Source organism: Molossus molossus, unplaced genomic scaffold (genome assembly GCF_014108415.1).
Source record: "Molossus molossus isolate mMolMol1 unplaced genomic scaffold, mMolMol1.p scaffold_m16_p_1, whole genome shotgun sequence".
Taxonomy (NCBI): Eukaryota; Metazoa; Chordata; class Mammalia; order Chiroptera; family Molossidae; genus Molossus; species Molossus molossus.
Window position 1 is genome coordinate 122,111,140 of NW_023425344.1, and position 72,089 is coordinate 122,183,228.

General features: G+C 45.7%; 1 long non-coding RNA gene across 1 annotated transcript; it reads left to right on the forward strand.

Moving 5' to 3' along the window:
• Nucleotides 1-5,275: 5,275 nt before the first annotated feature.
• Nucleotides 5,276-54,898, forward strand: LOC118636446. Its single transcript, XR_004960654.1, has 5 exons — nucleotides 5,276-5,413; nucleotides 36,467-36,552; nucleotides 48,122-48,195; nucleotides 50,998-51,092; nucleotides 54,793-54,898. It is a non-coding gene; the product is annotated as an uncharacterized LOC118636446 (long non-coding RNA).
• Nucleotides 54,899-72,089: the final 17,191 nt, after the last annotated feature.

A 72,089-nucleotide genomic window follows, 5' to 3' on the forward strand; every position in this document is an offset into this window, starting at 1 on the left:
AATTATTTTTTCTTTATTGATTTTTAGAGAGAGAGGAAAGGTGAGGGAGGGAGGGAGAGAGAGAGAGAGAGAGAGAGAGAGAGAGAGAGAGAGAAACATCAATGAGAGAGAACATGGACTGGCCGCCTCCTGCATACCCCCCACCGGGGATGTGGCCCACAACCTGGGCATGTGTCCTGACCAGGAATCGAACTGGCAACCTCTTGGTGTATGGGTTGACACTCAACCACTGAACCACACCAGCCAGGCTCCAGTGACTTTTCATTGCATTTGTCATCAAATCCAAAGCCCTTACCTTCACCCTTAGGGCCCAACCTCCCTCTGCAGCCTCATTTTTTGCAGTTGGCCCCATCTTTTGCCCAGACACCTGGCCTGCCTACTGTTCTTCAGAAACATCAGCTCCTTCCTACCTCTGCTCTTTGCCCACTTCTCCTGCTCTAGGCATGATGAATTTCTTACCACATAGATATTAATTCAAATGTGACCTCTACAGAAAAGCCGTTCCTGATCCCCCAGCTAGAGTAACCCCCTAACCCCCACCTAGGTGCTCTGTCTCACATTACTAGGTTTGATGAATTTTTTTTTTTTTTGGTAAGAATTGATTTTTTTTTTTTTTATTGATTAATTTTTGTTACAAATGATTCTCCTTTTTTCCCCCACTGATTCCCCCCTCCCCCTTCCCTCCCTGCCCCTTCCCCCGATTGTTGTCCATGTCCACTGTTCATGCATACATGCATATAAATTCTGTTGTTCATCCCTCTCTCAGCTCCCCACTCCTTAGGGGATTGTCCTCAAACTGTTATGTTCATTATATTCCAGAAATCAGTGAGATCATATGAAATTTGTCTTTCTCTGTTTGGCTTGTTTCACTTAGGATGATACTTTCCAGGTCCCTCCATGTAGTCTCAAAGGATAAGAGATCTTTCTTTCTTACCGCTGCGTAGTACTCCATTGTGTATATGTACCACAGCTTTTTAATCCATTCGTCTACTGATGGGCACTTGGGCTGTTTCCAGATCTTAGCGATTGTAAATAGTGCTGCTACAAAGATGGGGGTACATATATTCTTTCTGATTGGTGTTTTATGCTTCGTAGGGTATATTCCTAGAAGTGGGATCACTGGGTCAAATGGGAGATCAATTAAGAATTGATTTTTTAATTTATTAAAATTTTTATTGTTGACATTATTGCAGATATCCCCCATTTGCCCACCTCCACCCAGCCCCCACCCCCTTTCCTTGGCCCTCACCACATTATTGTCTGTGTCCATGGGCTATTCATATTTGTTCTTTAGCTGATCCTTTCACCTTCCTTTATCCAGTCCCTCCCATCTCCCTCCCTGCTGATCTTTGTCAGTTTGTTCCATGTATCTATGCCTCTGGTTCTATTTTGTTTGTCAGTTTTTTTTGTTCATTAGATTTCACATATTAGTGATATCATATGGTATTTGTCTTGCTGACTGGCTTATTTCGCTTAGTATAATAATCTTCAGGACACCCACGGGGTTGCAAAAGGTAAGAGTTCCTTCTTTTTTACAGCCTTAATTATACTTATCACTGTCTGGAATTATCTTTGTTATTCATTTGCTTATTATCTATATTCCTGTCCCCATGAGAACACCACATTTTTCTGTCTTGTACCCCATGAATCCCCCATTACCTGTAATATACTTAGTATATAGTAAGTGCTCAATAAGTATTTGATGACAGAATGAAAAATAACACAGAAACATGTAAAGGAGAAATATAATACCATACAGTTGTAGATATAATAGTTAATAATGTAATATGGGTGTGTGTGTGTAAGCTGGGAATTACCTGCCCTTTTAACGATAGGCTTGGGGGTGTCTGGACCTGAAGCAATGCATGAATGGGAGACACACATATGTGGTCATATGCACACATATGCATGTCTACACACATATGTTTCCTTATTCAGTAACCGTGTGACCTCTGGTGAGGTCTTTCACCTTTTGGCCATCAGTTGTTCCACCTGTGGAATGGGGCAGGCTGGACTGGAGGCAGAGGCCTGGATGCCATGACCTCTTAAGGTCAGCAGGAGTACGCAGGCAACTGGCCTGTTGTGCTGTGCTGAAGGAGACAGGAAGTGTTTATTGAAGTCCACCTCCACACAGGACTGCCCGTCCCTTCATCCCTTGCCCTCTGAGGTGAGGATGTCACCCATGCAGGGAGGAGTGGGGGGAGGCAGAATATTGGCAGATAAGCTTAGAGACCCGAGCTTTGCTGCTGGGAGGTAGGTTACTGTTGCAGTAGGTGTTCTCTTGGATGCATCTGTAGCTTTAATTTGATTAGTTTTTATTTTTGTGTGTGCTTGTTTTATTTAAAAAAATTCTCGGTACATTTATTTTATTTTTCTTTCAATTGCTACAAAAAGAATTTCCATGAAATTAAAAAAGGAAAACACACTTATGCACATCTGAGGTAACAACTGTTCCCTCCCTACCTCTTGATCTTTTCCTGTGAGGACAATACTGGAATCTTGCAGAACATATGGGAAGTACAAGTGGCCCTGGACCTCAAGCAAGTTACTTTATGTGTCTGTGCCTCAGATACCTTATCCAAAACAATAAGGATCTAATACTTGCTCCCTCTTTTGGTTGTATAGACTACTAGTCAACATTTATAAAGCACTTAGAAAGGTGCCTGACACTTAATATGTATTTGTTAAATAAGATGAGTAAATAACTAGAAAGGACAGGGCACCCATTATGCCTTCATTCTGGCACAAAGAGGCAGCTGTGGGATCTGTCCTTAGAGTCGGCAATCAAGAGTTCAAGCCTGCCCTGGCAGTTTTGCTCAGTGGTTAGAGCATTGGCCTGTGGACCAATGAACTGAGGGTTCGATTCTGTCCAAGGGCATATACCTCGGTTGCAATTCAACCCCAGCCCTGGTGGGAGGCAACCACTCTATGTGTACCTTTCACGTCAATGTTTCTTTCTCTCTCTCCTTCCCTCCCACTCTATCTGAACAAAAATGGAAAAATGTCCTCAGATGAAGATTAAAAAAAAAAAGAGTTCAAGCCCCAACTCTGTCCTTACGCATGTAACCAGGGGTATGTATGTGGCTTCCCTAAGCCTCAGCTTCTCTATCTGTAGAATGATTATGTAATCTGAACCCCACAATACTGTGCATCCAGAGCTAACGGATGTGAGTGGGCTCAATCAGCATGGAGCCCTGTACACCATGACAACCCAGCCCCCATCCTCATTTACTGTAAACATTGCTATGTGTCACCCATCTCCGTGTTTATCATTTTTAATGGCTATGTAATATTTCATCATGCAGAGGTATCATGATGCAGTTTGTCATCTCTATTGTGGGATGTTTAGGCAGCTTCCAGCATCTTTCTGTTATAAATAATCCTGCAATGAACAACTCTGTGCCCTAAGCACTTCTCCGCTAATGGATGATTTCCCTAGGCAACCTCAGGAACATTCATTGAGGCTGCTTTGCTGTGGGGCTGAGGGACAGGCCAGCAGCAGTGGCTGGGAGAAAGCGGTCCCTTCAGAGGTGATCTGATACGCTGCCACAGAAGCAGCAGCATGGTAGGGAGGCAGCAAGACACTCAATGTGACGATGCTGAGCATGATGGGAAGAGCAGGGCATCTGGAGTGGTAGTGCTGAGCATTATGGGAAAACATGAGGCCACCATGGGAAGCACAGAGTTGGTGCTTGGGACTAGGAGGAACTAGGTTCTGGGTTTGCCTTTACCACACTCTTGCTGCATGACCTTGGGCAAATTCTTTCCCTTCTCTGGACCTTAGTTTTCTCCACATATTGTGGCCAGTGGCTGGGCAAGGGTTGGTCCAGAGCTGTGCTGTCATTCATTATGGTAGCCACTAACTACATGTGGCTATTTAGATTTAAAGGTAAATTAATAAAATAAAATAATTAAGTTTTTAGTCATACTATTCACATTTTCATATCCAGTTGTACCTAGTAGCTACCATACTGAGCAAGACAGATATAGAACATTCCATCATTGCAGAAAGCTCTATTGGACTGGACCTGTCTAGAGAGATTTCTAGAAACCCAGTCAGCCTTACTGTGTTGTGATTTATGATCTCTGTCATTATGCCTTTTTATGGAGTCAAGAGGAAGGTGAGTAGCCCTTAGCTCAGAGAACTCATGAAGGACCTAAAGAGGCTTAGTGACTTTTTTGTTGTTAATCCTATTCCAAGCATAATTTTTCCATTTATTTTAAGAGAGAGTGGAAGGAAGGGAGGGAGGGGAGGGGAGAGAGAGAAAAAAAACATCAATGTGAGAGAGACACATCGATAGGTTGCCTTTCCACATGCTCCCCAACCAGGGCCAGGGATTGAACCTGCAACCTGGTGCATACCTTTGACAAGGAATTGAACCCTTGACTCTGGTGCTCAGGCCAATGCTCTAACCACTGAGTTACACCAGCCAGGGCAAGGCTAAGTAACTTTTCAAAGTCCAGGACTCTGAATATGTACTGAGTGAAAAAAAACTATACCCTGTTTCCCTCCCCCAAGTTTCCATCTTGGCCTCAGAGAGAAGCTGGAGAAGAGTGTGGGCCCTGCTAGGGGTAGCCTCCACCCAGGGATGGTACCCAAGGGAATACGGCTTTAATGTAGAATAGGTGTTCTCCTATTTCCTCAGACGAGAGGGTCCTTGGAGGGGCTACACAGCTCTCTGCCCATGCCTGAAACACCACCATCCGGTCCCTTGGGTTAAACATTATCCTATCTGGGATTCTTTTAGAAGTCTAGACTAGACAGATATCAGAGAAGATGGCTGCCTCACTCAGCTTGTCCCACTCTGGCTGCCTCAGGCCCTAGGCCTAGTTCTGGGCACTCAGTTGGAGAGGAACTGTGAGAGATGGGTCTACAGCACTTGAGTGTGAAGCAGCTCCACCCTCTCCCCACCACCAAACTCACATACTCTAGCAACAACACATGGATTCCAGCTGCACTTGTCCCCAACCCTCTCTTCTGTTCAGCGGGCGGGTCCTCTGCAGATGCTTTTATGCAGTCACCAGGTTCTCCAGAAGAAGGAGAGGGGCCTGGGGGAAGGGGCAATAAATGGGGAAAATAAGATGCAAGATGTGAGGAAGTGAAGACAAACTTGACTGACTATTGCCTCTTCTTTGTCAAGGTGTGGCCACCATCTGCCTTACCCCATGTGCCTAAATGACCCTCTTTTTCTCAAATGAATCATACTGTTTACTCTTGCTTCTGTTTTCTAGGGATCCCAAGGCCATGTCATGTCTTCCCTGAGTCTGTGGGGCCACACAGCCTCCCACTGGCATTCCAGCACTCTGGCCCTGTCAGCCCCTGGACCAGCTCCCAACCTTCCTCCTCACCTCAGCCTGGGTCAAGAGGACTTCCCAAGCTTAGGGATTCAGTGGGGGTATAGTAGCAGTCATAGTAAGTGGCATCCCCACCCTGCCCACTCCCTGGCTCCTAGGGATACCTGAGCCTTCTTGGTCCCTGGTGCAGAAAGGATACCTTTATGAACACTATCTGTCAGGATCCTATTGTTTCCAAGTAACAAAAAACCTATTTCAATAAAATGAAATGGTCAGCTCATGTAACCAAAGTGTCCAGAGTTAGGATAGACTTCAGACAGGGCTTGATCCAGTGGTTCAAACAATGTGACCAGGATCTGGTTTCTGTCTGTATTCCTCTGTTTCTTTTCCTTAGTGATGGCTCTACTCCTAGTAGTATTTCACAAGATATCTGCCAGCAATTTCTGGGGCAACCTGGTTCCAGGTTTAAATCTGGGTGGGGTTGGGGCAGAGACAAAATCTGCTTTCCTGATTTTGTCTCCATGGAAACCCCAGATTTAAACTCGGACTTGATCTCTTGTGCCCTATTGGCAAGATTTGGATCATCTTGATCCTTTAACTGAGTCTACAGGGCTTGGAAACATAGATGGGCTGGGGGTCAGTGTCCATCCTTCCCCAACTGTGTGACCAGGAATGAGGGGAGGTTGTTTTCTAAAGGAAGTTTACAGTCCTGCTGGCAGGAAGGATTCCTCCAACTGGGGGAGGCAAATAACAGATGATCATTGTAGACAAAGTCCACCCCATGCTTGTTTTCAAGGCCCATTTTAGGATTCTCCTCCAGGAATCCTCTGCTGACTGCTTCAGCCAGTGGTTATCTCTTTTAGTCTAGTCTCTAGCTCAGGGGTGGGGAATCTTTGTTCTGCCAAGGGCCATTTGGATATCTATAACATCATTCGTGGGCCACACAAAATTATCAACTTAAAAATTAGCCTGCTATATTTGGTCAAACATTTAATTAACTCACCTCTAATGTGATGGCTGGAAATGCTTCTCTTTGGTGAGGTGTGTAATGTTAATTAGTATTGACGATTCTGCTACTCGCAGCTGCTTGTCCAGGTTTGCATCGGTGACTCTGGAGCACAGTTGACCCTTTGCCATGGTAGGTTTTCAACACATGTCTCCGCAAAGTGGGACATTCATCATTGCTTATGTAACATTTATAGAACTCAAGCAGTGGGAGGTTGTTGTACCTAGCTTTCAGCTCATCATCGTTTTGCAGCTGAAGGATTTCTTGTTGTAGGTTATTAGGCGTATCAGTTGGTTCCACATTGAACAGTGTCTCAAAGATGTTCAATTCTATTTGTTTACTTTTCACATCCTTGAATCTTCCATTAAATGCCTCAATTAGTTTTGCACATTCACCAGCATATTCAAGTGTTGTCGAAGGCTTTGTCCTTCCAGAGTGGGGAAATGCCCTGTGTTACTCCTTTCAAGTTACACTTTCCACAGCCTTAATTTAGCTTCAAATGATTTCATGTTTGAAAACAGAGAGCTGACAGTTTGGTTGGGGCAGCAGCTTGATGGTCAGCTTTGAGAGGTACTTTGTAATGTCCACCATGAACACTAAATCACACAGCCACTTGCTATAACTGAGTTACCTGACAGGTTTTCCCTTCATCTCCATGAACTGCTTGACTTCATCCCACAGTTTATAAAACCTCATGAGCATGTTCCCTCAACTCAGCCACTGCACTTCACAGTGAGAAACAAGATCACTGTACTCAAAGTCAAGATCATTCAGTAATTCCTTAAACTGGTGCTGTTAAATCCTCTACTTTTGACAAAATTTATGCATGACCCTATTGTTGACATCACATTGTTGAACCACAATGACTGTGCACAGAGACTTTCTTGGTGTATGATGCAGTGGCATATAATTAAATCACTTGGATCAAGAGTAAGATGATTCAGCCCTGGCTGGTTTGGCTCTGTGATTAGAACGTCGGCCTGTGGACCAGAGAGACCCAGGTTCGGTTTCCGCTAAGGGCACGTACCTCAGTTGTAGTTTGTCCCCGGCCTCAGTTGGGGTTGTGTGGGTGGCAACCAGTCGATGTGTCTCTCACATCGATGTTTCTCTCTCTCTCTCTCTCTCTCTCTCTCTCTCTCTCTCTCACACACACACTTTCTCCCTCTTGCTCTATCTGAAGATAAATGCAAAAATGTCCTCAGGTGAGGATTAAAAAAAAAAAGACTAAGATGATTCAGTTTTGTCTTAACAAATGCAATTAACCCTTTTTGCAAGCCAACCATGGCTGGAGCTCCATCTGAAGTAAGGCCACTTAACTCTTCAAATATTAGCTCAGGATTTTTCATTGATAAAACAAGTCTCTCAAACAAGTCCTCACCTCTTATAGTGTCATGCATGGCTTCTAGTGATAGCAGTTCCTCTCACATGTCAAACTCTGCAGTTATCCCATAAATGAAAACCAGTTGGGCAGTATTTGTTATGTCCTTTGTCTGGTCACAAACCAGAGAGAAAAACTGGAAATCTTTAGAATCCTTTTTTCAATATCTTGTGCTAAGTCAGTAATCTGATCTAAGACAGTTCTCGGAGACTGACACTCTGAAACAATTTTACTTTGGTGCTAACAACTCTGCAGCAGCCACCACGCACTCTTTCACAAACTCTCTACATGGGGCCTCAGCTTCTTTGCAATCAGCTCGCTCACTACACAAGTCATCTGAATAATGTTGTCTCTGTTACAGCAAGGCCTGGTGAAAGCGGCTTGTTGTAATTCCAAACTCTGCTGAAGGGCATTGAAATTATCCAGAAGCATTAGGCTTCCCAATTCATTGAGTTTAGCATGTTTTGGGCTGTAATGATGCTCCAGATTAGTTTTTTTTTTTTTTTTAATTACTGCTAATGCATCACCACAAACTAGTCACACAGGTTTGCCTTTGACTTCAACAAAAAAATAATCATCTGTTCATTTCTCTTTGAAAGATCGACACTCTACATCAACTTTTCCTTTTTTTGTAGTCGCCATTTATGGGATGTCACACCACACAAGTTTTAATAACTATCCAGTGTGCGTGTTGCCAGTGATTATTTTGCTTTGATTGCTGTTCTAATCCTGCATCTTGGATTTGGAACATATCCAATGTTTGTATCATTGATTCTTGAGGTCATTTCTGTGTACTGTAATTTCCTTAATCTTCATCTGAGATTCAGTTTTTGCAAGGATTGTTGATCATGGGCATGTGGATAAAGGTTGGATTGGAGTTATCATCTTTGTTGACAAAGAAGTCCATAACATCGTTGTCAATCATCAGAGGTAAAGTCATCAATGTGAGGAATCATCTCGTCACATCTCGTCTCATCATCACTGGATTGCTATAGTTTCACCACAGTGTGTTAACACTTTCACAGCGTGTACACTCCCAGCCTGCCTGGCACTGACTGTCCTCTGAGTCACCGCAATACAGGCAGTCGGGCCGTGGGCAGCCAATGAGAAGCATTCGTGTCTGTCCCATCATATACTCATATGTGTCCTGTCTATCCTGTAATGGATGTTCCTTGCTTGTCCCTCAAAATTTACATTATTATGATTTACTTAATATAAATTTATGTTGCTATGAAGAAAGCTCCTAGATTTATTGAATTTTGAGTCCCCACTGTGGTTGCCTTGGCAGGACCAGACCAAATGATTTCTTTTTTTCTTTCTTTTTTTATTTTATTATTTATTTTTCAGACGAAATGATTTCAAGGGTCTTATATGGCCCACAGGCAAGCTGTTCCCCACCCCTGCTCTAGCTCCACCCTTTTTACAAATTGAAAGACCAAAGCTCAGTATGCATTTTATCATGAATATTTATTATTGCATCAGTGCCAAAATAGGCTGCTTTCTTTGCCTTGGCTGCTAGGAAACTCCTAGCTGGCATGTGGCCCATTTCTGATAAGTACTCAAGATGCTGTGGCGTACAATTACTTAATAACCTTGCCTCTGTTTTTATCTTTTTCTCTCACCTTTTTTTCCTTGTTCCATTTTCTTCTCTTATTTTTTGGCTTGTGCTGTTCTCAGCAACATCAAACTCTTTTAAAATGAGGTAGGTATAAATAACCAAGAGTGATGATAAATGAAGCATTCAGCACCAGCTATAGACTTTCCCTTCCTAGGGGCAGCTGGGCTGTGGGGTCTTCCCCAGACCCAGGGCCAAGCCTTTTCCCAGGGAGACACCAAAGCTTGACCTTGGTGGCCCTAGGACAGTGGCAACCCTGCCTTCCACTGGTTGGGAATGACGTTGCTCTGCTTCCCACCTGCTTCCCTCTCCCTCTCCATCTTATTAGGAGCTAATGGAAGAGGCTGGGAACCCCAGTCCTCTGATAATTAAATTTACTTAATGGGTATTTAAGTGGAGTAATGAGAAGTTTAATGCAGTGATTAGATTTTTCTTTTATTAATTAAAATGAGAATCATGTGCCCTGCCAGCAAACCAACTCTGCTTGAGTAGCAGGCAGAGACAGTGGGGGGCTTGGCCAGGTGGGTGGGGGCTGAGGCATGGTGCAGCCTTTTGCCCTGGAATTGCCATTCTCAGAAGTAGCCCAGCTCTGATGCCCACTCAGGCCAATCTCTGATTCAGCTCCCGTTTCTGAGCCCTGTGAGTGCCAGACCTGGGCTAAACCCAGGATGGAGGTTTCAGAGGTGGCTTAAAGCAAGGAGCACTAAGGAAGGATTTCAGGCCCTGTGACAGGAGGAGGCATTTGGATGGCATATCTCATTGCCATGTGCCAGCTAACACCTTCACCTGCATGTTCAGATAGACCCAGAGCACAAAATGGGCCTGGCCAGGGTAGAAGGTGAGCATAGTGGGGACCCCAAAGACAGGCCCTGACACCCCAGAGGCAGGGTATGTTGTTTTAAAAGCAATGGGTAAGGCTGAGGAGATTCCTGAGCTTTGGGGGGAGGGAAACAGAAAACTTCCTTCAGTTGAGCCCTGACCCCAGCCCCACACTGAGCCTAGCATTGTCATGGGTGTGTCAACAAAGAAAAAGGTATCTGGGTAGGAGAAGTGAGTGGCCCTGTGTTTCCATCCCTGCTGCCAACTCTACTGCCTGTGGGTGGGACTTCGTGCCAGGTCCCAAACTCTGGAATGGACAAGATGAATCAGACATGGTCCCTGCCCACAGGCCTAGTTGGGGAGGTGACAAGCAAATGAGCAATGACAGCGGAGTAATCAGAGTTGAGGCGCAGGAGGCCCAGAGGGCTGGGAGACTGTGGACTTGCACCGCAAGCATTCCTTTGGCAGCAGGTGAGAGGGGAGGTGCTGGAGGCAGTCCAGTGAGGAGGTTGAGAATGGGTTTCTGGGTCTTGATGACGTCAGAGATGAGGTGTATGGCACCCATGGAGGAGTGGGGGGCCTAGAGTAAGTGATATTTTCCCCAAGAGCTGGCCATGACTGCTCCAGGCCACACTCACCTCCCAGTGAACCAAAGGACTCACCTGTGGGGTTTGATGGTGTGCCAGCACTGGGCTGATAATATTACCTCACAAGAAAAGCATTTTTCTCTCCATTTCACAGAAGAGGAAATGGAGATTTGAGGGACTTGCCTGGTGCTACTCACCTGTAGCAGCCTGGTGGGGCATGTTCCCAGGTCTGGCAACTTCTAGGCCTGCACACTGCTGTTTTCTCCAGTGAACTTGCCCTGGGAAGCAGGGCTCCTCTTTTTCTGACTCTTCCACCCTGCATCTGGGTGAATACAGCCTGGGCACTGAGTATGGGAGACTTGAGCTTGGAGCAAGTCATGCGGGTATTCAGGGCTTCCAACCCCAACTGGAATCCTTGCAGTAGGGGAAGTATCGGGAGCCCTGACTGGGTAGGGAGGAGGGTCTTCTGCTTCCTTCATCCCTGCCCCTCCCTTCTTTAGATCCCATTTCTATGGATTTCCACACCCCACCCCATTTCCCTCCTTCCATGGCCCAGCCCTTTCTGAATAACCAGGCCTAGAGAAACCATGTGGGGGAATTGGGGCCCTGAAAGGGCAGGAACCCACTCAAGATCATGGGGCTCTTCCTCTCATATCTCTTTAATGTGAAGAGTCTGAAATCATATTATCTTCAATTTACACTTTAAACAAAGGAATTATATTAGAGAGGCGTTGGGGGGGACATACGCACACAAATTTACACTACACTGTCAGATGCCCTCAGGGAGCCACCCCTGTCTCCTCAGCATTGTGCCCCCAAATGTGTCCATCCCCCACCCCTGGGTTCCAGAAGCAGCAAACCACTGTCTCATTTAATTCTCTCAACAGTCTGGGAAGGCACATTTATTTCTGCAAGTGAAGGAACCATGGTCAGGAAGTAGGCCACAGTCACACAACTAACTGCTAAAGGGACTGCCTGACAAGCTCAGATTGCCAGGATTGCCTCCCCCTTGCCTGTGAGCAGCTCCCACCCAAGGGCTTCCAGCAACCTCCCCCAGTCCACTGCTGCTTTCCTTCTTGCCTTGTGCTCCAGCCAAAACCAATGATTCCTCCCCAACACTCCCCACACTCTCCCACTTCCAGGCCCTTGCTCAGGCTGTTCCAGCTCCCTGGAGTTCCCTTTCCCAATTCCATCTGTCCAGATTTTCTCATCTTTCTAGGCTGGCCCAAATGTCACTTCCTTTCTTTTTCTCGATTACAGTTTACATTCAATATTATTCTATTAGTTTCAGATGTATAGCACAGTGGTTAGAAAATTATGTACTTTACAGAGTGTTTCAAGTACCCACATGGCCCGATACATAGTTATGATATTATTCACTATATTCCCTATGCTATAATCTACATTTCTGTGACTATTCTGTAACTACCAATTTGTAGTTCTTAATCCCTTCACCTTTTTCACCCAGTCCCTCAACCCCCTTCCACTCTGACAACTGTCAGCCTGTTCTTTGTATCTATGAGTCTGTTTCTATTTTGTTGGTTTGTTTTGTTCTTTAGATATTTTGTTCTTCAGATTCCACATATAAGTGAAATCTTTTTCTGTCTGCCTTATTTCACTTAGCATAATATCCTCTAGGTCCATCCATGCTGTCGCAAAAAATAAGTTTCATTCTTTATTTATGGCCGAGTAGCATTCCATTGTGTATATGTACCACAGCTTTTCTTTAACTTTATGAAGGTCTCACAGCTTTTTATTTATTTAATTTTTTTCTTTATTGTTGAAAGCATTAGAGATGCCCTCCTTTTTTCCTCCCCACTTCTGTTCCCACCCCACCCCCACCTTCACCACACTGTTCTCTGTGTCCACTTATATGCATATATGCATAAAATTTCTTTGGTTTATCTCTTCCTGCCCTCCCACGCCCCTTCCCTCTGAGGTTTGTCAGTCTGCTCCCTACTTCCATGTCTCTGGATCTATTTCGTTCATCAGCTTATTTTGTTCATTATATTCCAAAAATAGGTGAGATCAGGCAGGTGATACTTATCTTTCTCTGATTGGCTTATTTCGCTTAGCATAATACTCTCCAGGTCCCTCCATGTCATCTCAAATGGTAAGAGATCTTACTTTCTTACAGCTGCATAGTATTCCATTGTGTATATGTACCACAGCTTTTTTATCCATTCGTCTACTGATGGACACTTGGGTTGTTTCCAAATGTTAGCTATTGTAAATAGCACTGCTGAACATAAGGGTACATATATTCTTCCTAATTGGTGTTTCGGGCTTCTTAGGATATATTCCTAGAAGTGGAATCACTGGGTCAAATGGAAGTTCATTTTAAATTTTTTGAGGAAACACCATATTGTTTTCCATAGTGGCTGCACCAGTCTGCATTCCCACCAGCAATGTGCTACACTAGAGTCCTCTTTTCTCTATACCCTCACCACTACCTGTTGTTTTCATTATTTGACTTGATGATTTGTTGATGTTAGCCATTCTGGCAGGTGTGAGATGATACCTTATCATTGCTTTAATTTGCATCTCTCTGAAGATTAGTGATGCTGAGCATTTTTGTATGTCTCTTGATCATTTGTAGATCCTCTTCAGGTCCTCTGCCCATTTTTTTTTTTTTTATCCTCACCCAAGGACATTTTTCCATTTTTGTTCAGATAGAGCAGAAGGAAGAAAGAGGAAGAGGGGGAGAGGGAGAGAGAGAGAGAGAAACATTGATGTGAAAGGAACACATTGAGTGGTTGCCTCCTGCACGACCCCAACGACCCCAAACAGGGCCGGGGACAAATCTCAACCGAAGTACAAAGTACGTGTCCTTGACTGGAATTGAACCTGCAACTCATTGGTCCATAGGCTGATGCTCTAACTGCTGAGTCAAACCAGCCAGGGCCTCTACCCATTTTTTAATTGAATTCTTTGCCTTCCTTTTGTTGAGATGTATGAGTACTTTATATATTTTGGAAATTAACCCCTTATCTGATGTGTCATTGGCAAATATGTTCTCCCATATAATGGGTTCTCTTTCCATTTTGATGGTTGTTTCTTTAGCTGTGCAGAAACTTTTTAGTTTGATGTAGTCCCATTTATTAATTTTTCCTTTGTTTCTCTTGTGTTAGGTGATGTATTGGTGAAAATACTGCTATGTGTGATATCTGAGATTTTGCTCCCTACATTTCTTTTCTAGGATTTTTATGGTTTCACGGGTTACATTTAAGCCTTTTTTATCTATTTTGATTTATTCTTGTGTATGGTGTAAGTTGGTGGTCTAGTTTCATTTTTTTGCATGTACCTTTCCAATTTTCCAACACGATTTATTAAAGAGACTGTCTTTGCTCCATTGCATGCTCTTACCTCCTTTGTCAAATATTAATTGACTTGGCTGGATTTCTGGCTTCTCTGTTTTGTTCCATTGATCTATATGCCCATTCTTGTGCCCGTACCAGGTTGTTTTGATTACAATAGCTTTGCAGTATAACCTGATTTCCAGTATTGTGATCCCTTCAAATTTGTTCTTCTTTTTCAAGATTGCTGTGGCTATTCAGGATCTTTTTTGGTTCCATATAAACTTTTGGAGTATTTGTTCTAGTTCTGTGAAATATATTGTTGGTATTTTAATAAGGATTGCATTGAATTTATAGATTGCTTTGGGTAATATAGACATTTTAATGATGTTAATTCTTCCAATCCATGAGCAAGGTATATGCTTCCACTTTTTTATATCTTCTTATATTTCTTTCTTCAATGTCCTGTAGTTTTCTGAGAACAGTTCCTTTACTTCTTTGGTGAAATGTATTCCTAGGTATCTTAATTTTTTGCTGCAGTGGTAAATGGGATTTTTTCTTTTTAGTTTTTCTTTCTCTGAGTTCATTATTGGTGTATAAGAATGCTGTTGAGCCCTGACCAGTTTGGCTCAGTGGTTGGAGTGTCGGCCTGTGAACCAGAGAGTCCTGGGTTCAGTTCCCGCTAAGGGCACGTACCAAAAAAAGAAAAAGAAAAAAAAAAAAGAAAAAAAAGACTGCCATCGATATCTTGATGTTAATTTTGTATCCTGCTACTTTATCAAATTCTTTTATTAAATCTAGTAGATTTTTGATGGAGTCTTTAGGGTTTTCTACATACAGTATCATGTCATCTGTAAATAATGACAGTTTTACTTCCTCCTTTCCCATTTGGATCCTTTTATTTTTCCTTCCTGTCTGATTGATGTGGCTAAGACTTCCAGTACCATGTTAAATAAGAGTGGTGAAAGTGGGCATCCTTGCCTTGTTCCTGTTCTTAAGGGAAAGGCTTTTAGTTTTTGCCCATTGAGTATGATGTTGGCTGTAGGTCTTTCATATATGGCCTTTATTATGTCAAGATATGATCCCCCTGTTCCCACATTGGTGAGTGTTTTTATCAGAAATGGATGCTGGATTTTGTTGCAGGTTTTTTTTTGCAAATATTGATATGATCATGTGGTTTTTATTCTTCATTTTATTTATGTGGTGTATCACATTTATTGATTTGCAAATATTGTACCAGCATTGTATCCCTAGGATGAATCCCACCCACTTTGTCATAGTGAATACTTTCTTTGATGTATTGCTGTATCTGATTTGCTAGTATTTTGTTCAGGATTTTGGCGACTATGTTCATCAGGGATATTGGCTTGTGGTTTACTTTTTTTGTAATGTCTTTATCTCATTTTGGAATTAGAATTATGCTGGCCTCATAAAATGAGTTTGGAAGTCTTCCTTATTCTTGAATTTTTAAAAATAGTTTGAGGAGAATGGGTGTTAGTTCTTTTTTAAATGTTTGGTAAAACTCCCCCATCCAGCCATCTGGGCCTGGATTTTGGTTTGCTGGGAGAGTCTTGATTACATCTTCAATTTCCTTAGTTGTTATTGGTCTGTTCAAGTTCTCTATTTTTTCCCGGTTCAGTTTTGGGAGACTATGTGTTTCTAGAAATTGGTCCATTTTGCTTAGATTGTTGAATTTGTTGCTGTATAATTGTTTATAATATTTGTTAACAATCCTTTGTATTTCTGTGGTGTCAGTTGTAACTTCTTTCATTTCTGATTTTGTGTATTTGGGTTTTTTCTCTTTATTTCTTGGTGAGTCTTGCTAAGGGTCCATCAATCTTGTTTATCTTTTCACAAAACAAGCTTTTTGTTTCATTAATCCTTTGAATTGTTTCTTTTTTTGGACTCTATGTCATTTATTTCTGATATGATCTTTACTATTTCCTTTTTTCTACTAGCTCTGGGTTTTCTTTTTGTTTGCTCTCTAGTCCTTAAGTTGTGAGGTTAGATAGTGTATTAGAGATTTTTCTTGTTTCTTCAGGTAGGCCTGTAGTGCTATGAACTTTCCTCTCAGAACTGCTTTTGCTGCATCCCATAGATTTTGTGTTGTTGTGTGTTCATTTTCATTGATTTCCAGGAAGTTTTTAATTTCTTTTTTGATCTCCTCGGTAATCCATTCATTGCTTAATAACATGCTATTTAGCCTCCATGTGTTCAAATGTCTTTGCATGTTCTTGTTGCAATTGATTTCTAGTCTCATGCCATTGTGATCTGAGAAGATGCTTGACATGATTTCAATCTTTTTGAACTTCTAGAGACTTAGTTTGTGTCCTAAAATGTAGTCTATCTTTGAGAATGTCCCATGTGCACTTGAGAAGAATGTGAATTCTGTAGTTTTGGGGTGTAATTCTCTGTAGATGTCTAGTAAATCCATTTGGTCTAGTGCTTCATTTAGAGTCTCTGTTTCCTTGCTAATTTTTTTGTCCAGAGGATCTATCCAGTGATGTCAGCAGGGTGTTGAAGTCCCCTGCTATGATTGTATTGCTATTGCTTTCTTCTTTGAGTCTTTCAGAAGATTTTTAATATATTTTGGTGCTTCTATATTTTGTGCATATATGTTTATCAAGGTTTTATCTTCCTGTTGAATAGATCTTTTCAATATTATGTAGTGGCCTTCTTTGTCTCTAGTTATGGCCTTCATTTTGAAATGTATTTTATCACATGAGTATTGCTACCCCAGCTTTTTTTTGCTTTCCGTTTGCTTGGAAGATTTTTTTCCATCCCTTCACTTTGAACCTATGTGAGTCTTTTGTTGTGACGTGGGTCTCTTGTAAACAACATATAGATGAGTCATGCTTTCTTATCCTGTCAGTTACTCTGTGTCTTTTTATGGGAGATTTCAATCCATTTACATTTAAGGTGATTATTGATATGTACTTATTTATTGCCATTTTTGTTTAGTGTGGTTGTATTTTTCTTTTTATTTCTCCTGCTTATTACAGCATTCCTTTTAACATTTTTTGCAGTGCTGGTTTTGTGCTAATATATTCCCTTAACCTTTTTTTTTTTTTTTGGTCTGGAAAGCTCTTTATTTGACCTTCTATTTTGAATGATAGCCTTGCTGGGTTGAGTAGTCTTGGATTCAGATCCTTGTTTTTCATGACCTTGATTACTTCATGCCATTCCCTTCTGACCTGTAGTGTTTTTGTTGAGAAGTCAGCTGAGTGCCTATTGGGGGTTCCTTTGTAAGTAACTGGTTGCTTATTTCTTGTAGCTTTTAGGATTCTCTCTTTGTCTTTAGATTTTGGCATTTTGGTTACTATTTGTCTTGGTGTGGGCCTGTTTGGGTTCTTCTTACTCGGGCTCACTGTACTTCTTGAACTTGAATGCCTTCTTCCTTCACCAAATTAGGGAAGTTTTCTATCACTATTTCTTCAAATATATTCTCTAACCCTTGCTCATTTTCTTCTTCTTCGGGAACTCCTATGATGCAAATATTGTTACATTTGCAGTTGTCTCACCATTCTCTTAAGCTGTCTTCTTGTTTCTTAATTGTTTTTTCCTTTTGGTTTTCTTATTGATTGATTTTGTCTTTTAATTCACTGATCTGGTCCTTTGCTTCCTCTACTGTGCTTTTTATACCTTCCAATGTGTTCTTTATTTCTGATGTGTCATTCTTCATTTCTTCTAGGTGGTTTTTAATTTCAACCTGGTTGATTTTCAACATTTCTATGTCTTTACTCATGGTACTCATGTGCTTACACATGTTGCGAGCTTCCTTGAGATCATGACTCTGAATTCTAGTTCTGTTAACTTGCTTAACTGCATCTCATTTATCTCACCTTTGATAGAGGTCTCTTGTTTTTTCATTTGGCTTTTGTTTCTCTGTTTCACCATTTTGGCTATGACAGTGGGCTTTGGAGCCTGCCATATTTTTCCCTGTGTGTGTTGGTATTCTACTGTTTGTGGCTCCCTCTCCTGGGTTTGGATGAGCCAGTGAGGACCCACGTTAAGCACCACTGTCAAGTCTTACTTTCCTGGTTAGAGTTGCTAGCCCAGGAAAGGTACAGTTATCCTCTAGCTTTTTGTCTGGAGGCTATCAGTAGAGGTTACTTGAAGAACCTTGGTTTCTCAGTCGAATGAAAAACTCCCACAGGTGCTCAGCATAAGGGGATTTCTCGAGGGTGGGGCAGATGCTGGTTGTTAATGGGGCTCAATTTGCATTTCAATGGCCACCGGGTGGGGTTGAATCTCTGAGGATGGGGCCGCTGTTTCTCCCCAGAGCCCTTGGAAGGAGTAAGATGGCCACCATCCTGCGTGGCTCCAACTCAGGTAAAGCTCTGAGTGCCCTCCAAATTCTCAGTGTTCTCACACAGTTCCAGTTCAATCTGCCGTCCCTGTGCCAGAGCCCAAGGTAAGTGGCTGTGGCTCTTTTAGCCTCTGTCCTGGTTCTGCACTGTGGAGCCACTTGGGAGTTTAACCTGAGGGTGCTGCTCACAGCTCAGACCGCTGCTATTCATGGGCTCCCAACCCCACTCTCGCACCTCTGCAATCCTACCAGGTTTGAGTCAGTGTCCCTGGTTATGTGGTTCTCCAAGCTGCTTTTGTGTTTCTTTTTCCTGAAGATAAGTCTTTATTTTCATTGTAATTCCAGTTTGGTTTTGGGTGATGGTCTGTGTAGCTTCCATTCACTCTGCCGCCATTTTGGAATCCCTGCATGTTTTTTTTTCTACCTTGTCTTCCAAATCATTGATTTGGTCTTCTAGCATATTCAGTCTACTTTTATTTTTTTTAAAACTTATCTTTATTGTTGAATGTATTACAGATGCCCTTCCTTTATCCCCTATTGACCCACTCCTCTTTGTTCCCACTCCCCTCTTGCCTTTCCCCACACTATTCTCTGTGTTCATTGGTTATGCATATATGCATAGAAGTTCTTTGATTTATCTCTTCCCACCCCATCCCTTCTTTGCTTTGAGGTTTGTCAATCTAACAACCAATTTGTACTTTTTTTTTTTTTATCCTTACCCGAGGACATTTTTTCCTTTTTTGTTTAGATAGAGCGGGAGGGAGAGAGAGGAAGAGAGAGAGAGAAACATTGACATGAAAGGTATACATCGAGTGGCTGCCACCCGCACAACCCATCCAGGGCCGGGGACAAACTGCAAACGAAGTACATGCGGGAACCGAACCTGGGTGTCTCTGGACCGCAGGCTGACACTCTAACTGCTGAGCCAAACCAGCCAGGGCCCAATTTGTACTTCTTAATCCCTTCACCTTTTTCACCCATTCCCCTAACTCCCCTCCCATCTGGCAACCAACAAAAAGTTCTCTGTATCTATGAGTTTGTTTCTGTTCTGCTTGTTCATTTTGTTCGTAGATTCAATTGTTGATAGATGTGTGTTTATTGCCATTTCATTGTTCATATTTTTTATCTTCTTCTTCTTCTAGAAGACCCTTCAACATTTCATATACTATGGGTTTGGTGGTTATGAACTCCTTTTACTTTTTCTTGTCTGGGAAACTCTTTAAATGTCCATCAATTCTAAACGATAGCTTTGCAGGATAGAGTAATCTTGGTTGTAGGTTCTTGCTTTTCATCACTCTGAATATTTCTTGCCACTCCCTTCTGGCCTGCAAAGTTTCTTTTGAGAAATCAGCTGACAGTCTTATGGGAGCTCCTTTGTAGGTAACTTGCAGCTTTTCTCTTGCTGCTTTTAAGATTCTCTGTTTGTCTTTAACCTTTGGTGTTTTGATAATGATGTGTCTTGGTGTGGACCTCTTATGGTTAATCTTGTTTTGGGACTCTCTGTGCTTCCTGGACTTGTATGTCTGTTTTCTTCACCATGTTAAGGAAGTTTTCTGTCATTTTTTCAATTAGGTTTTCAATTTCTTGCTCTCTCTTTTCTCCTTATGGCACCCTCATGATATGAATGTTGGGATGCTTGAAGTTGTCCCAGAGGCTCCTTACACTATCCTCATTTTTTTGGATTCTTTTTATTTTTTGCTGTTCTGATTGGGTGTTTTTAGCTTTTTTATATTCCAAATCAATGGTTTTCTTCTTAACTTTACCAACTCTACTATTGATTTCCTGTAAATTATTCTTTAAAAAAATTTTGTTTTCCTTTATGATTTCAGAGAGAGAGGAAGTGAGAGGGAGAGAGAGATTGAAACATCAATGAGAAAGAACATCGACTGGCCACTTCCTGCACACCCCCCACTGGGGATGTGGCCCACAACCTGGGCATGTGTTCTGACCGGCAATCGAACCGGCAACCTCTTGGTGCATGGGTCGATGCTCAACCACTGAGCCACACAAGCCAGACTGTAAATTATTCTTTATTTTAATTATTGCCTCCTTCATTTCTGATTGGTCCTTTTTTATGCTCACTAAGTTTACTGAGCATCCTTATAAGCAGTGTTTTGAACTCTGCATCTATTAGATTGCTTATTTCCATTTTGTTTAGTTCTTTTCCTGGAGTTTTGTTCTGTTCTTTCATTTTTTTATTTTTTATTTTTTTATCCTCACCTGAGGACATTTTTGCATTTATCTTCAGATAGAGTGGGAGGGAGAAGGGGAGGAAGAGAGAGAAACATTGATATGAGAGACATACTGAGTGGCTGTCACCCACACGACCCCAACTGGGGCCGGGGACAAACTGCAACCATGGTACGTGCCCCTACGGTGAACTGAACCCAGATCTCTCTGGTCCTTGGGCCGACACTCTAACCACTGAGCCAAACTGGCCAGGGCCTGTTCTTTCATTTGGGCCATGTTTCTTTGTCTCCTCATTTTGGTTGCCTCCCTGTGTTTGTTTGTATGTATTAGGTACAGTTATTATGTTTCCTAGGCTTCCTAGGGTGACCTGTTGTAGTAGGTGTCCTGTATTGTCCAGTGGCATTGCCTCCCTGCTCACCCCAGCTATGCCCTCAAGGTGCACCCTTCGTATGTACTGTATATCCTTCTGTTGTAATTTAGTCTTGATTGCTGTTGGTATGTCAGTGGGAGGGATTTACTTAGGCTGATCAGCTTCAAGGACTGGCTGTGCCCACTGACCTCTGACTACCTTGGAGGCCTAGTTGTCCAGGGGCCCACCACATAGAGAAAAACATACTTCAGCAGGGTTCTGGTATGCACTGAGTCTACTCTTTGGGATGTTGCTTGTGGAGGTGATTGGATGGTCATGCTTTGCTGTGGTCTGAAGCTGTCCACTGGGTGTGCTGTCTCTGGGGCATGGTCAGCCTCTGCTTGTGTTCTGGGGCCACCAGGCATGAGCTACAAAGCAATCTGCAGATGTCTGATTCTTGTGCTGGGCTTGGAGGTGCCCAGGCAAAACCAAGTTTTGAACCAAGGCTGGCTGCTTCTAGTGCCAGGCCTGGGGTCACCTAGTGAGAGTTAAGTGGCTCACTGAAGCCAGATGATGCTTGTTTGAGAGAATTTAGGAAAATCTGAAACAGGAGCCAAGACAGGCCAATCCTATGGTAAAGCCCCACTGAAAACAGCTTGGGTGGGTCTGAAAGTTTGGGGTGGGGGGGCAGGGCCTCAGGGAATCACCAGGGAGGAGCAAACAGTATGAGCCATGTTGCTGGAGTTCCAGACATGGTGCCCTGTCTGTCAGCCTCATGGGGAAAGGGCTCATCAAAAGGACACAGCCTCTTCCAGCATGTCTGTCTGGGAGAAAGTTGCCCTACAGCTCTTACCCCAATGCCAAACAACGCAGTTCTTTCCTGTGTGTCTCTGGGCCTTTCACGCTGCCCTCCCCCATGCTGGAGCCTGGATGGTATGAGTCAGAGTAAGTCCTGGGGCTCTTTAAGAGGCACTGCCTGGAGCTCTAGCAGTCTCAGCCTCCCTCAGCCTCAATCCCTGCTGATTTTTACAGCCAGAAGTTATGGGGACTTTTTTCCTGTCACTGGAACCCTGAGCTGGGGGGCTTGGACAGGGACCCCTCACTCCTCAGGGAGAACCTTCATACCTGAGGTAACTCTCCTGACTTTTGTCCTCCACATGTAGGTGTGGACCAGCCAGTCTGTGCCTCCTCTCCTTCTATCAGTCTTGATGTGGCTTCTTCTTTAATTTCATAGTTGTAGGATTTCCATTCAGCTTGATTTCAGGTGGTTCTGAATAACAGTTGTCCTGTAGTTTAGTTGTAATTTTTATGTGGTGGTGGGAGGAGGCACGTACTACATTACCTACACTGCCATCTTGACCAGAAGTCCCTCATTCAGTCTACTTTTGTATCCTTCCAGTGTGTTCTTGATGTCAGATATGTTATTTCTTGTTTCTGCCTGAGTTTTATGTATGTTTTCTATTTCTTGTTTTATGCTGTTGTAGTTTCCCTAAGTTTCTTGAAATTCTCACTAAGTTCCTTAATCACCCTTATAACCATTACTTTGAATTCTATATCTGATAACTGCTTGCCTCCATTTCATGGAGCTCTTTTTCTAGAGTTTCCTTCTTTTCTTTCATTTGGGGGTTGTGTCTTCGTCTCACCATTTATTTATTTTTTTATTTATCCTCACCTGAGGACATTTTTCCACTTTTTGTTCAGGTAGAGTGGGAGGGAGAGAGAGGAACAGAGAGAGAGAGAGAGAGAGAGAGAGAGAGAAACATCGACATGAAAGGGACACATCGAGTGGCTGCCACCCACACGACCAACCAGGGCCGGGGACAAACTGCAACTGAAGTACGCACCCCCAGCGGGAACAGAACCCGGGTCTCTTGGGACTGCAGGCCGCCGCTCTAACCACTGAGCTAAACTGGCCAGGGTTCGTCTCACCATTTTTGCTGACTGTGTTTGTTTCTGTGTATTAGATCAAACTGCTATGTCTCCCAGTCTTCATGGGGTGGCTTTATGTAGTAAGTGTTTTGTGGGACCTGGTGGTGCAGTCTCTTAGATCTCCTAAGCTGGGTGCTCTAGGAATGACTCTTGTGCAATTTATTTTGGCTCTTCTATTATGTCTTGAATGTTGCTGTTCCGTTCATGGGTGGGATCTCCTCTCAGACTGGCTGACTGTGAGGCTCATCCTCAACACACCATGTAAGATGTTGTGCAGGTGCTGACAGAGCAAAACTAGACACAACAAAATATAAGAAAAACATACAGAAAACCCCTACAACCACAATAAAAATAACTAGAAGAGAGAATTAGGAAAGAGATAAAATAACAAGAAATAAGAAAATAAAAAAAAAATACTAGGATAGAAAAAAAAGGGGGGGAAGAAAAAGTATTATGAAAGGGCAGAGGTGAGCCCTGGCTGGTTTGGCTCAGCAGTTAGAGCGTCAGCCTGTGGTTTAGAGAGACCTGGGTTTGGTTCCCGCTAAGGGCATGTACCTCAGTTGCAGTTTGTTCCCGCCCCAGTTGAGGTCGTGCGGGAGGCAGCCACTCAATGTGTCCTTTTCACGTTGATGTTTCTCTCTCTCTCTCTCCCTCCCACTTTACCTGAACAAAAATGGAAAAACGTCCTTGAGTGAGGATAAAAAAAAAAGGGCAGAGATAAAATAAATAAAATAAGAACAGAGAATAAGGAAATAAAATTATATAAGAAAAAAGAGAAAGAAGAAAAAGAAAATTATGAGAAGGAAAATAGAGGAGAACACAGAAAGGCAGAAAATTAGAAAAGGAAAAAAAGCTTAAGCAGCATAAAGAAGAAAAACTAGAATAAGAAAAGGGAAAGAAAACAGACTAAAATAATATCAGATCAATAAAAAAGAAAGATAAAGAAGATGATACAAACAAAAAAAGTAAAGTGGCATTTGTCTCAAAAAAAGGAAAAGAAAATTAGTGAAGTGGCATAGGTCTCAGCAGAGTTTTAGTGTGTCCTGAGAGTTCCCTTTCGCTCCTGTTCTATTAGGTGCCTGCCAGTCAGAAAGTGTCCTCCTTTGACTCTTAGCAACCTGTTTGGAGCTTCAAGCTACCCACAGTTTGTCTTGTCTCCACAGAACTTGGTTGTATGAGGGAGGGGCCATGCTGTACTCTAAAGCCAGTTTGTCCTCAGCTTGGGGCCCAGGGTGGGTCAGCAAACTTCCCCAGGTTCTCTGAACTCTGCCTCTATTCACCTTCGCTTGCCAGCCAGCTGTCAATCTTTGTGACTAAAAAGTCTGTTTCTGAAAGGGCTTTAGGCAGAATTGGAGGTATAAAACCTGTGGGTCCCTGGTGAGGGGGAGGTGCTATTCAGTTTTCAAGGAAGGTGGTGGGTGTGTTTCTCTGCCCCAGAACTGGAGCTCCACTAAGAGTGGTTCGGAATGTTTCCCTGCCCTCTGCTGGCAGAGGTCCTCATACGCAGTCCAGTGGGATCAGCTGGAAACCAGGGTCTGTATTGTTCCTGAGGGTGGGGCCAGCTGTATACCCTAGGGCAGGGTTTTTTTTTCTTTATCTGAGCTGTGGCTTCTGGGAGGGCCCAGTGCTTCTCAGCAGTTTGGGGGAGGCATGACTGGATTCAGGTCACTCAACAGCTGCCTTTCCATGTTCTTCCCCAACACTTCCCACCTCAGTCTCTCCTCAGGCATCTCCAGTCTGCTTTGTCCTCCCTCCAGTGCAGCCTCGGGTGAGTAGATGTAAATGAAAATCCTTTGCTGTTTTTTTTTTAAACAAACAAACAAACAAACAAACCAAAACCAAAAAACAGAAAAAACTTGTGGCTTTATATCTGCTCCTTGCAGGACAGAAGCCCTGTTGCCCTTCAGGGCTGGATGTTACTGGGCTGCTATTTTTGGCTCAGGTGCTCTGGACAGGGAAACCCAGCCTGGGGACCTCAATCCTCCTGGGAACTCCCCCCCCCACACACACACACACCTTCCACTCTCTCCCCCTGTGGCCCTTGGAAGCTGGCCATACCCTCTTGAAATCTTGGCCCTCTAACCAGACTCCAGGTGGTTTCTGTCCTTCCCTGCTATGTCCCTTCTTCAGCTGGACCTCAGTGGTAATTCTGAATGAATGTTCCCTAATTTAGTTTTATTTCCAGTCTGGCCCTGGTGTTGTGGCGTGACAGAGTCAAAGAAAGACTACTAGAGAATTGAAGTCCAAATAAGAGCCGTTTATTAGCCGGCTGATGTCTGATTTCAGAATACCCCTCTGACAGAGTCTTCCAAATCAGCCCTGATATGCTTTATTACATGCCTTTTATACCTTACGGAAAATAGGATCTTCTTGATATAATGCCCAGGGCCACAGCAATGCTGTATAGAATTAGTTTGCCTTACAGATAACAGGCACACCCAGACACACTCAGGTATTTCAAGGTACATTGGGTCATACTCAGCCCCGAGCTGCACAGACACAATGCAAGCCTGATTCCTTGAGATTGTGGGGGAGGTCGAGTCTCTGACTCAAGACCTCCAGGCTTCGTGGACTCTGTCAGACATGTAGCCAGCTCCCAACAATTTCTTGGTTAAGGGAATATTCCAATTTACTGAGGTTATTTTGATCTCTATCCTGTTGATTAAATTCTTTACAAAACAGATTCAGCTAGAGGGCATAGTGACTTTCCCAATCACCAATTATGGAGCTATAAACAAGTCAGCACATTAACTTACCGATCATCAATTATGGGGTTATGAACATGTCAGCACACTGGGAGGAGGTGTAAGAAAGGTCTGCCTATATGGCTGCCATCTTCCCTCTTCCTCTATACCACAGCTTTTTTATCCACTCATCTATTGAGGGGCACTTGGGTTGCTTCTATATCTAGGCTATTGTAAAGATTGCTGAAAACATAGGGTTGCATATATATTCTTTTGAACTAATGTTTCAGATTTTTTTGTATATATTCCCAGAAGTAGAATCACTGGGTAATAAGGCATTTTCATTTTTAATTTTTTGAGGAACCTCCATACTGCTTTCCACAGTGGTGCACCAATTTGTGTTCTCACCAGCAGTCAAATGCCACTTCCTTCAAGGAGACCCTAGATGGGCCCCTGTTGTAGACCAAAGACAGACCAGACTCAGACTCCAAACTGGGTTCAAATTAAGAGAGCTTTATTAGCCACGCGGCCACTGTCCCATCCTACACAGAGGAGAGAGCAGCCCCAAGCTCAGGGGGAGGGTTGCTTACATAGTTGTCTTAGCCCCTGTTAAGGAATTTGGGTATGCCAGTAAGCAAGCAGTACAGAAGCAGATAGTTGCAGTTAGCTGTTATGCCTGAGGGAGCAAGCAGTTTCGGTGTACACAAAGCAATGGTTATCTATACAACACAGTGGTCATCTATTAACTCTAGCAGCTAGTTCTTGCTATTAAAATCCAGGGGGTAAGGTCTGCGTAATGGGAAAAATTTTACTGTACATTCATATAGCATGTGTTTGTCCTTTACACCCCCCATTCCCTGAGCACCATCCTAAAGCTCTTTGCTTGTCCTGCTCTTAGACTTCTGTCCTCCCTGTGTCAGACTTTGCAGCTGTCTGGAGGGCAGGGTCATCTCCTGGCCCCTGACTTCCTGGCCAGTTAACCCTAGGGCCTAGCACACAGTAGGTATGCAGGAGGTTGCCAGGGTCCCTGCCTTTGGAGTGGCTACACCTTCACAAACCTATCCCTGTCCTCTACAGTCCTGGGTCAGTTGGCCCTACCCTTTCTCTCACCCCAGTATCCTGAGGAGTCCAGCCACTTATTTTAACCCGTGCTGGGTAGAGGTGAAGGCTGGCTTCTGGTCCCAGCAGAGCTCCCTGTGCTCACTCCTTACCTGCCTAGGTTCTAGGGGCAGGAATAAGGCAAACCCCACCCTTGGGACTTACATGCATGTCTTGAAGCTTGGCAAGTACAGGTATAGGGGCAATCCAGCCCTGTGTGCTGAGCACTAATGGAGGCTGTGTGGTCACTCTGCCTGACTTTACTTACTGGCTCTGCTGTGTGACTTTGAGCAAGTCATGTAAACTCTCTGTGCCTCAGTTTACTCATTTCCTAGGGTTGCTATGAGGATTGAACAAGTCAATACATAGACACATGGTGTGCTCCCCCTGAATGTTGGTCGTCACCATTGCTATAGGAGGGAGTGTGAAGGGAGTGTGTGGGAGATGTTCATGAGGGTTTCTAGAAGGTAAGGAGGCACAGAAGACAGGAAAGGACATCTGGGAATAGGGAACCACATAGACAAAGGCCTAGGAGGACAGGCAAGTTTGGGGGACAGGCAAGGGAACTGGGCATGTCTAGACTTAGGGTAAGAATGGGATGAAGGGTGACCACTGGCTGGTGGCACACAGGACTGTGTCCTGAGGGACACTGAGGTGTCACACTGAGGATTATGGACTTGGTCCTATGAAATGTGAGGGGCTATGGAATGTGGTCTTTCTTTTCTCTTCTTTTCTCTCCTTCCTTCCTTCCCTCCTTCCTTCCTCCCTCCCTCCTTTCCTTCCTTCCTTCCTTCCTTCCCTCTCTCTCTCTCTCTCTTTCTTTCCTTCTTCTTTTTTTTTTTTTTTTTTTTTTTTTTTTACCATAAAAGCAGTATTTGCTCATGAGAAAATATTGAAACAATATATATAGTCCATTAATGTTCTGTTAGGTAGGAGAGTTCTCTCTTTGCCTTTAAGTCTCATTCTGCCAAGGTCTCACTGTTGGTCTGGTATACCTCCTTCTAGAACTCTTTCTTTGCCTTCAGAAGCATATTTATTGTATTTTGTTTTATTATTATTATTATTTTTATTAATTAATTTTTGTTACAGATGTTTCTCCTTTTTCCCCCACTGATTCCCCCTCCCCCTTTTTCCCTGCCCTTTCCCCAGTTTGTTGTCCATTCCACTGTTCATGCACACATGCATATAAGTTCTGTGGTTTATCTCTCCCCCACCACTCCCTCTTCTGGGGATTGTCAGTCTGTACCCCACTTCCATGTCTCTGGGACTACCCCATTCCTCAGACTGTTATGTTCATTATATTCCACAAATAAGTGAGATCATATGAAACTTGTCTTTCTCTGTTTGGCTTGTTTCACTTAGAATGATACTTTCTAGGTCCCTCCATGTAGTCTCAAAGGATAAGAGATCTTTCTTTCTTACAGCTGCATAGTACTCCATTGTGTATATGTACCACAGCTTTTTTATCCATTCGTCTACTGATGGACACTTGGGCTGTTTCCAGATCTTAGCTATTGTAAATAGTGCTGATATAAACATGGGGATACATATGTTCTTTCTAATTGTATTTTATTTTTAAAAAGAAATGGAATCATATTATGTACATTGTCTCATACCTTCCATTTTTCACTTGGTGGTGTATTTGTGGGCATCTGTCAGTGTCACGGCATACAGTTCTACTGTACTTGTTAAAAACTGTTGCGTAATATTCCCTTGTTTGGATGTAGCATAATTTATGTAACTAGTCCTGGGTTGATGGATATTTAGGTTGTCTTCTATTTTTCACTTTTGCAAATAATGCTTCAGTGAACAGCCTTGTATATATATCTTGCTCACATGTGTAAGCCTTTCTGTGGAAGAGATTTCTAGATGTGGGATTGCCAGGGCAAGGGTTTGCTTATTAAATTTTGGTGGGCACTGACACATTGCTTTTCCAAAAGACTGAGCCATTTTAGGCTCTCACCCTGTGGTGAACATTATCATACTTTTTTTTTTATCCTCACCCGAGGACATTTTTCCATTTTTTTGTTCGGATAGAGTGGGAGGGTGGGGGAGAGGAGAGAGAGAGAAAGAGAGAGAGAGAGAGAGATGCGAAAGGGACACATTGAGTGGCTGCCTCCTGTACAACCCCAACCAAGGCTGGGGACAAACTGCAACCGAGGTACGTGCCCTTGACTGGAATCAAACCCATGACTTATTGGTCCATGGGCTGACGCTCTAACTGCTGAGCCAAACCAGCCAGGGCCATTATACTTTTTAATCTTTTCCAGTCCAGAAAAACATCTCACTTTCCTTCTCCCCAGCAAAGCTAAGCATTTTTTAAAGCAGTTACTGGCTACTTGTATTTCTTTTTTCTGTGAATGACTGTTCATATACTTTGCCCATTTTTCTTTTCTTTCTTTCTTTTTTAAAAATTCTCACTGGAGGATATTTTTCCATTTATCTTCAGATAGAGTGGGAGGGAGAGAGAGAGAATGAAACATCGATGTGAGAAAGACACATGGAGTGGCTGCCTCCCGCATGACCCCGACCAGGGCCGGGGACCGAACTGCAACTGAGGTACGTACCCTTGACCAGAATTGAACCCACGACTGTTCGGTCTGCAGGCTGATGCTCTAACCACTGAGCAAAACCGGCTAGGGCCATTTTTCTTTTCTTTTTTAGTATAATATGAATTTTTAAACTTCTGTCTGTTATGTGTGTTGGAAATATTTTCTCTAGTGTACCATTTGTCTTTTTAACTATGTTTATGGTATCTTTGGCCATATAGAAGCTTTAGATCTTTATTCAGTGCAATCCATCAGATTTCTCCTTGGGATTTCTGAATTTCACAGCTTGATCTGCCAGGCCTCTTGGAAGGATTTTAAGTAGAGTGGGGATGAGGTCAGATTTGTGACTGGAAAAGGTCATCTGAGTCCCACTCTGTGGAGGGTGAGGGGAAGGGGCGACTGCAAGCCAAGAACAGAAGGCAGCTGAGAACTTTGTGTTGGAGTGGGTTGGGGAAGAATTTGGGAGAAGGTGAGTTTGAGAAATGTTCAGGAATTTGCTGTCCATAGTGATGATATGTGAGGATAAGAGAGGGAAAGAGACAGACTCTGGAATGATGCCTGGGGGTGTTTGGATGGGGAACAGTGTAGCTGATGCTAGCACCAACCTGAGCTGGGGATGGGACTAGGGAGGGAAATGCATAGAGTTGCATGTGAGTGCTCACCTTGTCAGGGATACGTGTACACATGGACACATGTATGCACACATATACATGCTTAGAAGTTCTAGAGATTGGGGCGTCTGTGCTGTGGCTTCATGGTAGGTGAGGGTCTACTTTTTGTGGAGTTTCTGTTCTCTACCAAGTACTGTACGAGGCACGACACGTGTGCACATGCACACAGCCCTATAATCTCTACTTCTACATGAAGTATGTTTTACAGCTGAGCCAGACTCAGAGAGTGAAGTAACTTGCTCAAGTTCACAGAACTAGAAATAACAGAAAGGATTTTTTTTCGCCAACTTGGATCTGACCACCCACAGACAGAATTCCCACCAATGGCACTGAGGATCTTTTCATTCATTTCTAACCTGACCAACCCAGTTCCATCAGGGACTCTTAGAATGAGTGCTGCAGCCATATTGCCTGGGTTTAAAATGCAGCCCATTCCTTACAAGGCGTTACCCACCACCTGGTGCTTCAGTTTCTTTATCCTGAAAACGGAGACAGTAACAGTCCCCACTTCATAGGGCTTTGGTGGGAATTCACTGTGTTGGCCCCCAGTGAGGGTCAAGTGTCTGTGTGATTGTGATGATGACAATGATGGTGCTGACACTCACCCTTACCTCCTTCTTGTCCCCCTCCATTCTTCCTCCACCTGTCACCTTACTTCTATGCCAGCTCGTCCTCAATTCCCACAGGAACTTTTTTAAATATTTGCCTTTGAACCTATGTCCTCTGTTTTCAGCCCCTAAACCATGGCAGACAGTGAATTAAAGCCCACTCAGTCAGCAAAATCCATGTTGCTTTCAGGAATCACACCCCCTATCCCCACCCCAGCACTTTTAGTCAGATGTTTTCCACGAGCTGGCGTATTCATCCTGATATTGCTTAGGCCTCAGAACCAGACCATATGTTCAAACCCCTTCCTCCCTGAGTAGGAGTGCTCAAGTGTACTTTTGAGCCAGGAGTCTAGGCTGACCCCAGCCTGGCTAGGTCTCCCCTCTAGCTATAACCAGCAGTAGACCCCTGACTGCAGGACTGGTAATTCTCAGCATCATTGGCTGGAAACTTGCTCATAGAAAACAAAAGCAGGAAGCACAGCAAATCCTGGGCACAGTTCTTTTCCATGAGCATATCTAAGCAAATCCTGTGGCCATGAGGGTGGGTGCAAGGTGTCCAAACTGGATTAAAGCTTCAGGTGTGCACCCTATTAAACTTTTCTCTTATGCCAAAAAAAAAAAAAAAAAAAAAAAGAAAAGAAAAAAGAAAACAAACTCACCATGTGGATTTCTCATCATTAAAATAAACTCCCAAGTAAATAAATCTAGTGGCAAAAAAATATAGTAATAAATAAATGGAGCAATTTTTGCCTGTTTCTTTGTAGTATTTTGTTTACAGTTGCACTGTATCAGTCACACCCCTTTATTCTTAACCAAAAGGTTAGCAGAACTTGCTTCAGTCCTTCCAAGGAATTGCAGGCACCCCACCCTAGTCTCAGAGAGAGGGTTCTTTATGACTGCTCTTTTGGAATCCCAGATGCCCAGGTCCCCAGGTCCCACAAAGCCTGCCTTTGTGTTAGGGGCTTCATTAATTTAAACATCCCCCCAACTCTGCCTCCAATCCAAGTCCCCTTCCCCAGCATACCCAGCACCCCTGCAGGGCACCATGCTGTACCACAGTTTCCAGCTACCCTGGCCAACGTTCAAATCAGAAGTATTGACACCAGCATCCTATGCTCATATAAAGGGACTTCTCAGGTTTGCCCTCGAAGTAGGACAGCCTTTCTAGTGGCCTCAAAGAAGCTATATTGTACTCATTTTGGATTCAGGGAGAGTAGTGTATTCCAGTGCAGCCAAATTTTACTTCTTGGATAAAGGAAGAAGTGGCAGGGGTGTTTACAGACGTGAAAAGCTTTCCCCTTGGGTTGCCTGCCTGTCAGCACCCGTTCTTATCCTGAGGGGTTGCCTTTTCTTCCTGTTTCCTGTGTTGTCCCACAGGAGCATACAACATTCAAGGTGATACTTGCCAAAGTAAAGTGCCAATAAGTTCACAATATAAATCCATAATTACGCTTGCAGTGTGGTCATTTGTGACTCCAGAGCTGTCAGTTTCCTCTCCCACCTCACCAGGTGTCCATCCAGTCAGATGATTTGGGGGCCCCAGAGCCTTCCTGAGAACTGGCCCCAGACCTGATTTAGGGATAAAGCTCTGCAGACACCCAGCCTTTATTCCAAAGTCTAGTTCAAGCTATTGAATGTAGGCCAAGGCCCCAACTATCATGGAGATGCTGCCACCTGCCTCGACCAACACCTCCCTTCTTTAGGTGGGGGTTGTGTTGCTAGTGGATCCTGCTTCAGGGCCTGGAACCTTCTCTTTTCCAGTGTGAATACGGAATCTTTCAATTTGGGGATTGAGATTTTTCCATCCCCTCTTGAAATCCTAGTTATTTAGGAGCTCCCAAATGGAGCTTAGTTCTTCTACCTAGAAAATCATCTGAGCATATTCTCAGACCAGACACAGCAAGGTCATATGCCCCCAAATGGCAAGTGGGTGTGTAGCAGGGTAGTAAGGTCGTGCTGCATGGAGTTATGTCTGAACTCTCAGTGATTTACCACAGCAAAGGTCCCCTTCTTCTTTCTTCCTTTAACATGTGAACTCACATTACATGTCCAATGTGGGAAGCAGGGAGTGTGGCAGGCTCTGGTTCATACAGTCATGCAGGGGATTGACAGAAGCTTCATCATCTTGTAGCTGCCTCATCTGGAACTTGTGGCCCTCTTCAGTCCCTGTTGCAAAGAAGAGAAAATGGTAGAGTCACACACTGGCTCTTAAATGCTTTGGCCAATCAATGACACGCATCACTTTTGTTCACAGCCTATTGACCATATGGCCTCAACTAACTGTAAAGGGGCTGAGGAAATGTTGGGGACGTTGTTCTGGGTAGAGAGGGTGTGGAGGAAATGTGCCCAGACATTCAATGAACAATAAAATTCTCTGTACCGTGAGTGAAACTCAGAGCAAGGGTTTCAAAAGAGCCAAGGCCATGAGTTCTTATGTATTGTCTCCACCTGGGCTGGCTGAGGCCAGGGAGACCCAGAGTGCCTGGGATGGCCTGGTGGGAAAAGCTTTGGGAAAGGGTTCCTGCAGACAAACAAGGCCCGTGGAAGGCCCAGGCCCTCCACCCACCAGGCTCTAGGTTTGACTAAACCTCTCTCCTCTTATTCCATTGATCTCTTTAAATTCCAACACCATCCTATCAATTGATTTCTCAGGAGGAGAAGCAGGATTGAGAGTGAGGATTAATTCAGCTTTGGAAGGACAAAATCCAGAGGAGACATCCGGAAACCATTGTGTCTTATTCCATTCAGGCGCTGTAACAAAATCCCATAGACTGGGTGACTTATATACAATAAAAGCTTATTTCTTAAATTTTGGAGGCTGGAAGTCCAAGACCAAGGTTCCAGAAAATTTGGTGTCTAGTGAGGATCTGTTTCCTGGTTTGTAGATGGCCGTCTTTTCATGGTATCCTCATGGTGCAAGGGTTAAGCAATCTCTCTGGCATCTCTTTTATAAGGCCATTAATCCCATTCATGAGGGCTCCAGTCTCATGTCCTAATCACCTCCCCAAATACTACTATTTTGGTGATTAGGTTTCAACATATGAATTTGGGGGGAGGGGCACAATTATTCAGTCTGTGGCATGCTGAATATGATAGCCTCAAGCCCAGGAGAGTACCCTCTCGAGGAGAGAAAGGACTGTAAGTTGTTTGCTTTCTTCCCTGCTTTTATTCCTCAGCAAATGTGGCTGCTATGGACAATATAACATACTGGTTACAACTGCATTCTGTCTCTAGAACATCTGGAATTGAAGCTTGGCTTGGCCCCTTATTAGCTGTGACCTTGAGCTAGTTACTTCTTTTTGCCTTGGTTTTCTCCTCTTTAAAATAGGGATATTGATAGCATCTGTCTCTTGGGTAGCTGTGAAAATTGAGTTAATATTTATAAAGCACTAGAACAATAATAAGGGTTCTATCAATGTTAGCTGTCACCAACACTACTGTTGTCATCATCATCATCACCATTCAGATATTGTTTTAGGTGTTAGGGAGTAGGTGTCAAGGTCCCTGCTCTCATATATAATGGAGGAAAGGAAAATATAAATAATTAAGATGACAATTTTAAATAGTAATGGTACTAAAACAATAAATCGGGCACATGGAAAATTATTCATCCATTAGTCAGTAGGGAAATGCAAATTAATATCACAGTGCATACCACTGCATAGCTATTGCACTGACTTTTACAGAACTGACAACACCAAGTGCTGGTGAGGGTACAGAGCAAATGGAACTGTCATATGTTGCTAGTGGGAATGCAAAATGGTGGAGCCATTTTGGAAAACAGTTTGGCAGTTTCTTATATACTTAAAAATATGCTTACTATGTAACCCAGCAATCCTGCTTAGGTACCCAAGAGAAATAACTTATGTTTACACAAAAACTTGTATATGAATATTTATGGTGGCTTTATTCATAACTGTCAAAAACTGCAAACAACCCAAATGTCCTTCAGCTGGTGAATGGATAAACAATTAAATACCGCTCAGCAATTAAAAAAAAGAATAAGCCCGGCTGGTGTGGCTCAGTGGTTGAGCATTGAGCATCGACTCATGCACACAGAGGTTGCCAGTTCGATTCCCAGTCAGGGCACATGCCCAGGTTGTGGGCCCAATCCCTGGTAAGGGGCATGCAGGAGGCAGCCAGTCGATGTTCTCTCTCATTGATGCTTCTATCTCTCTCTCCCTCTCCCTTCAACTCTCTCTAAAATTATTAAAGAAAAAAAAATCACCAGCACTGAAAAAAAAAAAGGAATAAAATTCTGATAAAATAACCAACACAAGTAAATCTCAAATGCATAATATGGTAAGTAAACAAAGACAGATCAAAAAACTACATATAGATGATTCCATTTATATCACATTCTTAAAAAGGCAAAACTATAGAGAAGAAAACAGATAAGTGGTTGTTAGGGGCTGGGGGTGAGGAGAGTTGACTACAAAGGGACAGCACGTGGAGATTTTTTTAGGGTGATAGAATTGTTCTATATCTCGATCATGGTAGTGGTTGCATGGCTCTATGCAGCTGTCAAAACTCATAGAACTGTGCACTAAAAAGGATAAATTTTACTGTAGGTAAATTATACCTCAATTAACCTTACTGGGGGAAAAAACTCACTGTGGGATTGTTGAGACACAGAAAACCAAATGATGAGTCAGTCAGTCAGGGTGTGTGACACAGGTAAGGAGGGGCTCCTGCACACACTGTAGTAGTTAGGGAAGGCTTTAAAAGGAGGTACTTTTAGCTGAACCTAGGTGAAGAGAGGGAGCCAGACCTATGAGGATCCAGAGGATGGTATGTCAGGCAGAGAGCAGCAAGGTAGCCCATGTGGCTAGAGCTGGGTGCTGGAGGAGGAGAAGGCAGGAAACAGGTCAGGGGCTTCGACTCTTTTCTGGGCATATATAAAGGAAACACTGAAACACTGATGTGGGTGAGATGCCCCAGGGAGGATGGGGGAGGGCAGGACAGAAAACAGCAGCTGTGCCCTGGCCAGTTTGGCTCAGCAGTTAGAGTGTCGGCCTGCGGTCCCGAGAGAACCGGGTTCGGTTCCCGCTAAAGGCATGTACCCTGGTTGCAGTTTGTCCCCGGCCCTGGTTGGGTTGTGTGGGTGGCAGCCACTTGATGTGTCCCTTTCACGTCGATGTTTCTCTCTCTCTCTTCCTCTCTCTCCTTCCCACTGTATCTGAACAAAAAAATGTCCTCGGGTAAGGATTAAAAAAAAAAAAAAGAAAAAGAAACCAGCAGCTGTGACCATGTGTACAAGTGATGGAGGGGTATGATGTCCCAAGGAGAGGGTGGGTCAGGGAGGACTGGAGCAGGAGGACTGGCATAGGCAGGTGGGGTCCTTTGGGACCTTGCTAAGAGTATTGCAGGTAGTGGTGGAGCATAATCTAGATGTTCTGGGTTGAGGGGTGCTGGAAGTGAGGACATGTAAGTGAAGCTGGAAGCAGCAGTAATCTCAGAGACAATGGGGTGGAGTTGCTTATTTGTTTGTAAGAGTATGTGTGTATGTGTATATGTGTGTATGTATTTGAGTAGGTGTGTGTGTATAGGTGTATAGATGTGTATATGTTTATGCATGTGCATGTGTATGTGTGTGTATGTTTTTTTTTTTTTTTTTGGTACGTGCCCCTAGAGGGAACCGAACCCAGGACTCTCTGGTCCACAGGTCGACGCTCCAACTGCTGAGCGAAACCAGCCAGGACATGTGTGTGTTTATGTGTATGCATGCTTAGGTGTGCATGTGTATGTGTTTGTGCATGTATGCACACATATGTATGTGCTTATATATGTTTATGTGTGTGTGCATGCATGTGTGTACATGTTGTGAACACAACTTAAAGAGTGCGCTTGACCTATGGAGGACAGGTTGAGATGGTGAGAAGTGGGAACTTGGACAAGGCCCTGAAGGCTAGGCCATTCAAAGGGGTTGGGGGACATCAGGGAGAATGGTGGGAGGCAGTGTGGAGCCCCACTGGGCTGGGAGACTGGGATCTGTCTTGGGGAACCTGAACTGAGGTGAGCCCATCTGGGGTAGTAGAAGCTCCATTTTTGCCCACACTAATCTTCCTGCTCCTCCCCTACAGTGCATGCTGGGACCACGATGGACAGGCTGCTGCTCCCTGGGCCCCCAGAGGCCGGTCTATTTGTATCCTGGCACCATCTGACTCAGGTAGGGGGAGAGTGAGGCGGCCTCATCTGCTTTATGCCTCTGTACAAGGTGAGATGGCCCTGGGAGTGAGGATGGAACGAGCCCTTGCCAGGGGAAATGGTGTGTGGGGTGTGGGACACAGCAGTCTCCTGGAGAGGAGCTTCTAGACTTCTGAGAAAGCGGGCCACATCAGCAGTCACGCGTCCTCATCAGGCTACCTCCCAGGGCACCATAAGGCTGGCCCCAGGACACATAATTCCTCCAGCATCCATTTGCTCTCACGTGTTCACTGTCTGCAGTTTGTCCAGGACTTTCATGCACATGCCTACTACGTATTTTGGCTGTGAGGTGTTGCCTCTGTGGGGCTCCCCTTGTGGTCACTGACTTTTTTCTGCCAGAGTCACTGTATTCACTTTGTGTGGATACTTCCTTGAGTGATGGCTCTGACTATGGAAGTTCCTGCTCTTTGCAGGACTCCCCCAGGGAAGAGATACTCATTCCAATGCTAGGCACGGCCCAACTCACCTTTCCACTTGGCTTCTCTGCTGTTCCTCAGATGATGGAGTGCAGGCTGGGCTTGCCAGAAAAAATACAGAATGTCCAGTTAAATTGGAACTTCAGACAGATAACTGTGTTTTGTTTTTTTGGGGGAACAAGTATATCCCAAATACTGCATGGGACATACAATTTAATTAGCTAAATCTGGCAACCCTAGTGAGGGCTGATGCCCCACTCCCTATCCTCCTCTGGTCAGTCTCCCTGCTGGGCCCACCTTGGTCCCCTCGGATCCATGGCCTCCAGTACCTATGACAGGTGTCCTGGAGCCAGGAGTGGCCAAGCTGGCTCCGGCCACAGTGAGTGTCCATGTCCTTATTTCTCAGTCCCACAAGCCATTCCTGCTGGAGGCTGGGGTTGAGAGTGATCTCAGGGTCCTATCTTCCCCTGTCTGGCCCTTAGCAGAGTCCAGTCTGAGGAGGTCGTGAGACAGGTTCAGCTGGGCCTTTGTACCTGTGAACAGAGATGTGAGATGGGCCTGTAGCTGTGAAAGAACCCAGGAATAGAAAATTATTTCATGAGCTTAGAACCCAGAGTGGCCAAAATGGCGGCAGAGTGAGCGGAAGCTACACAGACCTTTTCCCAGAACCAAACTGGAATTACAACTATAACACAGACAAATCGACGGGAAAAAGCAACAGAAAAGCATCTTGCGAGGACCATATAACCAGGAACACTGACTTGATCCTGGTAGGATTGGGAGAGTGTAAGAGGGGGGATGGGAGCCCACAGACAGCAGTGGCCTTAGCTGTGAGCAACGCCCTCAGGTTAAAGTCCCAAGCGGCTCCACAGCACAGAGCCGGGACAGAGGCTAAAAAAGCAACAGCCACTCACCTTGGGCTCCAACAAAGGGAGGGCAGACTGGACTGGAATGGTGTGGGGACACTCAGGATTGGAGGGTGCTCAGAGTTTTTGCTGAGTTGAGGCCACACAGGATGGTGGCTATCTTGCTCCTTCCCAGGGCTCTGGGGAGAGGCAGCAGCCCCTCCCTCAGAGATTCAACCCCACCCAGTGGGCCATTGAAAAGCTAATTGAGGCTCACTAGCATCTGCCCCTCCCTCGGGAAATCCCCTCATGCTGAGCACCTGAGGGAGTTTTTCAATCAACTGACAACCCAAAACTCTTCAAGTAACCTCAACTGCTAGGCTCCAGGCAAAAAGCTAGAGGATAACAGTACCTACCCTGGGCTAGCAAAGTTAACCAGGAAATTAAGACTTTACAGTGGTATTTAATGTGGGTCCTCCCTCACTCATCCAAACCCAGGAGAGGGAGCCAAAAACAGCAGAACACCAACACTCACAGGGAAAACCTGACAGGCTCCAAAGCCCACTGTGATAGCCAAAATGGTGAAACACAGAAACAAAAGCCAAATGAAAGAACAAGAGACCTCCACCAAAGATGAGATCAATGTGGAGCAGTTAGGCAAGTTAACAGAGCTAGAATTCAGAGCCATGATCTTCAGCACGAGTAAGGAAATAGAGATGCTCAACAGCATGAGTAAGGACATAGAGATGCTGAAAATAAACCAATTGGAAATTAAAAAGCACCAAGAAGAGATCAAAAATGACATATCAGAAATAAAGAACACATTGGAAGGTCTAAAAAGCAGAGTAGAGGAAGCTGAGGACTGGATCAGTGAATTAGAAGACAGGGTAGAAAAAATCAACCAATCAGAAAACCAAAAGGAAAAAAACGATTTAAAAACAGGAAGACAGCCTAAGAGAACTGTGGGACAACTGGAAATCTAACAATATTCGCATCATAGGAGTCCCCGTAGAAGAAGAAAATGAGCAAGGGTTTAGAGAATATATTCAAAGAAATAGTGACAGAAAACTTCCCTAATTTGCTGAAGGAAGAAGGCATTCAAGTTCAAGAAGCACAGAGAGCCCCAAGTAAAAAGAACCCAAACAGGCCCACACCAAGACACATAGTAATTAAAATGCCAAAAATTAAAGACAAAGAGAGAATCCTAAAAGCAGCAAGAGATAAGCAACAGGTTACCTACAAAGGAAACCCCATTAGGCTCTCAGCTGACTACTCACAAGAAACACTACAGGCCAGAAGGGAATGGCATGAAGTAATCAAGGTCATGAAAAATAAGGAACTGAATCCAAGACTACTCTACTCAGCAAGGCTATCATTCAAAATAGAAGGTCAAATAAAGAACTTCCCAGACAAAAAAAAGGCAAGGGAATACATTAGCACCAAACCAGCACTGCAAGAAATACTAAAAGGACTGCTGTAATTAGTAGAAGGAATAGGAAGAAAAATAGAACCACACTAAACAAAAATGGCAATAAATAAGTACATATCAATAATCACCTTAAATGTAAATGGATTGAATGCTCTGATAAAAAGACACAGAGTAGCCGATTAGATAAGAAAGCATGACTCATCTATGTTATCTACAAGAGACCCACCTCACAACAGAAGACTCACATAGGTTGAAAGTGAAGGGATGGGAAAAAATCTTCCAAGCAAACGGAAAGCAAAAAAAAAAAAAGCTGGGGTAGCAATACTCATGTGATGAAATAGATTTCAAAATGAAGACCATAACTAGAGACAAAGAAGGCCACTACATAATATTAAAAGGGTCTATCCAACAGGAAGATATAACCTTGATAAACATATATGCACCCAATATAGGAGCAACAAAATATGTTAAAAATCTTCTGGAGGACTTCAAAGGAGAAAGCGACAGCAATATAATCATATCAGGGGACTTCAACACCCCATTGACACCACTGGATAGATCCTCTGGACAAAAAATTAGCAAGGAAACAGAGACTCTAAATGAAGCACTAGACCAAATGGATTTAATAGACATCTACAGAGAATTACACCCCAAAACTACAGAATTCACATTCTTCTCCAGTGCACATGGGACATTCTCAAAGATAGACCACATGATAGGACACGAACTAAATCTCTACAAGTTCAAGAAGACTGAAATCATATCAAGCATCTTCTCAGATCACAATGGCATGAAACTAGAAATCAATTGTAACAAGAACATGCAAAGACATTTGAACACATGGAGGCTAAATAGCATGTTATTAAACAATGAATGGGTTACCGAGAAGATCAAGGAAGAAATTAAAAACTTCCTGAAAACCAATGAAAATGAACATACGCCCTGGCCGGTTTGGCTCAGCGGTTAGAGCGTCAGCCTGCGGTCCACAGAGACCCAGGTTCGGTTCCCGCTAAGGACATGTACCTTGGCTGCAGTTTGTCCCTGGCCCTGGTTGGGTCGTGTGGGTGGCGGCCACTCGATGTGTCCCTTTCACATCGATGTTTCTCTCTCTTCCTCTCTCTCCTTCCCGCTCTATCTGAGTAAAAAATGGAAAAATGTCCTCGGGTGAGGATAAAAAAAAAAAAAGAAAGAAAATGAACATACAACAACACAAAATATATGGGATACAGCAAAAGCAGTTCTGAGAGGGAAGTTCATAGCACTATAGGCCTACCTCAATAAACAAGAAAAATTTCTATTGACTGTCTATCCTCACAACTTAAAGAACAAGAGAGCAAACAAAAAGAAAACCCCAGAGCAAGTAGAAAGAAGGAAATAGTAAAGATCAGAGCAGAAATATGACATAGAGACCAAAAAATAAATAAATAAATAAAACTATTCAAAGGATCAATGAAACAAAGACCTGGTTTTTTGAAAAGATAAACAAGATTGATGGACCCTTAGCTAGACACACCAAGAAACAAAAGAACCCAAATACACAAAATCAGAAATGAAAGAGGAGAAGTAACAACCAACACCACAGAAATACAAAACATTGTTAACAGCTACTATGAACAACTATATGGCAACAAATTTGACAATCTAAGCGAAATGGACAAATTTCTAGAAACACACAGCCTTCCAAAACTGGATCGGGAAGAGATAGAAAACTTGAACAGACCAATAACAACTAAGGAAATTGAAGAGGTCATCAAGACTCTCCCAGCAAACAAAAGCCCAGGCCCAAATGGCTTCATGAGGAGGTTTTACTGAACATTCAAAAAAGAACTAACACCCATTCTCCTCAAACTATTTCAAAAAATTCAAGAAGAAGGAAGACTTCCAAACTCGTTTTATGAGGCCAGCATAATTCTAATTCCAAAACCAGAAAAAGACATTACAAAGACAGAAAACTACAGGCCAATATCCCTGATGAACATAGACGCCAAAATCCTGAACAAAATACTAGCAAATCGAATCCAGCAATACATCAAAAAAATTATTTACCATGACCAAGTGGGATTCATCCCAGAGATGCAAGTCTGGTACAATAGTCGCAAATCAATAAATGTGATACACCACATAAATAAAATGAAGACTAAAAACCACATGATCATATCAATAGACGCTGAAAAAGCATTCGACAAAATCCAGCATTCATTTCTGATAAAAACGCTCAGCAATGTGGGAATAGAGGGATCATATCTCGACATAATAAAGGCCATATATGAAAGACCTACAGCCAACATCATATTCAATGGACAGAAACTAAAAGCATTTCCCTTAAGAACAGGAACAGGACAGGGATGTCCACTTTCACCACTCTTATTTAACATTGTACTGGAAGTCTTAGCCACAGCAATCAGACATGAAGAAAAAATAAAAGGGATCCAAATTGGAAAGGAGGAAGTAAAACTTCATTATTTGCAGATGACATGATATTATACATAGAAAACCCTAAAGACTCCATCAAAAATATACTAAACTTAATCAATGAATTTGGCAAAGTAGCAGGATAAAAAATTAACGTCAAGAAATCGACAGCATTCTTATACACCAATGATGAACTCACAGAAAGAGAAACTGAAAAAACAATCCCATTTACAATCGCAGCCAAAAAATTAAGATACCTAGGAATAACTTAACCAAAGAAGTAAAGGGCCTATTTGCAGAAAACTACAGGACATTGGAAAAAGAAATAAAGAAAGATATAAAAAAGTGGAAGAATATATCTTGTTCATGGATTGGAAAAATTAACATCATCAAAGTGTCCATACTACCCAAAGCAATCTATAGATTCAATGCAATCACCAATAAAATACCAACAACATATTTCACAGAACTAGAACAAATACTTCAAAAGTTCATATGGTACCAAAAAAATACCCGAATAGCCACAGCAATTTTGAAAAAGAAGGACAAAGTAGGTGGGATCACAATACCAGATATCAGGTTACACTACAAAGCCACTGTAATCAAAACAGCCTGGTACTGGCACAAGAACAGGCATATAGACCAGTGGAACAGAACAGAGAACCCAGAAATGGACCCAAGGCAATATGCTCAATTAATAATTGACAAAGGTGGCAAGAGCATACAGTGGAGTAAAGACAGCCTTTTTATATTTCTGACTATTAAAGTAATACTTTTGTTTTTTGTGGTATGTGCCCCTAGAGGGAACTGAACCCAGAACTCTCTGGTCCGCAGGTTGATGCTCAACCACTGAGACAAACTGGCCAGGGCTAATACTTTCTTTATGTTATCTATCTACCTATCTAACAATCCAGGAATATATCAAGCATGCAGTTCAAGCTCTTCCCATAATTTCTTCCTTCCCAGGGCTAAACACTGCTAACTAGTTTGACAGATGTCCTTCCAGAGTGCATTTTTCTATGCACTTACAAACATTTTTAAAAGGAAAAGCATGGGCTCATGCTAGTTATACTGCTCTGTCACTTGGTTCTTTTACTTTCAAATATTGTGTAGCTCATTCCAGAGTTCTTCATTATCCTTTTACACCCATTGATTGGATGGTCTTTAAATTATGTATCAATTATTAATCTTGTTGGTGGCTTTTTAGATAATTCCCAGTGTTTGGCTATTTATAAAACTCACTCAGGGAATCTCCCAGTTTATACATATGTGTGCAATTGTGTCTGAGTCCTTCAGGAATGTTTCTGGTAGTGGACTGCCTGGGTCAGAGGGCATGCACACTTCAAGGTTTAATCTGTATGGCCAGATCAGCTTCCAGAAGGCTATGCCGATTTACCATGCACAGGAAGCCTCGTCCCCTCACCCTTGCCAACCATGAGAATTATCAGCCACTTAAATCTCTGCCAATCTGATAGGTAAAACTGATTTTATTTTCCATTTCTTGGACTACTAATGAACTTGAGCATATTTGTGTGTGCTTGTTTGGCCATTTTACTTTCTTCATTTGTCAATTTCGCCAGTTCATGTCATGCTTATTTTCCTATTCATCTGTCCATTCATTCAGTAGGTGTTTATTGAACACCTACTATATGTTGGGCACTGTTTTGGTTAGGGGCCTAACAGCAAACAAAACTGACACAAAATACCTCCTCCATGGAACTTATACTGTAGTGGAGGAGAGACCACCAAGGAAAAACAGATAAGTGAAATATAGTGTGCGTATGAGTGTTAAGTACTAAGGAGAAAAAAAAATAAAGCAGGAGAGAGATTGTAAGTGTTGGGCGACTTGGATATGGTAGTCAGCCAGGTCTTACTGGGAGGTGGCATTGAAATGAAGACCTGTAGGAAGTGAGAGAATGAGTAATGTGGATGTCCAAAACCCTGAGTCAGGAGTAGGCCTGATCTGTTCAGGAATCAGTGAGGAGGCCAGTGTGGCTAAAACAGGGTGAGTGAGGAAAGAATGGTAGGTATAGTCAGGGAGGATCAAGAGTCAGGTATGCAGGGCATTGTGGTTCACCCTTTTCCTTAGGATGATGCAGGGAGCCATGGAAGTTTCTGATTAGTGACATGACATGATCAGAATTTCATTTTAACCAGATTATTCTGGCTGCTGTGGAGGAGGCCAGGGTGGAAGAAGGAAAATCAGTTGGTAGGCTGTTGCAGTGATCCAGGGAAGAAATGATGGGGCTTGGTCTATGGGGGTCTTAATGGAGGTGGGGAGATGAGGATGGATTCTAGGTGCATGTTCATGGAGCCAATAGGATTAGCTGACAGATTAGATGAGGTGTTATGTGTGAGAGAGGGAGCCAAAGGTCACTGTCTTACTCATCTTGGACTGCCAGAACCAAATACCATAGGCTAGTTGGCTTAAACAATACACTTTTATTTCTCACACTTGTGGAGACTGGTAAGTCCAAGATCAGGATGCTGGTGGACTCAGTTTTTGGTAATAACCCTCTGCTTGGCTTGCTTGTGCTCACAAGATCTCTTCTTTGTGTGCAGGTGGAAAGAGCTCTGGTATCTCTCCTTCTTTTAAGGACACTCATCCCATCATGAGGACCCCACCCTCATGATCTCATCTAACTCTAATTGCCTCTCACCTGAGGACATTTTTTGTTCAGGTAGAGTGGGAGGGAGAGAGAGGAAGAGAGAAAAAGAAACATCGATGTGAAAGGGACACATCCAGTGGCTGCCACCCGCACAACCAACTAGGGCCAGGGACAAACTGCAACTGAGGTACACGCCCTTAGTGGGAACTGAACCCGGGTCTCTCTGGACTGCAGGCCGATGCTCTAACCGCTGAGCCACACTGGCCAGGGCTCTAATTGCCTTTCAAAGGCTTCACCTCCAAATGCCATCATATTACTGTGAAGACTTCAACATATGAATTTTGAAGGCACAACCATTTATTTCATAACAATGATTCCAATGATTTTGGTCCCAGTAGCTAGAAGGGTGGGTCTGCTAACAACAGAGACAGAGCAGAAACTATGGAGTAATGGGTTTGGAGTCGGGGAGCTCCACTGTGGACAGGACTGGCTACTTAATGTGTAGAGCTCAGAGCAAAATGAAAAAGGGTGGCCCTCTGTTTAAAAAAATCATTAAAAATTTCCAGGTGGTGCCCTGGCTGAGTGGCTTGGTTGGTTGGAGCATCATCCTATACACCAAAAGGCTGTGGGTTCGATTCCCAGTCAGGTTGCATATGGGAGGCAGCCGATTGATGTCTCTCTCTCTCTCTTCTTTCTTCTGTCTCTAAAAATTAATAAAAGCATGTACTTGGGTGAGGATTAAAAAAAAAAAGTTTTCCTGTGGTGACAGTGGAGCATTAAACCAAACCTGGGGCCCCCTGACTACGAGGCCCTGTGTGACTGCCCAGGTGGCACACTGATGAGCAGGCCCTGGCTGTGGACTGTGAAGCTGAGGTGCCAGTAGACATCCATATACAAATGTGGAGTTGACAGTTGGAGAAATGAGGCTGGAGTTTAGGGGACAGGTCTGGGCTAGAGATATAAATTTGGGGTCATTAGTATAAAGATAATATTTAAAACCATAAGATTGGATGAGCATCAAGGTAGTAAGAATACATGGGGGAAAAAAAGAAGAACCAAAGACCTAGCCCTGGGGCCTCCTTCAGCTAAAAGTTGGGGAACTGAGGTGGAATCAAAAAGGTGGCTGAGTAGGAGCAGCCAGCAAGGTGGAGGAGAACCAAGCAAGTGGTGTCCTAGAAGCCAAAGGCAAAATATGTTTCAAGTGTGAGGTCAAGTAAGATGTAGCTTGAGCATTGATCATGCATTAGTCCTGGGGAGGTCACAGGTGACCTTGGTTTCAGTGATGGGGAGTGATGTGTTTTGTGAAATGCATCTTACTTGCAAGAGCAAATTGATTTATAAGAGGGTAAGGGATTTACCCCTTTATCTGTATTATGTTGCAAATATTTTTTTTCAAAGTTTTATGGTTCGTTGTTTTTTTGTCATTTAGTTTTATGCCTTTTTTTTTTAACCCCTTAAAAGTTTAAAATTGTCCTATGATCAAGTCTGTCATTCTTTTCTACTACAAAGTTTTGAAAATGTTGTCTTACATTGTTTTCTAGTTATTTATGATATTTAAAAATCTTTAAATCTTTGTTCATCCAGAATGTTGTTATGTGTGTGGTTTGAGGTAGGGATCTAAGTGTTTTTTCCCCAAATGACCAGCTGTTTTGACACTGTTTATTTATTTATTAAAAATTTTTTTTTGCCCTGGCCAGTTTGGTTCAGTAGTTAGAGCGTTGGCCTGCAGTCCAGAGAGACCTGGGTTCGGCTCCTGCTAAGGGCATGTACCTTGGTTGCAGTTTGTCCCCGGCCCTGGTTGGGTCGTGTGGGTGGCAACCACTCGATGTGTCCCTTTCACGTCGATGTTTCTCTCTCTCTCTCTCTCTTCCTCTCTCTTCCTCTCTCTCCCTCCCTCTCTGTCTGAACAAAAAATGGAAAAAATGTCCTTGGGTGAGGATAAAAAAAAATTTTTTTTTCTTTATTGATTTTACAGAGAGAGGAAGGGAGAGGGAGAGAGAGATAGAAACATCAATGAGAGAGAACATCAATTGGTCATCTCCTGCATGTTCCCACTAGGAATTTGGCCCACAACCTGGGCATGTGCCCCAACTGAGAATTGAACTGGCGACCTCTTAGTGCATGGGTCAACACTCAACCACTGAACAACACTGGCCTGGTGACACTGTTTATTGAGATTCTTTCCCTGCTTCTCTGATGTTCCATTACCATCATCTGTTCAGTGTCCCCACAGTCTCATATCTGTCCAGGCCTTGGTGATTGATTCTATTGATCTTTGCCTGGGGAGACATTTGGGAAGTGGAGAGAACCCACAGGCTGGGTGATTGATTGGGAGTAGAGTGGGAGGAGGTGGGAGGTGGGGGAAACTGACACAGTTACCTTTGATGAGGATAGGCAAAGGGAGGTTAGGGACCGTGGGAGCTTTTGAGTATGGAGGGCCTTATCACAATTCTGCAAGGTTGGTATTCTCTATACCCATTTGCAGATGAAGAAAGTGAGGTTCAGCCTGGTTGGTGTGGCTCAGTGGATTGAGCATCGTCCCATGGACTGGGAGGTCCTGGTTCGATTTCTGGTCAGGACATATTCCCAGGTTGCGGGCTTGATCCCCAGTAGTGGGTGTGCAGGAGGCAGCCAAAGGATGTATCCCTCTCACATTAATGTTTTTATCTCTCCTTTCCTCTCTCTCTAAAAAAATAAATAAAAACATTAGAAAAGAAAAGAAAAGAAAAAGAAACTGAGGTAAAGAGAGATAGGTGGAGCTGAAACTGGAATGCAGCTCTCTGGGGGTCATTCTGTGGACCCTAGTAAAGGATGAGGGGAAGGGGGGTTTCAGGAAGGCTAGAAAGGCTCCAGGCACAAAATACTAAACCCCACTCTGCCATTTGAATGGGTCTTGAAAGTTTTCCCATTTCCAAGAGCAACCTGTTAAAACCAATATGTTCCTGGTGGGGAATCACACTTTAAGTTTATAGTTAACATCTGAATTATTAGTAACACCTCTGTAGGGATTAGTTGACAGCCAGCTGAGGACACTGAATGGGGACCAGTGTGATGTGAAGGGGAGGGGGCAGGTTTCCAGAAATTCAAAGCTTTTTTGGGACACTTGAAAAATCAAGGGAGGTAGAGATGGATCCCTGTGGGAGGCAGAGAGGATGTGGAGGGAGTAAGCACTGGCTGGGGAATGGGAGGTAGTGGCAGCTTCTTTGTGGAAACCAGTGGCTGGGCTCATAGACACTGCTGTGTCCTGAGACCAGAGGGGGCTTATCACATTCTGTCTTGGTCTTGGGGAAGAATCAGAACTCAGCCACCTATGAGCTACCTTGGGTCAGCTGCCAGCAGTCACTCAGTGCTGGGACCTGTCTCTGGCACCCATGGACTGGATCTGTCACCAGCTCTGAGGAGTCATAGGAGGAGAGGCTGAGGCATCCCTGGAACTTCCTTTAGTTCTTAGAGGGCTACTGTACCCTGTCAGGGTCAGGGCTCATTGTATGAGCAGGGTCAGAGCTCAGTGTGTGAGCAGGGTTGGGGCTCAGTGTGTTGATCAGGGTTGGGGCTCAATGTGTGACAAGGCTCAAGGTTCAATGAATGAATAGGATCAGATCTCACTATAAGACAAGGGTCAGGGCTCAGTCTGTAAGTAGGGTTAGGAGGGTCTAACACTAGAGGTCACCGGGGTGGGTGGCTGAACTTCTTAGGCTGAAGGAAGACATAGCAAGAGGCCCAGATAGTATCTGGCTGCTTCCTACCCCACTGGTGCATGAGGGCAGGGGAGTGGAAAGGAGATGTGACTGCTTGTCTAAAGCTGACGTTTTTCTTCCAGAGGGGCTTCCTTCTCCCTTCAGTCTGCACAGGACGACTAATCTGTGTCTTTGGGGATATCATGTGTCTAAAAAGGTGAACTGCTGCCCAATTGTTTTATCACTGTGTTGGACTCTGACTTAGTCTTCCTGGGATCCGTGAGCCAAGAGCAGCTCCTACCTCATTTCCCCTTTCCCTCCTGTTACCTATCCTTTCCTTTCTCTTCTCTCTCCCTTCCCCTCGCCTCCTCTGTCAACCAAACCTGGCCTTGTACCCAGCTGCTGGCAGTCAGACCCTGAGTCACCCAGTCACCCTTTCAGCTTGAGGGTGGCCCAGGACCTGGGTGACCTGCAGTCAGACTCAACCTTTAGCTCTTCCCTTATTCTCACCAGCGCATCCTCCCAAACGCACTGCCAGGGCTCAACTAGGGAGGGAGCCTGAGGACGGGGGCAGATAGTGACCAAGTGAGACTTCAGGGAGGGGAGGAACTGAGCTGGTGCCCAGGAGCAGGCTAAGAGTGCTTCAGGAAGGAGACCTACATAAGCAAAGGCCTGGGTCTGTGGGGGTGCTGGGGGTGGAGCCTGTCAGTGAGTTGAGAGAAGGCTGGGAGGTGTGAGGGGTCATACAGAAGAAAACTCCATGGCCAGCTGAAGACTTTAGAATTTATTCCTGAGGCCAGTAGTTTCCAAACTCTTTTTTTCTTCAGTTCAGACCTATCATTAGGAAGCCTAAATGGATTCAATTATTCATTCAGCAAATATTTACTGGGCAGCTAGCCTTCTAGACCAGAGGCACAACTGAGACTCAAACAGAAACTAGTTTCCTGCCCTCCGGGAGCTGACAGTCTGCAGGGAGGCCATGGCTAAAGGAGTAATGGGCCTTACCTTGCCATCTGCTCCCTCTGCCTGATGACCCTCAGGGCATCTCAACAGACGCAAGGGCTGGTTCCAGAAACCTTCTTTCCTTGAGAGACCTGAAGGAGAAGCTGGAAGAGAGGATTCTTTTCTGCTGATTGAAAGCTGGGGGAGGGAGGATGGCAGAGACAAAGAGAAGGTAAGCATGAGAGGAAGGGACAGAAGGCCTCTCCGGAGAGAAGCTTGCTTCCCCTGCACCCTCCCGTGGCTCACCCACTAGGGCATCCTCCCAGGCAGGGTGGCTAACTGTCCTACCTTGCCCAGGACTGTCCAAGTTTCAGCAACTCTCAGTTCCAGGATGGTTGGTCATTCTACCTAAAAGTCTTTCTGCATCTGTGAGGCTTTGACCAGCCTCTGCCCCTGGCCTACCCAGAGGATCCAGTCAAACTGTCTGGGCCTCTGAGAAACTGAGTGTTATGGTGTTGGCCATGTCTGGGGATTGTGGGAAACCACAATGGCTCCCTGAAAGTGTGTTCCTGAAGAAGTGAGGGGCAGGGGCCTTGCTGCCATGGATGAGCTGCCTTCAGGGCCCAAAGGGGACTAAGGCTAGATCCAGCAGGTGGACTTGATTCTGAGGCCTGCCAGGGATCTGAAGGGCCTTGAGGCAGGAAGCAGTGGCAGAGCTGCCTGTACCTTTGTATCCATCTGCCTCTGCCACCAAGTCAGGAAGCCTGGCCTCTCTCCTCAGTTCTGCCTCCAGCTTGCCATGTGACCTTAGAACCTTAGGACAGGTGACCTTGAAACTGTGTCTCAGTGGCCTTGCCTGAGACATGGCTGTGACTCTGGACCAGAGCCATCTGAGGGAGGTTTTGGAGAGCACAACATGTGGCCTGGGCTAATATGCTGCAGTAATATGGCTCTCAGGTACTTGACCTTGGGGTGCCAGCTCTGGGGGCCATGGAGGGTCCTCAGGCTCCATTCTTGTGGGTAGACAGATGTATGAACTAGAAGTTGGAGGCCCTGACCAGGGATATAGCTTGTGAATGTGTTTTCATTTAAAACTTTTTTTTTTTTTTGTAAATTGAGATATAATTTACATACTATAAAACTCACCATTTTAAAGTGTACTGTTCGGTTTTTTTAGTATATTTACAAGATTGTACAACCAACATCACTAATTTCAGAGAACGATATTACCATAAAAAGGAAACCCTGTATCCATTTCCAGTCACTCCCCGCTCTCCGTCCCTCAGCCCCTGGCAATCACTAATCTTCCTGTCTCCATGGATTTGCCTTTCTTTTATGTAAATGGAATCATATAATATGTGGCCTTTATGTCTGGCTTCTTTACTTTAGCATAATATATTTGACATTTATCCATGTTGTAGTATGAGTCAGTATTTCATTCTTTGTTGAATATTGCATTTTATTGATATAACACACTTTGTTTATACATTCATTCATAAACATGTGGATTGTTTATACTTTTTGGCAATTATGAACAATACCGCTATGAATATTTGTGTATTAGTCTTTGTGGGTTGGGCTTATCCCAGGAGTGGAATCTCTGGGCCATAACGTGACGTGAGGTGGTGTTAACACCTTAGGGCATATACTCTCCACTTCTCAAGTCCTGCCCACTTCAATTACATTACCTGCACCCATTCGCTCACTGTCATTTCCTCTGTGGCCCCTACAGGCATCTATGTTTTCAGCCCTTGATTACAGAATAGTGATGGAGGGAAACATAAGGGGCTGCAGGAGCCAGAATAGGCTCCTGACCCAGGGAGGTGGTTCTGGAGGGCCTCCTGAAGGAGATACCACCTGAGCTTAGCTTATGCCCAGTGGACATTTTCTAGGGCAAATGGAGTGAGGGAGAGTGCTCCTGGTGGGAGGCAAAAGAGGGAGGTGTGAATCCCCTCCTCTTTCCCCACTCTGGTGGGCAAGCTCTGTGAGGGGAGGGGACTCCAGGGACCAGCCAGGATGGCCTCTGTCCCTTCTTGCCTTCTCTTTTCTATCTTGTTCTCCTCTGTTGTTTCCTCAGGGAACCGTAAACAGCTTGATGGTTTGGAGAGGAGAGGGGGTATTTGAAGGAGTGAGACAGCCAGTGGTCTTAAGCCCCTGAAGAGAGAACCTGAGGTGAGTGGCTGGGGACAGAGTCCAAGGATCTAGGACAGAGGTGACTCTGAGTCAGGACACTCTGTGTCCCAAAATGGCACCCAATTTTCCAGCACAGGTGAGCGGTAGATGGGCCCCACCAGGTTGGACTAGGCCTGTGGCAGAGGCAGAGTGAGGGCCCAGACCTGGAGTTGCCTCCTGCTTTCTGCTCCACAACCTAATGGGTAATTACACCCTAACATGCACACAGGCGAAGATGAATTTTCTGTGAAGCAAAATCATCTGTGAAATATTCAGGCACTGTTGGCCTCTGCTTCCTAGCCTCCTCGTTGCTGCTACTTGTCTTAACTATAGTTTCAGAGGCCACATGTGCCTGGGAGGCCATATGGGGCTTTTTAGTTACTTCTCAACAGGGAGAAGTTTCCATGGTTCTTGCTTGGCTTTTGGCCTAAGATGCTGCGTGTGTGCGTGTATGTGTGCATGCAGGTGTGCTGGCCTGTTTCCAGCCTATACACATTTATTTATGAACTTGGCTGTGTATGTAATCTGAGTATATGTGTTATATGTGCCTGTGACTGGGATTTACCCGGCAGGCACAGTACCGCTCACAAGGCTGTCTGGGCTGTCTCTGATGGTGCTTCTCCACTGTGCTGTTTTTCTGTTTCTGGGAGTTGCCTCTGAGACCCTCTCAGTGGCTGAAGGGCCACCCTCTGTGTGAGTTCCACCTGTGACTGGCATGGTCTGCAGGGTTTTGGGTGTGGGTTCAAGGCCTTGAGTTCTCACAGGCTCCAAGTCTCAGAGACACCAGGTGTCAGCTACACGTTTGTGTTAAGCTTTGCCTTTCTTCTCTCTGACTTTAGTGTTCGATTCCCACCAAGTTTTTTTTTTTTTTTATCCTCACCCAAGGACATTTTTCCATTTTTTGTTCAGGTAGAGTGGGAGGGAGAGAGAGAGAGAGAAACATCAATGCGAAAGGAACACATCGAGTAGCTGCCACCCGCACAACCGACCAGGGCCAGGGACAAACTGCAACGGAGGTACGCGCCCTTAGCGGGAACCGAACCCCGGTCTCTCAGGACCGCAGGCCGACACTCTAACCGCTGAGCCAAACCGGCCAGGGCTCGATTCCCACCAAGTTTTGAGTGCTTGGTGGGGGCCAGGAGGGTGGGGAGGGTATTTGCTTCTGAGAGTTGATTGAGCTGGGACATGTCCATCCCTTTGTCAGTGCTGCTCAGTCCCTCATTTGCCCCCACCTGTTTCCTCCAGCCCACAAAGCCCCTGTATTTTGCAATTAGGTCAACCTCCTAAAGTTTGCTTTCACATTTCATTCACTCCTCCACATTGTGCAAGATAGGCAGGACTGGAATGATTGTGCCTATTTGGCAGTTGAGGGAACTGAGGTCCAGAGAAGCAGAGATAAGCTTGCAGTCACTTGATGAGCCAGGGCTTTCCACAGGATCACCAGTTCCCCATCCCGGATCATGGATCCCTTGTGCTCAGCCTCAGCCCTGGACCCTGGGTGGAGGAAGAGGGGACATTGCCCTGAGGGAACAGGCCCAGTTGCAAGAATGAATCCATCTGGAGGCCCGCCTTTCTCCAAGTGGGGCTTTTCTCCTCTGTAGTCACTCAGCATTGTCCTAGAGAGATGGCCCCAAATCAACAGTCAGGGAACCACAGAAGGCAATAATATTGATGTCCATCATTGATATTTCCTTATTGTGGCTTTAATTAGCAATTCTTTCACAGCTGAGGCCCAGTCTGGCAGTCAAATGGAGAAGCTCCGGCTTATTCATGTCAGCCCATTAATGTCAACACTGACAAGGCTGACTGGGGTGGGGAGGTGGCTAGAGGGAGGGAGAAGGAGAAGCAGGGGTGAGGGATGAGCAGAAGGTCCACAGCCTCTACTCCTCCACCAGGCACTTGATTTCCTTGAGCACAGGCCACCGAGTGCCTCTTATCCTGTTGTGGCAGAAATTCGGTCAGCGGGAAGAGAGGCTGCACGAACTCAGAGGATTAGAAAATGACTGTTTAATGTGCACTGGTGCTGGCCCAGTGGAGTCACCTCCAAAGGCTGAGCCCCAAACCCGGGTTCCAGCCACCTTTTATACATGATAGCTTCCGGGTACTTGGGGGCCTTCTAGTTCTGCTGTAGTTTAGGCGGTTGGCAGATGTGAGGGGATTACAAAGCCAGGGACAGGGTCTCTGCACTGCCTGAGGGCTGCACCTGGCTTGCCTTCTCACTCCCATCATTTTTCAAGTATAGGGTGTATGTGTCCCGTGTGGCGTTGGCTATTGAAATATTGGTGTCACTTCTGTGTATGTGTTTGCACATACTTGTGCTATTTAGAAGGGGCTAAAGGGATTTTTAAGGCCAGGGAGAGGGTGGCTGGACCAGCTAGTTATGAAGTGGAGAGTCTGTAGTGTGGCATTCAGGGGACATCGGTGAGGGGTGACCTTGAGGCCTGACTGTGAGAGGGATGAAGGAGGGTCAGGGAAGGCCTTGAAAAGGGTGTAGAGAGTGTTAGGCTTTGAGAGGTGGAGGTGAGGCAGGGTCATGGTCTCCTCAGATGAGTCCCCGAGCTGGGCTGGATCTCCATTCTCAGACTGGAGTTCTTGTGGCATTATAGGCTCCTGGACAACCTGCCTCCTCCTGGACAACCTGTGGAAAGGAATTTCCTGCCTCCTTGTCTTCAAGGTTCCTAGCTAGCCCCATTGTAATGTCAATGTAAGAAACATTCAAACCTGTGCCTGTGAAGAATTTTGTGAAGTTATTTGAGCCAAACTTTTGACAGATGCCAGGAAGCAAAATCTCAACCTCAACAGATTGAGATAGTACTCTGAAGAATGGCAGTTTTGCACCTTAATGTATATATTACAATCAAAAGAGAAGATGTAAGTGGGTTACATGAAATCCACTGGTGACAGACAAGGGAGGTGGGAGAAAGCAAGGGGGGGAATCTCTGGGATTGGATAAAAAGTAAAATGACAGACACATTCTTCTTTTACATACGTGGGCACAGGACAGTTAACAGTCAACAATCAACATGATAATAATAACGATGAGGGGATTTGTGGTTTCCCCCTGGTGCATAGGTTGTGCCCTGAGGAGTCTGGAAAAAAGGAAGTTATCCCACATTCTAAAGGTGTGTTACCTTAGATGCAAAAAGAAAAGGCAATAGGCTCCATTAAGTTGAAAACTGACTTTTGTCAGGGAAGTTGCTAGCCTAGGACATGACTACCTAGGACAAATTTCAGACCATCCATTGTGGTTACTTTAGGTCTTTGAGTTTGCAAGTTGTCACTCAGGCCTTCCCTGAGCTTGTCAGGTTAGCAGGTGGCCCCTTTTAGTACACACTCCCTCCATTCTGACCATACCTGGTCCATCCTTCCCCTACTCCCTACAGCCCTAGCCAGGAAGCTGCAACCTCATACTTGGACCCCTTGGTCAAGAGCTAGAGCAGCTGGGGCTTCTGTTGGGAGGAGCAGAGCTGTCAGCATGCCATCCCTCTGCTGACCTGACTGAGTCAGCACACACACCCGAGTCTCAGACCCTGAGGAGTAGGAGCACATACACATTTACATTTGCACATCCTCCCTGACCAATAGGCAAGGAACTGGAAAATATATAATTCAAGCTGTCAGCTGGTTATTAGTTATTATGGTAGAGGTGGCTCTTGCTCACCCCCACCGTCCACCCCCTTCTTCTCTGGCCTCCATTCAGGGCCATGTAGGATTCTGGGCTGGAAGAAGAGCTGGGCAGGGTGCACTGTGGGCAGTGTCCTGGGCAGGAATGAACCATGAAGATTGGGACAGACCGTGGCCAGTGTGGCTCAGTTGGTAAGTGTGTCATTCTGTACACTGAAGGGATGTGGGTTCGAAACCCAGCCAGGGCACATACCTGGGTTTCGGGTTTGAACCCCATTCTTGGTCAGGGCGTGTGCAGGAGGCAACTGATTGATGTTGCTATCTCACATTGATGTTTCTTTCTCCTTCTCTCTAAAAATCAATGAATGTCCTTGGGTGAGGATTAAAAAAAACAAGATTGGGGTAGAATCTAAAATGACCTCTTCCCACCAATAGCCACTGGCCCTTGGATGGTTTGCAAGATTCTCTGGATCAGCATAGCCATTGTGCAGACAGGGAACCTAAAACCCAGTGAAATAGAGGCCCGTGCTGTGTGTGGTGAGGGCCATTCTGTCCCAGCTTGCTCAGCCTCCTCAGGGAAGGGCAGGATGAAAAAGGGAGCAGAGGGTGGGAAAATCAGTGGGCCAAGTGGTGTGGGATCTAGGGTGGTATGAGGATGTGACCAACTGTTTACCCAGCAAACGATGTCTAAGTCCCTGGGCCAGAGAAGGGCTTGTTTCAGCCCTGCCCTCAGAGATGGTGGCTCAGGGTGGGAGGGTGGGGTGGGTGAGGAATTGACTGTCTCATTTGGAATCTCATATGGCCTGGCAAGGTAGGCCCTCTTATTCCCATTTCATAGATGCACAACCTGAATCCCAAAGGGCAGCTTGTCTAAGGCATATGGATAGGGAGGGACAGTGCCTGCCCATAGGGGACACAGACCTGCTTCTGGTGAGAGGTCTTCCACAACAGAACACTCTCATCAAGGAAGCTTGCTTGCTGCCTTGAGGCAGAACTGGGACTAGCTCCTCGGAGAGAGGCAGATACTTATCTTTAGGACTCCAGACTTCCCTGTTTGTTCCCTGTGCTGGCCAAGAACTTCTGCTGTTGTAGACCAACGAGACAGACCAGACTCCAAACTGGGTTCAAATTAAGAGAGCTTTATTGGCCACGCGGCCACTGTCCCATCCTACGCAGAGGAGAGAGCAGCCCCGAGCTCAGGGGGTGGGTTGCTCATATAGTTGTCTTAGCCCCTGTTAAGGAATTTGGATTAGGGTATGCCAGCAAGCAAGCACTACAGAAGCAGATATTTGCAGTTAGGTCTTATGCCTGAGGGAACAATCAGTTTCGGTGTACACAAAGCAATGGTTATCTATACAATGCAGTGGTCATCTATTAGCAGATAGTTCTTGCCATTCCCTTAAAATCCAGGGGGCAAGGTCATGTATTTGTCCTTTACATTCCCCACTGGTCTTAGGGTTAAATCAAATCTTTGATTCTAAAGTTTCTGCAATTTCTTCCATTGTAGCTAGCCTCTGAAAGGGAGTGCTAAGAACCATGAGCTTAACAGCCTGTACTTTTTCTCTCGATTAATTAGGATTGGGCCACAAGTTAATATTAATAGGAGGAGGATTAAGGGGGTCGCAAGGCCAGTGATAAGAGTAGTGAACCATGGGGGCCAATTAAAGAGGTTCTCATACCAATTCTTAGAGGTGGATAGAGCCTGTTCTCGTTCATCTAGTCACTGTCTAACTAATTTTATGCTTTCTCTAATAATACCAGATTGGTTAGCATAAAAGCAACAGGTTTCTCCTTAGGCTAAACAGAGAAGAAATAAACCTGTGGAATAATGTTAGCAAGAATACATAAGTCTTTGGTTCCAATGGGAAAGACACAGGGAGTCAGTCCTGAGGCACAAGCAAACCAAGTCCCTTGGTTTACGACCCAAGTTAGGACCCAAGTCTCTTGTGATGAGGGGCTTAATGGGGTTAGGGTGGTAGCGTCTCCACATGAGTCCGCATAAGGGGAAGAGCTTAGGTCGTAGTTGCTGATGATGAAGCATGTCCCCTGTGCTTGTAGGACTCCGAGGGTCAGACGGGGACCCGTACCTTCATAGCAGTGGCCACCCTTGAGTGCATCTAAATTGGGTAGGTGCTTTACTGGCAGTCAGAGTCAGGAAAGAGACTAGGAGGAAACCCTGGAGAGCTTTATCTTCAGGGGATCCTCGGTCCGCTGTAAGGCCCATTGTTCAGGTATTTGCTCAGGATGTACTTTCACCTGAGTGTGGTGAATCCAAAATTTCCATCCTGCTACCTTCAGAGCGGTGGGCGTAGTTAGGATAACAGGAAAAAGGCCAGTCCAGCAAGGCTCGAGGGAAGCAGGCTGATGTTTCTTGACCCAGACCCAGTCACGGGGAGTGAAGTTGTGTGGTGGTATCTGGGGTGTCCCTGGTTGGGGTCTGGTGTCCTTGATTAGCTTTCGGGTCTGTTCTCTCAGCCTCTGGATTGCCTGCAAAGAGCTGAGGAGGTTATGATTACCTAGGTTGCCTAAGACCTTGTCCCTGATTTTGGGTAGAATAGGGGGAGGTCGGCCAAATATGATTTCAAATGGGGTGAAACCCTTAAGATAACGGGTACAGTGCACACGAAGAAGGGCAAAAGGAAAGAGTCTTACCCAGTTATCGCCCGTCTCAAGGTGGAGCTTAGTTAAAGTTTCCTTTAATGTCCTATTCATTCTTTCTACCTGTCCTGAACTCTGAGGCCTGTAGACACAATGCAATTTCCAAGTAATCCCTAAAGCTTTAGCTAACAATTTTGTGGTTTGAGCAATGAATGCCGGACCATTATCGGACCCCAGAGATAGAGGGAGGCCAAATCGGGGGACTATCTCAGAGAACAGTAACCAGGCTACCATGGTTGCAGTTTCAGTCTTGGTAGGAAAAGCCTCAGTCCAGCCGGAGTAGGTATCTATGAAAACAAGCAGATATTTATAGCCGTATTGGCCAGGGGTGACCTCAGTAAAGTCAATTTCCCAGTGGTCACCAGGAGCTGTGCCTCGTTCTCGGGTCCTGAGGTCTGTTTTTTTCCGAGGGTGAGAGATGACTTGGACATAGGCAGGACATCTCCTTATTTCAGATTCTGTCCATCTGTTGAGGTCCGGGACATAGAAGTCCCGGGCTATGAGACTGGAGAGTTTAGTCTTGCCAAGGTGGGTGCCCTGATGGAGCTGAGAGATCAGCTCTCAGGCCAGGGCCACAGGCAAGAGGATCCTCCCGTCGGAGAGAAGCCTCCAGCCTCGAGGCCCCTGGTTACAGTTGAGCTTCCGTCCAAGTTCTTCCTCCTCTTGGGTATAGGAGGGCTCTTTGGGGAGGCTTTTCCCTGGAAGGACTGGAAGGATCTCTAGTGGCCCCACTGGTCTTAGGGCAGCCTCCTTGGCTATCTGATTGGCGAAGGCGGTCCCCTTAACTTCAGGGGCGTCGGAGTTCTGGTGGCCCTGGCAGTGGATAATGGCCACTTTTGTTGGTAGCCAAATGGCCTCTAGGAGGGCAAAAATTTCTTTATTTTTGATGTTTCCCTACTGAGGTTAGGCATCCCCTTTCTTGGTAGAGGGCCCCTGGACATGGGCTGTGGCGAAGGCATACCGGCTGTCAGTGTAGATGTTTACTGACTTGCCTTTCGCCCATCTTAAAGCCTGAGTGAGAGCAATTAGTTCAGCCCTCTGAGCTGAAGTCCCATGCCCTAGTGCCTGGGCCCAGATGACCTTGTCTTGTGTGACTACCGCCGCTCCTGCATATCGGACTCCTTCCCAGATGAAGCTGCTCCCATCTGTATAGAGAGCATGCTCTGGAGTTGGGAGAGGGTGGTCAGTTAGGTCAGACCTTAGGTTAGTTAGAGTCTCAAGACTGAGCAATCATGAAGGGGAGCCTGAGGGTCATCGTCAGGCAGCAGGGTGGCGGGGTTGAGGGCAGAGGTCTTCAGGAACAGGATTCGGGAGGAGTCTAAGAGAAGTACCTGGTATTGAGTGATTCAGCCATTAGACATCCACCGGTCTGGAGGGTTCCTGAGGAGAGCCTCAACAGAGTGTGCCCCAATAATCTGGAGGTCTTGCCCTAGGTTCAGCTTGGATGCTACTTTAACTAAAATAGCAGTGGCTGCTATGGCTCACAGGCAGCTGGGCCAGCCAGAGGCTACTGAGTCTAATCTCTTAGATAAGTAGGCAACTGGTCTCTTCCAGGGCCCTAATGATTGGGTTAGGACCCCTTTGGCAATGTCTCAAGTCTCAGAGATGAAGAGCTGTTTTTAGTTTCTCAAAGGCCTGTTGTTCTATCTCAGTCCAGATTAAGGCATTATCTTTCCCCCCTGTGCTGATATAGAGAGGCTTGGAGATCTTGGCAAAGCTAGGGATCCAGAGGCGGCAGTACCCTACAGCCCCAAGAAATTCCTGAACCTGTCTCTTGGTCATGGGAGTAGGGATTTTCATGACCACCTCTATCCTGCTATTGGGGAGTGACCATTTTCCTTCTTTGAGTTCATAACCTAGGTAGGTCATGGTGGTGGTGCATAATTGAGCTTTCTTGGCTGAGACCCGACATCCTAAGTGTTCTAGCTCTAGTAGGAGTGCCTTCTAGGCCTTCTCACATTCAGGAAGAGAAGCGGCTGCTAGAAGCAAATCATCTACATTCTGTAGCAGGGTGACATGTTGGTACCTTTCCCGGAACAGTTGGAGGTCCTTGCTCAAGGCCTCATCGAAGATGGAGGAGAGTTCTTGAATCCTTGAGGCAGTCGGGTCCAGGTCAGTTGTCCTGAGAATCCCCTCTTCCAGATCAACCCATTCGAAGGCGAAGATGGGTTGGCTGAGAGGTGATAAGGGAATTGAAAAGAAGGCGTCCTTGAGGTCCAAGACAGTATAGTAAACACGGTTAGGAGGGATCAGGTTCAGAAGCGTGTAAGGGTTTGGAACCATGGGGTGGATGGTTTCCACCCGAGTATTTACTTCCCTTAAATCTTGGACCGGCCTAAAATCCTCAGTCCCAGGCTTTTTAATCGGCAAGAGGGGAGTGTTCCAGGCCAACTGGCAAGGTTTTAAAATGCCAGCTTCTCTGAGTCTATTAATATGCGTAGTTATTCCTAGTTTGGCCTTTATGGAGATCGGGTATTAGAAAATGAGGTCCTTAGGTTTCTGTTGGACCCCCCTCTTAGGGCAGTCCTTTTTCCAATGACCATATTCTTTGCAGTAGGCACATTGGTTAGGATCAGGAGGTGGTCGAGATTGTTGCCTAGGTCTCCGTGGGGTTGGCCCTGTGTTTTTAGGCCTATTTCCCCGTTGCCCTTTTTGATTCTCTTGAAGAGCGGCTATGGTTACTCTTGTGACTTTTTTAGTATTGGCCATTTCTGGGTCGTCCTGGTTGTTAAATACTCTCTGAGCTATTTCAACTAACTCACTAAGATTCTTTCCTTCAAAACCCTCTAATTTCTGGAGTTTCTTCCTAATGTCTGGGGCCGACTGGGTGACAAAAGCAATATTAATTGCCCATCTATTCTCAGGGGCCTCCGGGTCTATGGGAGTAAAGAGGTGATAAACCTCCATGAGATGTTCAAGAAAGGCCGCTGGGGATTCCCCTGAGGTTTGAACAGTCTCGCTTACCTTAGACAGATTAGTTGGCTTTTTGGCTGCTCCGCGGAGGCCCTGAAGTAGAGATCGGCGATACTGGGTTAAAGCCTCCTTACCTTGATCATTGTTCGGGTCCCAATTGGGTCGGGTAGTTGAGAGGTAGGCTCCTATTTGGGCCGGGTCTGTGAGGGGTTGGCCGTCTGGCCCAAGGATGGATTTTGCTGCCTCTCTGTGGATCCTGTCCCTCTCCTCGGAGGTGAACAGGACCTGCAACAATTGCTGACAGTCATCCCAAGTGGGCTGATGGGTGTGGAAGACTGTCTCTAGGAGAGAGGTTAAACCTTGGGGTTTATCAGAGAAGGAAGGGTTCTGTTGTTTCCAGTTATACAGACCGCTAGTTGAGAAGGGGACATAAACCATGAAGGGCCGAGCCTGGTCTCTACCCGGTGGTGGAGCAACCTGACGGAGGGGCAGGATGGCAGCCCAGGAGTCTGGTGCCTGTGGAGGAGGGTTATAAGGGGTGCCGCCACAACCTCTCCAGCCACAGCAGCAGCAGGTGACTGAGACCGATAAGGGGGTGACCCCACAGGGTCAGTGAGGGGGTCTTCTGGGGGACCTGAAAGAACAGGGTAAAGCCTTTGGGAGGGAGCAGGAACGAGGGCTTCTGAGGCTTCCACGGAAGCTGGGCAATTAAAATCTTCTCCCTGTTAGGGCACGAACATTTCTTAATATAATTAGGCTTGTCAGTAGCTGTGTCAATCCAAACATCAGTGTAAGGAGTTTGGTCTGGGTGCCTGGAGTCCCGTAGATGATGCCTCAAACTGCAAACAAAGAGCTTAAGTCAAAAGTGCCCTGGGAGGGCCAATTGACCCGGAAAGTGGGCCACTCCCATTCACACAAAGTGCGCAAGAATCCAGGGTCTGCTGAGATGCTGTAACCTGAGGCGTGCTTGGAAAAGTCTGAGAAGTTATTAAGGAGACATTGAAGAGGGGTCCTAGGTCCTGAAGGTCCCTGACCCATTCTGAAGGACACAGGCTGGCACAGCACAGAAACATAAAACACAAAACACAAAAGGACAAACAAATAAGACAGACAAAAAAACGAGACAAACCGAACCAGGGCCAAAAGCAACGTCTCGCTATGGCCCTGGGGCTGGATCTCTGTGCTGCGTCCAGCAGATCCACTTCCCCTCACTCTGCAGAGTTTTCAGAAACAGACTTACTGAGGGACGTCCCGTCTGCTGAACCGAACCTGGGCCTAGGGTTTCCAGATGCTCTCTAGATGGAATTTTGGAGTGGAGACAATTCCAGGGCAGAATGGTGTCTGGGGAGGAGGAACGTCTTCTCCAAGGCCTTCCCCTAGACCGCCCGTCCGCTCCTGGGATGGACCTGTCTCCCGGAGTCTGAGAAGGTCAACCCGCCGATGTGGGGGACCTTGTTTGTCTATCTCGCTGGGGCCTCCAAATGTTGTAGACCAACGAGACAGACCAGACTCCAAACTGGGTTCAAATTAAGAGAGCTTTATTAGCCACGCGGCCACTGTCCCATCCTACGCAGAGGAGAGAGCAGCCCCGAGCTCAGGGGGTGGGTTGCTCATATAGTTGTCTTAGCCCCTGTTAAGGAATTTGGATTAGGGTATGCCAGCAAGCAAGCACTACAGAAGCAGATATTTGCAGTTAGCTCTTATGCCTGAGGGAACAATCAGTTTCTGTGTACACAAAGCAATGGTTATCTATACAATGCAGTGGTCATCTATTAGCAGATAGTTCTTGCCATTCCCTTAAAATCCAGGGGGCAAGGTCATGTGTTTGTCCTTTACACTGCAAGTCTGACCACAGCACCTCATGCTTTAACTTGAGGCACCATTCTTGTGGAATCTTGTCAGTCCAAAGACCTCTCTTCTGTTCTTCTGCTTTCTTGGTTCTGGGTGGGTCTGGTGGCTTGGGCACTGGCCCCTGCTACAATGGCCAGCCCCTTGAAGGCAAAGCTGACCCACCCCAGCCTTCCTGCTCAAGCCTGTCTGAAAATTAACTCACCTTTGCCCAGCATTACCATCTGAAGGGCTTAATTTTCCACTCTTTGCCCATAATGCACCCCACCCACCCAAGCCTCTCCCTATGTCTGTAGTCTTTCCTTGCAGAGCTCAGCATGGTGGTAAGTAAAAGGTCTGAGCCATTGGGAGATCACATCTACAATGCAAGGCCTATGTAGAGCAAAATGGCTTTATTGCATATACCTGGGTGCAGGTGGGCTGAGCCAAGAAGGGTTCAGCCTCGAATTAGGTTGGTTATATATCCTCCTTTTAGCTTCCGGCAGTTCCCGCTGATGTACTTTATCTGGCCCATTGTCCACCTTGCAGTAGGCTGGTCTGGTATCTGCTGGGTTATCCATTGCCTTTTGGGCAATCCAGATAATCCTTATCCCTACTCAACAAAAGGCTGAGCCAAGGTCATGCAAGCAACACAATTTCCAGTTTCCGCCTTTTGCAAATGTTTACCTTTACCCTTTAAAACATTACTAACCCTTTCAGTGAGCTGGCAGTCAGGCTTAGGGACAGTTCAGATCCATTCCTCCCTGTTGCCTATTTTGGGAAGAGGTCTGTGCTCTAAAGCAGGTGTCTCATCCCTGCCTCTATGGGTTTCCCTTCTCCCAAACCTAGAACTAGGGCAGACTCTCAAACCCTTGAAGGCTTTTTACCCCTCACTCTCCACCCTCTCCACCCAAGATAGAAAGACCTGGGTGTCACCCTGAAATTGGATGCTCATAGGCCCAGGTCTTGCTTATCATGCCCTATACACAATTAGCTCCAAATTTACCTTCATCTCAAGAGAAGCTGACATTAGATCAGGATGATGAGGAAAGTGTTGTAACGTGTCAGTGAGATAACCAGAGACAAACAGCCGAATTGTAAAGGGGCACTTTAATCGCCAGTGAGCTATGAGGGAGGGGGGTAGTCTCCCCAAATCGCAGCCCTGATTGTTCTTGCTCATCCGCTTTTAAAGACAGAAGCCACATTCCCTTTTGGCTCCCCCTCAGGGAACTGGTACAACAGTGGGTGCAAAAGTGGTTATTACAGAAGCCAAAATAAGTATTAGTCACTGGGCTCATGATTTTCAGTTCCTGATACTTAGAAACTGTAAGATACATCCCGTTACGTAGGTCAACCATAACCTTAGGCAAAGTTCCTTTACTTCTAGAGATAATCAACCTATTATTGGAAAAATACCGAGGAAGGTCCACTGCCGATAAAGAGATAAAGATGGAGTCAGCTTAGTTGCCTTAGCCAAGGGGCCCAGATCAAAAGCAAGGTGGTTTTTAATTAATTTATACTAAGGTGTGAATGATTGGCATCAATTTATCCTGACTATGGTATTTGGATTTGAACAGAAGGGTATTATAGCAATAGTATTTTTTTAAAAATATTTATTTTATTTTTTTTATCCTCATCCTAGGACATTTTTCCATTTTTTGGAGGGAGAGAGAAAGAAACATCAATGTGAAAGGGACACACCGAGTGGTTGCCACCCGCACAACCCAACCAGGGCCGGGGACAAACTGCAACCAAGGTATATGCCCTTAGCGGGAACCGAACCCGGGACTCTCTGGTCCGCAGGCCGACGATTTAACTGCTGAGCCAAACTGGCCAGGGCTATAGCAATAGTATTAATAATAACAATAATAATTACTACCTCAGTTTTTACTGTGTCAGGCACTATTGTTAACACTGTACATGTATTAAGTCATTTAATTAACACACTACCCCAGATGAATTTCTAATTGGTAGGAAGATAAGGGAAGAATGTTGAGGAGCAGGAGGAGAATGAGAGAGCAGGAGGCAAACCTCTTTCTCCTTTCTCTAAACCTCCATCTCAGCTCCCACTGAGTACAGAAAGTCAAGTTGTTTGCATTGCAAAACTTGTCAGGTATTTGCTTGAGGTCACTTGGGGAGGGTAAGGGAGGCTCTGCTTCTCGTTGGGGGTTAACAGTTCTTCCATGAGATGCTGGGAGGGTGCTGCTCCAGGCTAGGCAGACTTTCCCCCCAGGATCTCAGAGCACCCCTTAGCAAGTCTGGCAGTGCAGGGAGTTATCACACAGGCCCCTTAAGGAGTTAAAGCCAGCATCCTCCATGGTCTCTGAACCTGTCCAAGTCACCTATGGCTGAGCAGCTGCCTGAGCCTCTGGCACATCCCTAATTCTACTACTGGCTTGACATGCCCCAGAGCCTGTCTATGAATTTGATTTAATGTGAGTCTCAGATGAACCTCATAGGGTCAGTGGAGCTGAGATAAGAATCCCTATTCTGCAGGTGGGGAGACAGAGGCTCAGAGAAAAGAAAAATAACTGCCGAACCCTCTTATCTAGAAGGATGGCCTAATGAACTCTTGAAGTGAGGGGTGAGGAAGGGCTTATTTCTGACAGACTCTCACCACTTTAAGCAAACTAAGGTGAGATAATGGTAGCATTTCAGATCCCACCTCTTTCTATCTCCCCCAGGCAGTCTCCTGGTTGCCCAGGTACCCCCTGTTGGAGGAGGCTGAGCAGCTGATCCTAGGTGTCCCACCCACCCACCCAGCCTCTCCTAACCTGCCAGCTTTCTAGATCTGTCTACCTGGTAACTCAGGAAGGAGACTTTCTTTATAAATCTCCTAACTGTGGCCAGCTTTTCCCATACAGCCAGCCACCAATCTGCATAGCCCATTTCATCCAGCCTACCCTGTTAATGACCACTCATCCATCCCTCCTGGGAAGGTAACTGGCTACTCCCTCTTTCTTCCCCCAACCCCCAGCAGGGCTCCAGGGACTAACTCAGAAGAACATGGTTCTGAACTGACCTCAACCACAACTGCTGTGTGGTCTCAAGCTAACTACTTCCCCCGTCTGAGCCTCTGAGTCCACACCTGGGATGTGAATCTAATCAGAGGGCCTTGAGGATCCAATGTGACAAAGTGTGGGAGCTGGCAGGGTGGCCACTGTGTTGAGGGCTCCTATTAGACCCATGCTTGGGGGTCCTCAGGGTGGAGGAGCCCAGGGTAGGGCAGGATTATACCTGCCTTTCTTAGCAAGTCAGGGAAGACTTCTTGGAGGAGGTGACATTTGTGCTGGGCCCTGCAGGATGACCAGACTTCTTCACATTTGGGGGTGAGGACAGTGGGAATGGCAAGAAGGGGCCCACATGGAGGTATGACAAGCTGGGGCCTTAGTGTTTCTTACTTACACATCTGACTGCACCAAGCCCCTTCAGTGGCTCCTCAATGCCCTTGGGCTAAAATCTCCACTCACTGAGGAAGCTTCGGAGGCCTCACAAAATCTAGTCTTTGCCATCTTCTCCAGGCACCTGAGCCACTACCCTGCCCCAGGCTTCCAGCCTTGATGAATTTTCTAAATTCTCTACAGGCTGTAACCATTGCATTCCCCAATTTGGCTCTGACCACAGTAAAATTTGACCAAATAAAACTCCCATTCCCATTCAAGGCCCACCAGGCCCAATGTGATGTGCCTCTCCTGTCCCCTCTCTATCTCAGTGTCCCAGACCTGTGCATTAAGTCTTTATATTTGGAACTTAGCAAAAATGTACCCAACTCAAAGACCAAGGCATTTCCACGGTGCAGACATTTGAGTGCTCAAATCAGGACAATCCCAGACACATCAGTGTGATTGGTCAGCCTAATTTTCCCCCAGCCCCTGCAGCAAATCCTGCATGTTTTCTTTTCCTCGCTACTCTATTGGAAAACCCGTTTGTCTATGTTTTTTCTTGTTGATTGGCTGTCTCCACCATCAGCCTCCAGCTGCCAGAGAAGAGAGCCTGCGCTATCTGTTTAGATCTGAAGTCCTCATGCCCAGAGGCAGTGCTGGTGCTCAGTCAGTGTTTGCTAACTGAGTGAATGAAAGGCAGGGACTCAGACCTGTGCAAGCCTCTCATCTCTGGCCTCAGTTTCCCAACTATACCATGAAGTGGGTTCTGGGTGTCCAGGGAGGGCTCTCCCAGCTCCAGTACCACCAAATGCAGCAAGTTGGAGAGGAGGGACAGTGCCTAGCTCAGTGAGGTGGCCTGGCAGCAGGGTCGGGACAGTACAGCTAGGGGAGAGCAGTGTCAGAGCCCTCACGTTCCTAGACACCCCACCATCATCTGACAGCCATTACTGGGCCAGACCCAGTGTTGGGGGTATTCAGAGTGATGGCACCAACTGCCAAGCGTCACTCCCCTCCCACGCCTGGGAAGCAGATGGCCCAAGCTTGGGCGGGCGGTAGAGATGGGGACTGGCATTTGTGTATGTGTGTGGTTTTTTAAAAATCTGACACATTTTTGTCATGTCTTGGTGCATCAGAACAGTAAAGGAGGCGGGAGTGTGAAGAATGTTTTAACTTGCAACTCTGTAACAGTTCCAGTTTCTCTGGGCCTCCTCTCTCTCCCCAAAGCCCCTTGGGAGGAACCTCAAAGCCCATCTGTTTCTGAATCCTTGTTCTCCACCCACCTCCCACATCCCTCCATCCATCCACCCATCCTTCTTTCCACCCATCCTGCCTTCCAGTCAGCTGAGGAGGAGAAAGAATCAGAGGAAGCACCTTAAGACTCTAAGCACACCCTGGGCAAGGAGGCAGGGGGCCTGTTTCTGGGCCTAGCTTGACCCAACTTGCTGTATGAACTTGTGTAGTTCCTGACCCTCTCTGGGCCCCATCCATGTGTTCTTAGGGGGTCAGGCCCATCCCTTATGAGTTCTTAACTCTGAGGCTCATAGAAATATCTGGGAAGAGGGATTAGAAATGGGGAGAATACAGGAGAAATCAAACAGGGAAGTTTAGGGTTCAGAGCATCCAGAGAGAATGGCCCAAGATGGTAGAGAGCAACATTCATGAAGCCAGACTAAGTGGGTCTCAACCTTCATTCCTCCATCATCTGACAGCCATTACTGGGCCAGACCCAGTGTTGGGGGTGGGTTTGGGGCTGGGGTTATACTTTCCACACGCAGTCCCCACTCTATCTAGCCCACCCTGGGTGATTCTTTGAAGGTGACTCAGGGCTGGCTGAGGTCTGGGACAGCTGCTCCAGGTCAGGTGGGATGAGGAGGATCCAGGCAGGATAGGCACCTAGACTTCTCCCCAATGTCCTGCTGTGCTTGTCAGTGCTGCAGGGCCCTGGAAGAGGAAGCAGAGTGGGTGCCAGGCCCTACAAGATTTGCTTATCAGCCACCAGCCCTGCTGTCCCCAGGCTGGCTTGGCACTAGCTTCCATTTCCATTTCATTAGTCTGAGGAAATGCCAACTGGCCTGGAAAACCAGGAGACCACACAGCAGACTGGTGCGAGCTGCCTTGGGCATGGGGAGCAGTTAGGAGCATGAAGGGGCAGTGCCCCAAGGTGGCTCAGCTATGGCAAAGGCCCAGGCCTTGCTTCCTCATTCCACAGCTCTGAGACCAGAGCAGCTGGGCACCAGTGCTGTGGGTTGGGATGGTGTGGGAGCAGGCAGTTGGTGCTCTACTGCCAAGGGCAAAGAAACCAGCCCAGGTCCATTCTGTTTCCTGCATCCTTCTACATCTAACAGAACTTCCAAAGTCCAGGACATTCATTGTGGGTGGCAAAGGCAGAGGGAAGGAATAGGCAGAAGGAGACCCCTGCCCTATTTGACCAGCTCGCTCTGCCTTCAGGAGCTGAAAACAAAAAGCTGTACCAAATCACTGCTGGCCACAGAAAGCTTCCTACTAACGGCTGAGGCAAATCCTGACTATCACCCCCACCTCCCAGCACGCTGGGTAGGCCTTAGGACAGCTGGGGCTCCATAACCCACTAAGAATCCCTGCAGGAGGTGGTCTCATTTGCTCAGGATGAAGAGCCTCTTGCCAGGGCAGCCGAATGAACCAGCCTGGGCCTAGGACCTATTGCAGCCTGGGCCTAGGACCCCAGGATACAGCTGAGTCAGTGCCATGAGAATTTCACCATATGGGTGCAGGGTGGCTGGGGTGGGGTGGGGGTGGAGCTGGAGTTGCCATGAGAACAAGAATGCTGGCATTTCCTCTTTTGGGGAGGCTGAACCACACCTCTCAGGCAGCAGGCGGTGTAAGCTTCTGAATCCCATTTCTCTGTGTTTTTTTTAGAAAAGGAAAAAGGACAGGAGAAGGGGGTGGAAAAAGGCAAGGAGGGAGAGAGGGTAAGGTAGGAGCAGTGGGAGCTCTCTGGGGTTGTCAAGTGTTGATCAGAGGCCTGTGCTTTCCAGAGCTTAGCCCAGGGCCAAAGCAGGGCCTGTTGTCCCCTCTTACCCCTTGTCCAAACCTTGGGTAAACCTTTTCCTTCAAACACGCAACCCTGAGCCTTGCCTGAGCTTTCAAGTCAACTCTTTAGTCCTTTTCTGGGTTCCTTATCCTCATCCCTGTCCCCTCAGTATTCATCCTGTGGACAGTGATACAGGCAGAGAGAGCAGAAGACTCAGGCCCTGCTTCTGGGGCCTCAGTCAGGGGTAGGCGTTCATTCTAACATGAGTGCATCACAGTCCTTTAGTGGCCTGGCAGTGGACATCCATGGCCGGGGCAGATACGGAAGGCTTCCTTGAGGGAGAAGAGGGAACAGTGCAAGGGTGGGAGGTGGGAGGCGAGCTTGGGAGGGTGTGGGGAGCTGAAAGGGAAGGATTGTTTTCACCCATCCATTTGGAGAGGGAATGAAGGGTGAATGTGCTGAGAATACCGGCTTTGGGGGGGATGGGCCTGGTGTGAATCCATCTTCATCTCTGGTCCCTCCGGCAAATGAACCTCTGAATCCTGGTTTTCTCTTCTGTAAATGGGGTTAATAGCACCTCCCTTGCAATTTTTCCGTGGTGTGCACACAATGGAGAGACTAGAGCTGCCACTGGTATGATCTTCAAGACATGGTCCCTGGCATTAGCTGGGGACACAGGGATGAGTTTGTGTGGTCCTCAGCCTGGAGTACCCACCTGAGCAAAGGTGTGGAGGGACCCAGCACAGACATATTCTGGGTAAGCAGCAGTGTAGGAGGAGCTACCCTGACAGGGAAGGCGATGGGATGGCGAAAGAAGGCAGTGGTGACAACTAGGGAGCTTGGGTTTGGGGACAGAACCAGTCCTGGTCCACTCCAGGCTCTGGGCAGGCCCAGGCCATGTGGGCAGCTCTAAAGTAGAACTGCCGCCTCCATTGCATCTCTGGCTGTCCCCAGCTCCTCTTTTTGGAAGCCTCACCTGTCGTGTCTGAGCCAAACTTCTTGGGAAACCCTTCAGACTGCTGGAAAATAGGACTACTAAGCAAGGAGATTGGCACTGTGACACCAGCCTCACCAGCACTTCTGATGTGTGATCCTGGGAGAGCCCTTCTCTCTGGGCTCCATTTCCTGACTGTACATGGGAAATTTAGACTGCTGTCCGTACCTTCTCTGGGGCTGAGGAGGGCCCCAGAAGACAATGGAGCAAGCTTCCTTCAGCTTGTGTCTGGAGAAAACAGAGGAGGGATTCTTGCTCTGTTCCCATCGAGCAGGTGGGGAAGGCAGGTGGAGAGTGGGGCTATCGCGCTCTGGTGGTTGCCTCCAGTGATAACGAAGCCCATGTGTCAAGTCCTTCTATGTGCCAATATCTTCATATCTCATTTCACTCTTACAATAACTAGGGAAGTAGTATTATTCTTACTTGACACCTGAGAAGACTGAGGCTCAGAGAAGGAGAATAACTTGCCCAAGGTCATCCAGCTAGAGGAACAGAAGCAGGACTATAACAGGTCTAGCCCTAAAACTTTGTTTCATGACCCCTCCGGGCCTCTCTCCTCTGACTTCCTCTGGCTCCCGCACACTGAAGGCCTCAGTCCAGCTTCTTCAATTGACCATTGTAGGGGGTTGCAGGTACACTGTGCTCAGCATATAGTTGAGAACAGAGAGACATAGATGCTGAGCACCAGGCTTCAATCCCCACTGGCTGCAATGACCCCATACCTAGCCAGTCCAGAGACACAGGACCCCAGCTTAGGAATCAGGTAGAGTGAGACTTTGAATTTTGCTAATTACTCACTCTGGTCTCAGCCTAAACCTCAATGATCCTCCATTTCCTCATTCAGAAAACAGGGAAGGAGTGACCCTGTGTTAGTCAGACTAGATAGGTTTTGCTGCAATAACAAACAACCTTAAACGTATCAGAGATTTAAAATAGCTTAAGTGCATTTCTTGCCTATATTGCAAAGGAAGAGGTAAGAAATGAGGGTCTGTTCCTTCAGCCAGGACCCCAAGCTGAAGGAGGTGCCACCATATGTGTACCCATAATATTATGGCAGCAAGAAGAGATATGGCCAAGGCTGTACTAGCTTGTAAAGTTCCCTCATGTAAGTGACACAGGTAACTTTCGCAAATAATTCATTAGTCAAAGCAAGTCACATGGCCATGCCCAACTTCAAAGAGGGAAGGGAAGTGCATTTCCTCACCATGTGCCTGAAAGGAAGAAAACCGGGATCTTAGCAAACATTTCTTACTGATGACCACAGGCACCTGCCCACAAGCATACCATGTGCTAAAGGGAATGGGGGCCCTGACACACAGAAGGTACCTAGTAAATGTTAGTTCTTTTTCCCTTCACTCCCAACTCCTAGGATATTCAATCCCCCTTTCCTTTTTGGCCATCTACCCCAGTGGGCTATCAGGATTGATGAACAGTCCCCACCTTGAAGATGAAGACCTTTATTTCTGGGACAGAGGGAGATGGTATCTTCCCCAGGGACACAGTGTGGTGGCAGCAGAGCTAGGACAAGCAGACAGATGTCCTCAGTCCCAGCTGAGCACCCTGCCCTCAACCCATAGTGCCTATTTTTTTCTGTAAAAAAAAAAAAAAAAAAAGCAGCAGGGATCAATAGTTTTTAAGGACTTCATGAGACTCAGATCAAATGCCATCTCCTGCACTCAATCAGGAAATTCAGTTCTGTTCCACAAATGTTCCACTGGACACCGAGAGGGCCCAGGGTGATCTGGGTGGCCCACCAGGCTGAGGATCCACCTCTCACTCTGCACCTTCTCTTATCCCTCAGGAAGATGCCATGCTTCCTGGCTGGAGACCACAGAGTTCAAGATGAGTAACCGAGGGTTGTGAAGGAAGAGGACAATAGGCAGGGAAAGCAACTTAGGCTTCAATTCACAGCCACAAAAGGCTGTTTCACCTTGGGCAAGTCTTTTCCCCTCTTTGACCTTCAGTCTCGCCCAGTTAAGGTATTGACCTAAGTTCCCATCCCCATCTCTGACATCAGGGTTCTGAGAGCTCCTTTATCAACCAGCATTCCCCCTTCCCTAAAGTGAGGTGGCAAGAGTGGAAGAGAGAACCTTATTTATCCACCCTCTCTCTCAATGTACAATGTACTCACTGGGCTGGTCAGACTCTGCCCTCCCCCCAAATAGCTCATAGTCATAGCAGGAGACAGATAGGTAACCAGCAAAGATCCGGTGGTGTGACAGAGGCACACTCCCTTCAAGGAGGCTCTTTGATTACCAGCCATGGCATAAACCAGACAGGCCATAGGTTGAGCCCAATTTCTTGCTCTCACCCCTTGGGTCCTGCCTTTGATCACCACTGGACTGGAGAAATCCAGGAGGGCTCCCTGGTGAAGGAGGAATTGGTGCTGGACACTGAACTACTTAGCTGGACAAGGAAGGGGAGCAGTTTCCAGGTTGAGAACAGCAGGAGCAATGGTTTGAAGGTGGCAACTCCCTGGAGTGGGAGTTGAGTGACAGATGTCACCTGGAGGATATACATATTGACAAAGGGAAACATGGATTCCATGTTCTAGCAAATCTCTCTCTGTCTTCCTTCCTCTCTCTCTC